This window comes from Aphelocoma coerulescens, chromosome 1 (assembly GCF_041296385.1).
Source record: "Aphelocoma coerulescens isolate FSJ_1873_10779 chromosome 1, UR_Acoe_1.0, whole genome shotgun sequence".
Taxonomy (NCBI): domain Eukaryota; kingdom Metazoa; phylum Chordata; class Aves; order Passeriformes; family Corvidae; genus Aphelocoma; species Aphelocoma coerulescens.
This window is the reverse complement of record NC_091013.1, coordinates 17364258-17436070: the sequence shown is the minus strand read 5'-3', so window position 1 is coordinate 17436070 and position 71813 is coordinate 17364258. Positions and strand designations below refer to the sequence as shown.

At 40.4% G+C, this 71813-nt stretch overlaps 3 protein-coding genes across 7 annotated transcripts in view; 1 reads left to right on the top strand and 2 right to left on the bottom strand.

The window, feature by feature from the left end:
- The window catches only part of CLTRN (collectrin, amino acid transport regulator), a 23442-nt gene extending 12689 nt beyond the window's left edge, over positions 1-10753 (bottom strand). Inside the window, exons 1-3 of the mRNA XM_069003110.1 lie at positions 10612-10753; positions 10183-10241; positions 4420-4505 (exon numbers count right to left, since the gene is read on the bottom strand). Coding sequence (XP_068859211.1) covers positions 4420-4505; positions 10183-10241; positions 10612-10678 — 212 coding nt within the window. The 5' untranslated portion in view covers positions 10679-10753. The remainder of the gene's footprint in view (positions 1-4419; positions 4506-10182; positions 10242-10611) is intronic.
- Positions 10754-17316: 6563 nt separating this feature from the next.
- ZRSR2 (zinc finger CCCH-type, RNA binding motif and serine/arginine rich 2) lies at positions 17317-32066 on the top strand. 2 transcript variants are annotated; one of them, XM_069003049.1, is made up of 11 exons: positions 17317-17391; positions 19160-19239; positions 19391-19487; positions 19780-19888; positions 20200-20286; positions 22534-22572; positions 24636-24751; positions 27926-28139; positions 30448-30503; positions 30677-30786; positions 31439-32066. In XM_069003049.1, the coding sequence occupies exons 1-11, from the start codon at positions 17345-17347 to the stop codon at positions 31918-31920; spliced, it is 1437 nt and encodes a 478-aa protein (XP_068859150.1). In that variant the 5' UTR covers positions 17317-17344; the 3' UTR covers positions 31921-32066. The 2 variants fall into 2 exon arrangements, with proteins under 2 accessions (XP_068859150.1, XP_068859158.1); XM_069003057.1 differs by lacking the exon at positions 17317-17391 and adding an exon at positions 17838-18162.
- Positions 32067-36602: 4536 nt separating this feature from the next.
- On the bottom strand, positions 36603-67771 carry AP1S2 (adaptor related protein complex 1 subunit sigma 2). 4 transcript variants are annotated; one of them, XM_069003085.1, is made up of 6 exons: positions 67599-67771; positions 66432-66610; positions 59156-59264; positions 58110-58247; positions 50265-50358; positions 36603-38547 (listed from the first exon to the last, which is right to left on the bottom strand). In XM_069003085.1, the coding sequence occupies exons 2-5, from the start codon at positions 66608-66610 to the stop codon at positions 50314-50316; spliced, it is 471 nt and encodes a 156-aa protein (XP_068859186.1). In that variant the 5' UTR covers positions 67599-67771; the 3' UTR covers positions 36603-38547; positions 50265-50313. The 4 variants fall into 4 exon arrangements, with proteins under 4 accessions (XP_068859186.1, XP_068859167.1, XP_068859176.1 ...); XM_069003075.1 differs by lacking the exon at positions 36603-38547 and adding an exon at positions 40850-42291; XM_069003066.1 differs by lacking the exon at positions 50265-50358.
- Between the last annotated feature and the right edge of the window lie 4042 nt (positions 67772-71813).

Sequence of the window (71813 nt, the reverse complement as noted above, 5' to 3'; positions counted from 1 at the left end):
TCAGGTTTGATTCACAACATGCAGAACCATTGCAACTATGACGTCACACTGTATGGATCTGAGAAACCTGGCTTCTCCAGGCACCAATGAAGTGTATTTGTAAATATATATGTGGACATTTCTTTCTTTCCCTAGCAGCTGATAGACTTTTGACATGGGATTATAGCAGACTGTTATCATCAAAATGACAAGATCCTGGTTCAGCCTTATGGCACCATGGCAAAAGTCCAAAACTACATTTCCTTTAATATACACAAACACCGGTGAGCAGAGTACAGGAAACCCTAGCAATTCCTTGGCCTGAAACACCATCATTGTTCCTTCTGGATATTTAAAGGATTGTTTAGGGGTAAGATAGAGCTGTCAGAGAGTCAAAGGGAGCTGAGTGCCCACAATGGCTGTTAGCTCATGAAAGAACCACAGCCCCAAGTCTCAAGTGCATATCTCCAGCTCTCCCAAAAGCATCACGCCTCTTCCAACACAGGGCTCTGCAGCTGCTCCTGCAAAGGAACATTATTTTCTTCCCAGCAGCCATGGGATCACCTTGATGTAACAGCTTTATTCCAGAGTCTTATTTTGTTGTTCTAAGTGGTCACAATATTTTTAGTATCAAAAAAGTCTGTCTTAGGAAGATGGATAATGTTGATGAATTTTTTTCTGGTCACTTTGTAAGGAAAATTTCAGGTTTTTTTAATCTATAAATGGGGGGAAGATGTACCAAAAGTAGATTCTGTTACTTGAATGGAAACAAATGTGTTGACATTCTTTCTGCTCTAAAGATTAACTAGTCTCAGGCCCAAAAGAGATGCATATTATTTCAAATGAGTCACAGATTAGAGAAACCAGGGTTACTAACAAAGGCTACAACAATAATTTTTTAACACTGAGAGACCAAAGGTTGGCTTACGTAGTTCATGACCATGTGTATTGAGAATCAATTGAAAGGCCACATATAAAGCAGGAAATAAAGGGGTACTAATTCTCCACTGAAAAAGAAGTGTTTCTATCTATATTATTAGTTACTGGGTAATTTGATTGATTGTGCCTTTCTTCTGCTTCACACAAACTTGAAAATTTGACAAGCCTTTCAAACATTAAACACTGTTCCATGATTTATTACATTTCAGTTTGGAAATTAACTGCAGAGAACTCGAGATGTAACATGCAATCCTCCCCAGTCTGCGCTGGGTCACCCAGTGGTTACACGAGGGGAACAACAGCATCAACTGCTCTTTGCAGCAGCACATTGAAATGCTTGTCAACACAGGCTGGCTTTTATCCAGCTTCAGAAGCCTAACAAGAGGTGACTTTGAATATCAAAAATAATGGGGCAGACTGCAACAATGGTTATCCTGATCCACCAGACAAATTATTTTGGGGCCTGACAGAGCTTGTGGAAGTTAATAGCATTTGGGTCTCATGTGGAAGTTAGTTGTGGCTGTGAGTTACTTCGGGGATATGGGTGTGTTAGAAATTACTGGGATGTCAAAGAGGAGGTTTGTCACATCCTGGCTATGGCCATAATTTATACCCTGGCAGAACCAGTATTTAATTATGTAAAATAATAGTGATTTTTTCACAGGTTCTATTTTGACAAAAAACTTCATTTAACCAGATACAAAATTTCCGTAAGTTTAGATGCTGCCAGAATGCAGCCACAGGCAACTTGTTTGTTCTTATATGACAGAATAATTGGTCATTGGTCTTTTACATGTCCTGAAGAAAATCTGTTGGCATTTTCCTGCAAAATGTCCTGTAGTGAAATGTAATTTATTTGCCAGCAGAACAGTGTAATTTATTTACTACAACCTCCTGCTTGTGCCTCCCTCTTCACCACAGTGAACTCTCTTTCCCAGCTCTGCCAGGGTGCTGTTCCTGTGTACAGCATGCTGCTGTACCTTCTGGGAGGCTGGGTGCTCCCACACCTCCATGCCCGCTGCAGAAGGGATGCAGCAGGACTGCAGTCCTTCCTTACAGCTGCCAGACACAAGGGTGGGTAGTGTGTTATTTCCAAGGCATCTAATAGGATGGAGGCTTTCACAGCCTGCCATGTAAAAGTCCGATTATTTGAGGTATATTGGGAGGTTTATCTAGCCTCTCCATCACTAAATGGGGACTTTGAGGTCCCTTGGGATTTGGGAGAGATTTATGCATAGGAAACTCCTCCGCCTGTTGCCTAGGAAGTTGTGCCAGAACTCAGAGCTGCAAAGCTCTCCTTCAGGTGACATACTGTCTGTAATGACCCCAAAGGTGTTTCTAAGTCCTAGATGAGTTATCAGTTATACCTGCAATATACAGTCCATGAGGAGGGTACCCAAGTTACACCCCATGAGAAAATCTGACACCATATTAAAAAGAGGTAAAGATGCCCACAGTTGGCTGATTCCAAATATTATACTGACTTTTCTGGCCAACTTAGTAGCAGGGAATTATTGATGTGTGCAACACCACCTCCAAACTGGAGTTGATGCCTTTCCCTAGTCTTAAAATCAAGAGTCAAACACGGCTGGAAGGGAAAAAGGGATTTTACCTTGGTATTTATTTTAAGGATCCTTAGGTGCACTACGTCCAGGTCGAATGCACCTCAATGCACACCACAATGCACACCCCCAAAAGATCTGGTATAATATTATAGGTCTTACTATTTAGCATATCTATCAAAGATTCCCCAGTGAGAGACTTGAATGAGCCCCGTCCCCAAGGAACCTTCCTCTGGATGGTTCTATCTTAGTTTACAGAATGTGTTCTGGAGAAGACCTTGGTGTCTGGGGCATATTGATCACTAACTACAAAACCTCTAAAATGTTTAGTCTCCCAGCTTGACAAACAAGTTCAAGAATGTAGGCAAAAACCACTAAAGAATACAGAAGTTGTAAAAAGGTATAAAAAGAAAAGGCAAAAAACCATCATGGCATCAGAGTAACACTGACATCATCATATTTGTCCATAGGGCAAATTCTCTTGGCAGGAAACTGAATTAATGAGTATAAATTCTATGATTGCCCAGAGTGGGTACAGATAACTGCCATTAAAACTTCTACTCCTTCCATACCAGCTTGACTTTTTCCCATTCCTGCACCAACCTTATTTTAATCTTCAGAAAACCACAGTGCTTGAAGAGGAAAAAGATCACTGGCTTCTGACACAAGTCTTTTTCTGTATGAAAGTACCATGACTTTGAAGGAAGAGAATAACTTTAAAAAAGGACCCAGGAATAAAATAAGTATACAAAAGTGAATCTTTATGGATCAAATGCTGAATGAAAACTCTGCTCCTTTGAAATCCTGAGAGAAAGTCCTACATAATCATCTCTAATTAGCTTGTATCTTGAACTCATTTTTGAAAGTGTCATTTTAATTGGGTTGAGTAGCACACTTGGCTGTTTTTGTTAAGCTTGACGTAACAGCTCTCTTGCTCAAAGGAGACCACTTCTGAGGAATAAAAATGAAACAGCAGGAATCAAACATTCCTGTCACATGGAAGGGGAAATCCCCTTTTACTTAAGAGAAGTGCAGAAGCCACAATAATCATCATGTTACTAAAGTTAACTAATATCTTTGCAAATGTGGAATTTGCTTCACCTGATGCAGTGACCGCCTGAAGCAGTTTTATTTTTAAGTAAATTGAAAACCTTATCCTCGTTAGCGTACCAGAACCATCAATCTTTCATTTCAGGTTGAAAAACAATGAAAAAAATAATAGGTCTATGGAAATGCACTTACAAGGTTTTTTATTTAAGAAAGATAAGAACATCCTGAAAATATAGCTTGCTAAATGGTCTGTCTAATCTGGTATCTAATTTCATAGAGTAGCAAGGATCAGAAGCCTGAAAAGAATATTCAATACTTCAGGGTAGATTTAATCCCAAAACCAATTAAAGGCTGATTTCTATCTGCACTGCAACATCTGAAACTTCTTGATGGTAGGTAACTCAGCCGCTGTGATATCAGAGATAGGAACACCCAGCAGAGCACAGCACCGGCATACCCATCTCCCAGGGCTCTGAGTCAGCTCATCTTCAGCACATTGCTGAAGCTGAGCTCTAAGGAATCATGCACCAGAGCTGCTTACTCAAAGATCTGTGCTGCCTTTCCTGACCTGCCAGTGTGTCCCTTTGCCTCCTCCCAGTATAGTCTCCAGAAGGTGTCAAATCTTCCTGCTTAAAGTGAACTGGCACTATCCCACTGAGCTCCACAGCTGTGTCACTTCACATCCACAGGGACACTGGTTCAAAGATTGAACATTGCTTAAGACAGAGACAGTGTGATGTTGCATATGTACCTGGGTGTCAGAAGTATACTGGAACAGCCTGCTTTTAGAATCTCTATATAATGATTTCTACAGCTCAGTACAGCAGAGGAAAGGTCACTACATGCAGCATTGTTAATATGTATAAGGCAAATCCAAGCAGATGCTTACTGAGTTGTGCTCTTGCTGGAATATCTTCTCATTGCAAAAGCCACCATTGCTTTGAAGAGGTACTCTTCATTAGCATCCCAGGCATACTGTAAAGGAAGATGGAAAATAATTAGTTTCAGCACCAGTGCTGGCAGTACAGTGAGGGAAAAGAGTTGCTGAACTTGAAATGCTGTATTGATCAAGAAAATGAATAAATTCTCTGGTTGTGCTAGGAAAATAAATGCCCATTGTTTAGTATGGACAAAGGACTTTTTCTAACAGGAAAAAAAAGTGCAATATAAACTGTAATATAAATAATATAAACTGCAAAGAATGTTTCCAAAAATTGAATTAACTTAATATTTCTGAAAGCTGACCAAACTGGAGATGTAAAGTTTCTTATACCAAAGACTAGAATTCTCCCCACACAGCTGCTTTCATGGCCTTGCCTCTTTTGCTGGATAAACTCAGTAAAAGGTTTAAATCCACCCTCAAAGACTATTTGGCCCTGCCCAAAAATAACAATTAAAAAAACCCTAATGTTGAATGTGGTCTCTGGGAGCTGGACATCAGGACAGCAGGAAATAAAATGAGATTGCAGCCTTATTGCTGCACACTGTTCTGATTACAAGAAGACTCAACTATATTACAAATTATTATATTACATGTGAGATAAAAGAAAGAAAATAGCATCCCTACTACTTCAATAAGGAGAACATAGGCTCCAAAAACTGTTCTCTGTTGTCTTGATGAAAAATCACGCTTTCATAATCTAAGTTTTCTGAGATGCCTTCACTGGGCTCCCCTGGGCTTTCACTCACATATGCAATTCTAATGACCTGTAAGAACTGCATCTATTACATTTTTATAACAGGAGCCATGACTGAGGCATAGCGATTGAATTTCTTCCCCTTTCAGCAGATTACAAAGATTATTAGTTTCTTGGAATTATATTAAGGGAGGTTAGAAACAGCTGTCTTCAGTCAATCAGAACACAAATCTAATTTTTAACTTTCAGCATTAAAAAAATCTGCTCTGTAATCATCCAAACCAGACACCCAGTGGTGCAGGCACTTAACTCTGTTGTCAACTTGGACCTACTTTTTCATAGTCCTTTGTAACACATTCAAAAAACAGCAATGTACACCAAAAGAAGTAAATAGCATTGAAAATTCGAAATCTTAATTCTGGTCTTTAAATTCTGATTTTGGGTGCATGGAGATGCAACCTCTCCACAAAAAAAGGGAATCCAACTTTCAGGTATCTGCAGCCCTCATGTTGTGCTGGCATCCTGTGGACTGGGAAACTAAACAGGGAAGGAGACAGTCATTTAAAGAGGAGAAAGTGGTCTTGTTTATCATCCCTAGATGAATGTTGAGTGAAATGGGCTCCCTGAGATGAGACAGGACAGGGTCAGCAAAGCTGAGGCAGCAGACAACTTGAGCAACATCAAAGTGCAGCTGCAGTGCTGAGAACTTGGGTTCTGACTCACCACTCTTGCCTCATGAATGAAGAGGGTCATGAACATACTGTAATAATGCCTGCCAACCTGGGAACTTAAACTGAAAAAAAAAAAAAAACCAGAAAGAAACTCTTTGGAAAAAATTTATAAAAGCCTGTGTTTTGATCCCACTGCACTGATGAAAATGTGACAGTAATGAGAGCAACTAATACTAAAAGAGATCATGTAGTAAAGGAATTAATACAGATCGGAGCCATAAAACTATTTACCATCATTTTAAAGATATCTATATTTAAACCATGAAGCACAATTTGCAGTACTAACAGGGAAGATCTCTTTTTTTCTGTGTATGGCACTATTGACTGAATCCCTACATGCCATCTGCAGTCTTTGAGAACAGGTCTAAGAGGACAGAAAAAAAGTCATTTGTTAGCCAGTGGATTAAGCCAGCTGTAGAGATAATTTAATCAGTTGTCTTGAAAATGGATAATGATGAAGCACACTCCATTTCATGCTTACATGGACACAAATACAATGCAGCAGTACCAAGTACATGTTTATGTTTAGTGCAATGCATATATACATGCACAATTTGTCACAGTTTTCATAAATAATGCAGTAGCCTAGCACTTCTTTAAGTCAGAGTAACAAAAAGGGTATCTCAAAACAGGGAAAATAATTTGTAGTGAGGAATTCCAGGCCAAGCTGAAAGAGTAAGTGCTTAAAAAGAGACAGAATAAACAGAAAACTGCAAAAAAGAGAGGGAGAAAGCTGGCAGAGAAAGCTCAGCAGAAGTCAGGGTTAGGAGAAGATACTGCAGACAACCCTCTGGACCAAAGGGCAAGAAGCCCCAGGAAAATGGAGATTAAACAGGAGGTAGAGGAGATGGAGATTGCTGTGGGCTCCAGGTGAACAAGAACCTCTGTACATGACTGCATACAGGAATATACAAGGGGAAGGCAACATAATGAGGAGGAAAAGTAAGGCAAGAACAACTTCAAGCTAAAAAACTGTATGAACTCAGGACAGGTGGGCATGAATTTCCAGAAAACAGTTTCTAATCAGCAGCTTTCTCCAATCAGAGGGATGGGTGCAAAGAAACCTTGAATGATTTGGATTGGAAGGACTCTAAAGATCATCTAGTTCCAACTCTCCTGCCATGGGCAGGGACACTTTCGCTAGACCTGATTCGTTCTACTATGGGGCTTTATCAGCTTCATCTTTACCCTCCAAATGCAAAGGCCTGGAGCACAGCTGATGACTGAGGATGTCCCTATACAGAGCAGCTATTGATGCACACTTTCTGCTGCTCTAGAGGAAACATTAAATATCATTTGCAACCACACACTATAAACATAACTGTTAACAATGAAACACCACATGACACTATCAGAGCTATTAATGTTTACCATCTTCCTGGTGCCGCAAAGGAACCAACAGAGAGACGTTGGCTCAGTTGCACTCGCCATCCTTTGTATTTCAAGGAGGAGCAGAATTGGACACAGGAGACTGTGAAAGGCAGTCTTAACTGCCTCTTACTGAACGAAGATGATGAGATAATGCGTGGAAGATTATGAAGGCAGGTTGCTGATGGGGTGAAATGCTATAATAGTGCTCTAAATGACAAAATTTAAGATATAAGAGTATAATATTACAAGACTGCTCTGACCTGATTTCAGTGTGGACCTGGCTTGGAGCAGCAGAGGACGAGCGACCCTAGAAAATCTTTTCCCTCCTAAATGGTTCTGTGCTTAACTGTACAGACATTCAGACTGCAGAGTGGCTACAGACACACAAACACACTTCTGGATCCCATCTTGTGGCAAGACACAAGGTGTATGTTAGCATTCCTCCTCTTCATCCTCTACCCTGGAAGCAGCGTGAATACATGAGCCAGAAGCAAGTGCACTTTCTACTTCACCTGGCTGCACCCCTGAGGTGCCAACTCTTTGACTCTTATGGTTAAAATGAGTGGTGACACCAAGTTACATGGACTTGTCAGTGCTCATCACTTCTTCTCACTCTCTAGTTGCCTCTGTTCCTTTTGAATTAACTCTCTACTCCTCTGCTGACTCGATGAACAGAAAGCAACCAGTGACTAGCAGCTACTCCAGAAGCCACTCATGAAGTCAAAACCATCCTCAGAGAGACTCATAAATCACCTTCCATTTAAGGCCTACAGGCACCGTGTTTCCTCCCACAGATCAGCAAACATCTCTGTCAAGTACACCCATTATTTGCAAATAAAATGATAACAGCTGAATATCTACTGCATCTGAACTGCTCTGTCCAGCTCCATTGTGGTAAGAACTAAATAAATACACTAAATGGAACTCTCTGCCTCAGAGTACAGCTTAGGTGATGAACAAATTAACAAATGGTGTCCCGTTTTCACCTGCTTCACACACAGTGGATGGCGTGCACTAAACCATGTGAAAAGCTGCACCAACCTATTTCCTATGCCCTTGCATGTACACTGGAATTATCCTGCCACTCCTAGAGGAAAATTCCCACAGTATCAGGGCTTTCTGTTATCATGGAGCTTGAAGTGACTTGGAAATGAACAAAGCTGACCGTGTCCTACTGTGACACAATGACAGTATTGCACTTTTCTTTGCTAAAATACATAACACAAAAAAGAAAAGTGACGCAAATCCTTTAACCAAAATGAATTTCAGTTTCATAGTAGTTTCAGTTTTCAATTTCAGTCATTCACAGAGAAGACGGCAATGGCTATGAAAAGTAACTATTACTACCTGTGTACTAAATAAACTGTTTATTATTTGTGGGTGATTTTCTATGGCATCATACCAGTTTCAGCGAGCTGTTGTTCCAAAATGCTGCTCTCAATTGTACCATTCTTTGCACTTTCACACACTTTGTTATATGAAATAAACGACTACAAAAAACAATAGACTCCTCAGTTGTTGCTTTTTTCTTGCAATATAAAGTGCCTTCAATGGTAATGATTTGTCTCATACCCTTTTTGAATGAAAAACAAAAACATATATAAATGATCAAACAAGACCCCCTTATTTTACTACAGCTGGAGATGGAAAAGGCACTAAAAAAGGGCATTACTGGGAACTGCAATTTTTGTTCTTTGCTACTATGTTGAACAAAGATTAAATCAAAATATTAGCAGTTATCATCAAGGAGAGATTTAATAATTATTTTGATGTATTTTCAGCCATAGTGTTACACTATTTTTAATAATTAAAAAAAAAAAAAAAACTAGGCTCGCACTACTGTTTAATTAAAGTCTCCCACTGAAGAGAATTGACTTCGGTATGAATTTCCATTTACTTTAGCAGGTACCTTGAATATTTCTTTGTACTTTGTCTGGTTGACAAAGTTACCAGTGAAATTTAGGTTCCTGCTAATGTTAGTTTAACTTACCTGATCTTTCAGGGTAATTTCAGAACAGCTTCTACAGTCATAGGGAGTTTCTCATATCACCAACCTTTTATAACATAATACTGCTTTATTTCCCAGGGCTCATAACACAGTCAGACACCAGACTCACAAGTGGAGATGACTGTCCAGGATGTTTCATACCTAATTTTCTGCTGAGCCCTGTTACCATGCTGCAGATTTGCTCTAAGTATTCAAACTAACAAAGTACTGGGCTCTGACATATTAAATAGTGCCTTAGATCAGGAAGGACCACTCAGTCATCTAATGTCCTGATCTCTTATGTATCTCTCATTGCTCACACCAGTACTTCTACATTAAGCCCAAAGATCTGAATTAAGCCAAAGCATTTCAGTCCTTATGAGACAAGACTGCGCACCACAGGCAGAGAAGAAAGGCCACTATCTGAAGCCCTCCATTAGCAGGGAATTGATGAGACATGCTTGAACGATCTCTACAGTTAATGCTTGTCTGAAAGCCTGATATAAAGCCCCATTTCATAAAGACCTAAAAATCTTTTCCTGCTCCTCTTTCCCAGACATGCTTGACTTTACAATTAGCACTCTCGAGCAGAAGTGCTTTTCCCAAAATACAGACTTATATTTATGCAGCACTTCTCATGCATAAAGTGTAACATCCCTACTGTTTTTCCAGGGGAAAAAAAATCTTTGACAGAAAACTACCTTTATGAAAAAGCGAGCTTTATATTTCTTCTAAAGAATGCTATTTTAAGGAGTGGGCTAGTCAAATGTCAAGAAATGGATGCCTGGATCATGACTTGAGCAAACTATTACAATGAACACTGCAGAACAAATTGCTTCTATTGCCTTCAGAAATTTTACAGTATATATTGCTTCTATTTTGGCAGATATTGAGTTAGGAAGAATATGTGAAGATACAGTACTTACTGCATTATCTCCCAAAGCTGTTTTGATACTAATCCGTACTTTGAAAGCATTCTGTGCATCTGGCACAAAGAGAAAAAAGCAAACACATACAGATAGTCAGTCAAAATAGGACTTTAAATCATTTACTTCCCTGATTATTTCACAAATGTCAGTTTCTAAATGTGTCTTAAGAGATCACCTGCTTAGAACAGAAGTTACTTGCATGAAAAAAGCCCTACAGAGTCTCAGTGAGGTTTACTACAACCTCTTTAAGTGACATCAACTTCCATACTTAATTTGCAAACTCATAAAAGATCTGAATGCTCAGCGTTTTAATCTTCAAGCTGAAGACAAACAGTTAAAATAAAAATCTGAGAAGTTGGCAGCGTTGTAATCTAAACTGATAGCTACTTTACCTAAAGAAGGATGGGAATCAGCTCCAAATCTTACCTGGCTTGCAGAGCTCAGCATGAGCAATGGCAACTGCAGAGAGTGTAAGCAGCAAAGCCCGTAACATCCCGTCAGCATGGAAAGGTTGAGGCAAAAAGAAGTGAGACTCCCCTGTAAAGCACTCTTAAACTTTCTGTGACCCAGGATTAAAGCATCAGGAGCACAAGTGAGCAACCAAGTAAAAGGTTTAATAATTAACCCCCATTATTTTAGCTAAAAACAGGCACTAGAAACAACTGTCTTCTGTTAGTTATTTACTAGTTTTCTCTGTAGAAAAAAAAAAAGCTGCAACAAGTATTAATTTTCCTACTTCCTTTTTAGAAAAATACAAAATTTTACAGAGTGCTCCAGGCCAATCATTTTTTCTCACAGGCGTAGTGTCAGACAGACACACGAAGTGTCTGTGGAATGTCACACCAGAGCAGCTAGCAACTGTTACCCACAGCAGGTGAATCTGAAGCTTGGCTGACACTAGATCCCAAAGAAAGCCACCACCTGTCTTCCCTGGGAAACTGTCTGGCCTCACTGAGGGTCCTTGAGGATAAAGGAAGATTGAGCACCCTTTTCACCCCGCCAAAAGAAATGTGTGATGAACACAGAATCCCTGGACCCAAAAAACAGGGCTCAGGTATTGCCCCTCACTTGCCTTTGAACGCACAGCACTTGTGAAGGGCCAGTCTGAGCACAGTGCCACGTCCCCCCATCCCCACCCCGTCCCACTCCCATGTCCTGGCTCAGGAGCTGGTCTGAGCACAGCAGAGCAAATGCCTTGTTCTACACAAAAACATCTAACATCTGAGGCATTGCTTTGCATGAAAAGAACTGTTATGTGCATGAAGAAATACTTCTTTCCTGTTAGAGGCTCGTTACAGTAGCAACTAGAATAAGCAGAGGTGCAATAAAAGGATTTAGTAGGAAGCATGTTGTATAGGAACATATTTTTGTTTTGTAGACATGACCCACTGTGTATACCTGTACACACACGTGTGGAAATATTTTAATGCACTCTACACTATTAATCAAATGTTTACCAAGATAAATAAATAAATGTGGACAAAAACAATTCAGAAACTGAGATGTATTGCAGGTATTCGAACAGTCTCTGCAATCTAGGCAGCAAGACAAGATTATTTCATTCTGTTGCTGTACTCCTCCTGTAGCCATTCTGATTAATGGTTAGTTCCTACATTGAAGATTGCTTCAGAATTACTTTTAGTTGGTCCTTTAGCACTAAGGAAGGGTATCTTGAGACTGCAAACCCAAAGACTTCACACAAATGACAAACAGTGAGAGAATCTGACTTAACTGTTGGACTGAATTTACAAAAAACAATAACCAGTATTTACTACATTCAGTATTTGACTTTGGGGTAACAGAGAACTTACTGTTTCACTAATTTAAACCATTTTTAGAAGCCAATGTTAAAGGACTTGATATCCCATCTTTGAAAGTCATTCACCAAGCTGATTCCCAGGTACCTCTTTACTCTTACTAGACAACCCAGTCTGGGTACAAAACTATTGGATACATTATCTGCTTGAATGTTTAATTTCTGCCTATGAAAACAAAAAGTGATGTATTCATTTCTAAAGACAGCTTAAATTAACCTGCTGTATATATGCACATCAAAAGGAGTGAACTGAAAAATGTACAGATGTATGAAGGACTGTCGGGTTACTGGAACATCTGTAACTTAAAAAAAAATCTTAAAACAATGTGAATACAATCAGTTTCGTGGTAAATTCATGTGCATTGCTTCAATAGTGAACACGTGAAATTTTTTGTACCTTAGGGGGAAACACTGAAGAAGTTGGGAAGAGAGGAGAAGAGCCAAGCACTCTTTCCCTGCTGCCAGAAGGCAAATGGAACTGAGTGTGATACGCAGCATCACCACTTCTCCCTGCTGTAAAACACCACAAATCAGTTCTTCCCCTTCCCCTCAGAATTGCACAGGACCGGTGTCAAAGTACATCGAAGGCACACGACACCCAGCAGGAACAAACTCAGAGGACATGACTGGATTCCCTGATCAGAGCTGCTGAATTCCAGCCAGGATGGCTGATTTTCCCCAATTTGTCTTGCTGGCAAGAAGCAAGACAAATGATTTTTTCCAGCAGAGAGGGGAGGAGGCCAGGAGAAGCAGCAGTGTGATAAACACCCCAGCTCACAGCTCACAGGGAGAGCATCGTGCACTTGATATATATGTGCACAGCAACGTGGATATGTGCCAAATGCATCCAGCTGAAGGCCCATGTGCTTATCCATTTGTACATGCACAAAGTGCTGCACATAAGCAACCAGTTGCTACACATCTATAAATCGTTTCCCAAAGCCAGCACGTTTTTTAAATAAGCCAGGTGGACATTCAAGACTACACCAGGTGTTAGCAGGAAGATAACTTTGCTCCAAATTAATGGTATTTTTAAATACTGTCTTAAAAAGCACTGCAACTTTTCAGTTTACAAATGGGGTATATCAGCATAATCTAGAAAGACAGAGACATTCTGCCACTCTGTATCTTTGTAATAAATCTACATGCATGGATAACTTTCTGTTCCCATTTTGGCCAGATACATAGCACTGTTTAAGCATGTCTGCATTTGTTTACCACTGATTAATCAGTCAGGCATCAGTTTGCTTGAACAAATTACAATCTTCATGCAAGGTATGTTTTTAACTGACTATTTTGTGAGGCATTAGACTTTTAAGTAGCTCCTCTTTTATAGCATCTTTTTTTTTTCCCTAACTACTGTGGCGCTACAGGTCATAGCCATGCAAAATTTCATGCACGATCTGCATTCCAGAAATATCACTGAACTAGTGCAAAGAATTATTTATCTTATTGTACCAAATGAATTTGTCTGCCTGGTTGAAAATAAGAGTATCTCTGTAATTTTTTTCAATGCTTTTGGTCTACAGAAGTTAATGTATTATCTGTACATACATATTTAAAAATACATCAAATTTTGGACTACCAAACAAATCAGGAGAGGACTGAAATTTCAAGGAAGCATATGACTCGGTAAAACAAACAAACAAACCCCTTCCATCTTCTCCATGTGATTAACAATGTTCTTTTTCTGCTCCTTTTGATGTCTTTGAAATGGAAAATCCCAGGGAAGTAAAATATTGATAGCTATTGTATAAGTTAATTAACAGCTATGGCTAAACTTAACCTCAGTTTTCAAATTTGACAAATTAACAGTTTTAAACTCTGAGGAAGTTAATCTTTAGTCTTAAATAGTTGTGTCTAACTCTTATGGGGAAAGAGTCAATGTGTGACTGTCAGCATTAGTCACTCATGGAAATGTACCTGGCGAACTGCAGACCCAGTTGTGCACAGTGCTGCACAGTTCCCTGGGTGCAGTGGAAATTACAAACACTGCAGATCTTTACCAGAAGGTTTTGGAGAAACAGGGCTTTGGATGAGGACTGCCACCACTGTCATCACTGTAACAGTGCAGAAGTGACTTGGTTGTCTCCAAGTTTTTATCAGTGCTCACAGAAGCAGACAGTGTGTGAGAAATCATTTAGCTCTTGAGACAGTCGTGTAGCTGGGGGAAGGATGCACTCTCCAGCATTCCCATGTATCGCCTTGGAAAGGGCACTTTGCAGTGGAAAGCAGCAAGGACAGCCCACAGTGGGGATGGCACTGAGACTGAGAGCACAGAGACCTCCAGCATGGAGGGGGTGGGAGGATGGTGCTGCTGCCGCCACTTCATCATCAAACAACAAACAACAGCCCTGAAGTATCAATGAAAACTGACCCGTCCCAAACCCACACCTCCTGGATGTCTCCTACTTAGCATGTATTTTCTGGGTCCAACAAATCCAGGCTAGTGATTGACTGTCATTTCCCTCGTGTTCTCTTATGTCCATTTGCATCAACCATGAAAAAAAAAAAAAAAAAGATGTACAATTCCATGAGGGAAAGTGCCACTCTTCTCCTGGAGCATATGGCAAATATTATGGTGAGGACAACTTTTACATAATCTGTATGTTTATAAAATGTATCTTTCTTTTTTCCACGGAGGGCTTGGGCATACAACAAAGAGAGTGAACCCTTCTTATCTGCTTGTGTCAGTCTACAATGGCAGAAAATACAAGAAATGGAAACCAGAAGAGCCACAGGGAAATGAAGTTCAAATGTGTGCCAAACAGAGTCACTGCACTTTGACTCAGAGCTGCTCTACTGTGCATGCACAGTTCTGTGGATACATCTGGAAAGGCACAGAGAGATTTAGAGTGCAACATGGTATGTAACTCATGGTATGTAACTAGAAGTTGTAAGATAAAAGTTTCTCTGTTCTGGGCTATTCCATGAAGTATAATCTGTGCATCCAATACTGACCTTCTCATGATGGGGTTCACGTGGCAGTGGACCAAGCAGGAGTACTTTTCTTTACAAAATATGGAAAAGTGAGTTCCACAACGTGAAGGCTGATGCAAAAATAAACTCTGCTTGTGAAGGCTCGCAGTCTATAATTCCAGTGTAAGGACTAACAGCTACTGACTGGAATGCATTACTTTGGATATGTGAATGGCTCTTGCCTGGAATGGCCATATTTTTTATTTTCTGACACTGTATTAATTAAATTGTATGGAAGTCTGCACCTGGACGTGAAGATCAAGTTGCTGTATATGTATAAATTAATAGGAATAAACAAAATGGAGAAAAACACAACTATTGTATTCCTGTTCTGAAGAGAATGACTGCTTTTTCCAGAATCATTATGGATATAATTTTTCCAGAATCATTATGGATATCTGTAATAGCTATTATATTTTGTGTTTTCTTAAAATGAGATCCTACTTTTCATTGCTGAAATAGATAAGCTTAAGATGGTGCCTTCCCTAAGAACATTGGAAAAATACCATGATGAAATGTAACATACCAAAGAAAGAAATGACTGAATTTCTCAATTTTGACTTATAAATAGTTTAAAGGAAGGTTAATATTATGGCACTTCCTCTCTTGAAGGGAGGATGAAAGTTATAGTTATAATTTCCTAATGAAGTAAGATTACGAAACATATTTGGCTGTTTTTTTCAAAACTTTCACAGGTGTCAATAGCTCATCAGTTGTTAAATGCACAATACTGCCATCTTCTGTACCCAAGAAACAGCAAATTATGTGTTATTTTACATGTATGTTCTGCACAAGAACAGTGAAAGTACTACTGATGACAACTCCCTCATTCTAAAAGAGAGTCTAGGATCTGGCACATGGTTAAGTAACAGCAGAGAAGTCACGGTCTGAATATTCATTAGTCAAGTGGCAAATGTAACTGCTGACTGTAGCAGTCACATGCTTGCTTTGAATAACTTCACTGAGCTTCAAACTAAGAGGATACTCATTATGCTGTTAATGAACAGCACAGCCAATTAGTCAGATTTTGATGGAGCCTGCTGTGGTGTGCTTCACCGTCAGCAGCTCTGGCTGTTTATGCAGTGTAGTACCTCTAGGATACAGGAAATAAGCTCACACATTGTGGTTTAGGAGAATAATTTAGACCTTAATCAACAATGTACATTATTAATAACTATGCAAAACATGCCCAAATGAAAGCTACAAATACACTGCCTCCGAAGGCTGCAATCTATCACTCCTGTCGCAGAGGAATTGATTACTGACAACTTGCATATTTCCATCCATCATACCATGAGGGTCTGTGTGGAGTAGTTTTCTGCCATGAAATGCGTTTATAATCAGGTCAGGTACTATGCCTCAGAGACGATGATGGGAATACATCAGTAGTGTGAGCTAAATTGATCAATGTACCACTCCGGTGTGTTGCTGCTGCTGCTGCTGCACTGGAACTGTGACTTCCCTCAACTCTGAGAGGCTGTGGGCCAGGGCAGCCATGCTCACAGCAGCCAAGGGACACACTGAAAGTTCACCTCATGGCAGGCACTGGACCCCCCGCTCCCGCACACAATTCCCAACACAACCAAGACAGCTCCCAGAGCACAGGCTGTGGGCAGCCAGTCACTGCCCGGAGCATCACTCGGGTACTGCCATGAGCAGCAGCACCCCAGGCGAGCTGAGACACCACTGCACAGGCACCCAGTTACCCAGCAGGGCTGAGCACATTACACAGAATCAGGAAAGGCTGAGGGAATTGGGCCTGTTCACCCCTGAGAAGAGACAACTGAGAGACCTCATCAACACATTCGAATATCAAAAGCGGGGTGCCAGAGGATGGATCCCGGGTGGAGCATATTCTCGGGGGTGCCGAGCAATAGGACAGGAGGCAACGGGCAGAAATGGATGCAAAGAAGTTCCACTTGAACATGAGGAAGAACTTCTTTACTGTGTATGACTGAGCACTGGGAACAGATTGCCCAGAGAGGGTGTGGAGTCGCCCTCACTGGAGATATACAGGAACCGTCTGGACACAGCCCTGTGCCCCGTGATGGCCCTGCCTGAGCACGGAGGTTGGAGCAGATGACCCACTGTGGTTCCTTCCAACCTGACCCATTCTGTGATTCTGTGACAAAAGAGCGTTCAGTGCACTCCCTCGCTTTTGGTCTTTGAGAGAGTTCGGTAAATTGGACTCCCCAGTGCCGCCTTTCCGTGCCCTCGGTGCCTCGGCAGCGCTCCCGACGGACGGGGCCACACGAGCCCCCCCGCCACGGGAACGCGGCGCGCGCCCGGCCCGCGCGAGGCTGCCGGAACCGATTGCGCGCCCTTCCGCCGCGGGGTCACGTGACGTCCCGTCGGCACCGCAAGATGGCGGCGCCCATGTTGGTGCCCGAGCCCCCCCTGGGGAAGCCGAGGTGAGGCCGCGGCCGGGCCGGGGCCGGGACCCCCCGGGGCAAGGGGAAGGGCCCGCGGGTCCCTGCCGAGAGTCGCCGCCTCGTCCTGGCCGGGACCGTCCGAGCGCACGGCGGCCGCGGCTGAGGCCGCCCCGTGGCCGGGCCGGGCAGTGGCGCAGCTCCGCGCGGCGGGGGCCCGGTGGGGCGGGGGGAGCCGGGCTCGGAGGTTCGCGGGACGGGAGCGCGGCCGCCCTGGGGGCGGCGAACGGGCCCGGAGGCAGCGGAGCCGCGGGCAGGGGGCGCTGCCGGTCCCGCCCCCGGCCGGAACCTGGGGGAGCGGGGCCGCCGTGCTTGCCCGCCCCAGCTGCGGCGGGGCGGTGCAGCGTCCCGAGCCCGGGAAAGCGGCGGCCGTGCGTGGTGTGGGGAGCGGCGGAGGCCGCGGAGCGGCAGCGGCATGTGCGTGCCCGGGCTGAGCCCCGTGCAGCCCCGGCGCGGAGGCTGTGGGCCAGGGCAGCAATGCTCACAACGGCGTTCCCCGGTCGGGGTGTCCAGGTGTTTGCCAAGGCCTTGCTGCGGTGTCGTGCGGCTGGAGGGAGAGGCGAACCCCGGCACTGCAGCGGCTTGGGCTCCGCTGCCCCTCCTCGCGTGCTAGCCTGAGAGTAAGGGGAGTTCCTCTGTCCCTTCCTTGGGTGTCAAGAAAGGGAAGTTCCCAGGGAACTGGGAAGGAGGTTATCGCTTGTCAGTCCCCGGCACCTGCTGAGGGATGCGATCCGTTTCAGGCAGGGACACGAGGTGAGAAGCGGCCAGGCTGGCCGGGTCAGGGGCGGAGGGCCCAGGTGGGGACATTGGTCTGTGCGGGCAGGCGCTGCTGCCGGGACACCCACCGTAGTGTCACCTGGGCGCGCGGAGGTGTGCAGGCGGTGAGGATGTGAGCAATCCTGAACAGGATTGGAGGTGTGGGTGAAGTTCTGAGTTACGCTTGTGGAATCTTTAAAATTACACACTCCAAAAGGGGAAGGTTTTGCTCTCCCGTCAGCATTTGGTGTGGCACAATAGCAAGAGCTGAAGATCGTCCCTCCCTATTTCTCCATTATGAATTGGCTAGGAATAGGAAAAATAGAATGAAACTTGAAAGAAAAGAGCCTGATGTGAAAAGGCTTTTAGACATTAGAGGCATTTTAACCATAGTGAAAACATGGGCTGCTTGTAGGCAGCTCTTCAAAGCTGTCAGACAAGCAAGGAAGAGTCTGGCCAAGCTTCTGTAGCAGAAGAGCAGAGCTGAGCATTGTCTGTGGGGGCTGTGGAGTGTATTTTGTTAGCTGTGCATTGAGACTGCTGCCTGTGGAGAATATGAAAGGAGAAGAGAAAGGACTTGAAATTTCATGTCCTGTAAATAAAAGACTAGAATGTGCTGAAAGGTGTGCCAAAATTGCAGTGCAGGAGATCTCCAAGCTTTTCTCCCTGATCTTATCTAGTGACCAAGTTTTAGGAGCTGAGTGAGATTTCATGGAGTTGGGGATGATGTCAAATACTGCAGAACTCAAAAAGGATTAGACCCCATGTGTGGTGCCTTGGTGCTGCCCACATGCAAGTCTTAACAGCACAGCCACAGATTTACAGATGTCCTTGTCACGTCAGATGCTGCCATGGAGTTACTGTTTCATATAAGTGCCTGTTAATTGTGCAGTTTGTGGGATTTTTCTATTGCTGAAGGAAATTAAGTGCACATATGACAGTAAAAATTATTTGTTTGGCTGTTTTAACACAAGGAATGTTCTCTCATCTTCAGCCATCAAAAGTACAGAGCTATTCTAAAGAAGGAGAAGAGGAAAAAAAAGCGGCAGGCACTTGCCAAACTAAGGGACTCAGGTAACTGAATTTGGTACTGTCAGTGGAACTAGAAGTGATTGGGGGTTTTTTGTTTCTTTAAAAGATATCATTTTGTGTATCTTTGTTGGCTGTAGCATCATGTAGATGTTATGTAGATGCATTGAACTTCTCATGCATTGTTTTTTCTCAGAAGCTGCAGAAAAAGATGAATCTGTGTCAGAGGAGGAAGAGGAGGAAGTGGAAGAAGAAGAGGAAGAAGAGGAAGAAAAAAAACTTGAGGCAGAAAGGTGAGAAATCTAGAAAATGGCATATATGCAGTAAACACCTTTGTAATCAATTCCATTTTGGTACTTTGAAAAGTTTGAATATATTCCATGAAACACAATCTTTATTGGGTATGTCAGGCTACACCGTCCTTTCTTCTAAAGCCTGAATGATTCCTATAGAATTTTCTCCTTTAAAGAAGATAAGTTGCAGTTATTACTATAGTAATAAAGTTGAGTTGTATATATGACAGTTGCATCAGTTATGAGTAGTCATTAAGTGGGTGGTCTAAGTGGTGTCTGGTTTCTTTGGTAGACAAAAACTACATGAGCAGTGGTTGCTGAGAGAAGAAAAGGCCCAAGAAGAGTTCAAGCTAAAGAAAGAAAAAGAAGAGGCTGCAAGAAAGCGTCAAGAAGAAGAAGAGGTATAAAGATATAAAAACTTACAGTTGGGCTTGGCAACAAGGTAGACTTAGTATAATACTTCTTATTATTGTGATGGACTCATTTTTCTTGATGCTGTTGTGTTTGAAAGTATAGACTCTACTGTCTTTTGTATAGAAAAGCACAATGGAAAAGAAAAGAAAACAAATCCTAAAATGTTTTTTGTCAGAGATTTAGTTGCTTCTGACTGGATGAAAACTTAACGGTCAAGGAGTTGTAATGCAACGTGGTAGTTTTGACTTTGACTGATTGTAAAACCTTGTTCCTTAATTTTTTTTTTTTTATTATAAAGAGGAAGATCAAAGAAGAATGGGAAGAGCAGCAAAGAAAAGAGAGAGAAGTGGCACAGCAGAAGCAACAGGAGAAGAGAGAGAGAGAGGTGATTCCTGGTGGTGGGAGGATATACATATTATATATCCTGTGACATGATCGGATGCAATGGTTATGCATGTTGAAGAGGGATTTTGTTATAATTAGCAAATGCATTAGTTAACCCATTCTGTCTAAGTTACTAAACTATTAGTCAGTGTTAAAGAGCATCCAGGGGGTCCAGATACCCTGAAGTAACTCTTGGTAATGCATCTGGTTGTTCACAGTATGTAATTGTTTACATCAGGTAAATATGAAGGCACTGTGCCAATGCAGGTTTTGATAAGTGCACTTTCTGCATCATGTGTTAAAGATAATCCTTCCTTAATGTCCCAGTTGAACACAGTCAGTGCTGAAGAAAATGCTCAAAGAGGATATGGAATATGGAAGTACATTGCTGCTGTTCCTTAACACAGTTCTTAGTCAAAAGATGTGTTACAGCTCTTCTTTACCTGACTCATCCAACAGGACGTATCTTTTTCTCAGAGCTCCTTGGGTGGAATAAAAAATGATATTGAAGATATAAGTCATTGATAACATTTCTGTTAACAATACATTATTCTTAAGTTTTAGAAGTTCAGTGACCTGGATATAAGACGTCCTGTACAGTAATGCAGTGTGAGGACTGGTCTTATTGCCACTGAAGAGTGACTGCAGCTTCCTAGGATCTGGTCATTTTAGATTCTCCACAATCACAAAGTTTCCAGTCATTTCACTGGGAGGTGTGTTGTGTCTGTGTCTGGTAGCCATGGCAGGAGAAGAGCCATGAGCAGACAGTTCTGTCTCTCTGCAGTTAATAGTTGGTTGTGCCACTGGTTATGTAACAGCTGAATAAGGGATGCCAAAGAACAGCAGTTGTTGTATTTCCTGTCTTACTCCCTCAGGTATTGAGTGTCCATTTCTCTTTTTGCAGAGAAGGGAGAGAAAACGATGCTCGTGTCCTTTATTTAGCATTGAGATATAGTTTGAAGAGAGTTGAACCATGATAACAGCAAGATTTTATTCCTCCCCTCTGTCCACGTGTCTGGGTTTGCCCAAGCCCTCAGTGGGATAACTTGTGTCCCTGAACTAGATGGACGCAGCTTTCTTTTTTGCTTGGTTGTTGGCTTCTTTGCTTTTTGTTTTTCTGGGTTATTATTTACTGGGATAGTGAGTTGTTGGCTCATAGAGGGCATTGACAGGCACCCAGAGGGAAACTGATACCCAGCTAAGAGTGGAGCCACCCATTTTAGCAGCAGAAAGTTGTTTAATTGGTTTTGCCTGTGTCTTGAAACAGCAGTTTATTCAAATTGTAACAGTGATATAAGAAAAAAACTAATTTTCCTCCCTAAAATGAAGAAACAGATTTTCTGGTTTGATGGATGGTGGTGGTTTGAGGCTTTTTTGGAGAGGGTGAAGGACAGGTTTTGGCTTTGGTTTTCGTTTGTGTGGTTTGGGGAATTTTGTTTGTTTGTTCCGTTTCATTTTTCTTTATTAGGGTGGATAATATCTGACATCCTTGGTGATCAGTACCAGATGCTGTCTGAGTCCTCATCTTGAATTACATTTTTAATTTTTATTTCCTCTTTTTTAATTTAATTAATTCTCTTTCAAATTAAATTGGTCCTAGCATATTTTCTTGTATTGATTATGTTTAAATGTCTTTTTCCTAGGAATTTCATAGAACAATTTTTTAGAAGTAGTGTCCAGCCAGTTTTGGAGAGTGATACTGTTTTGCTCAGCACGTAGGAAGAGGAAGGGAAAGAATATCCTCATTGCTTTCCTGTATTTGGAGAGCTAGATGTGGTTAACTTATGATGTTTAAGTTTCTTAAGAGTTGCATCTCTTGTTTCAACAGAGGCTCAGTAAGCATTGTGTTTTTCTGTGTGTTCCATAAAATGTGTAAGTTAAAACATTTAGTGCAACTAAACCATTATGGACTTAACTGTAACCAGGCTGTGTACTAGAGCAGGAGACAGATTTAAGCGTCAATAGTTCAATGCTAGTTTTTAAAAAAGAAAATTAAACTTTGACATTGTCTATCATTTAGTTTAGAAAATAATCTACATGAGGGTCTTGTCTGATGTATCCTTTAACAGCTTTGTAGTACATGAATTGCTACAGAGCCAAAGTAAATCTCTTGTTTTTAAAGCAAACCCCATCACACTTTCATTATACATAATCACTGAACATTGTAAATTAGGTTCTTAACTAAAGAAACCAGATGTTTTGCGTGTCCTCAGGGTTTTCACTAGTCCTGTGTTTGCACCATTTATAGGCAGCTGTGCAGAGGATGCTGGATCAAGCTGAAAGCCAGGTATGCTCAGAGACTTTTTGAAAAAAGAACTGAAAAGTAATTTAATTTCCATCCAGTGTTTGCCTTCTAGCATGTTGTCCATCTGCTCTCGAGAACCTAATGGCCTGAATAAATTTAATATATAGTGGCTTGCATGAGCTGTAAACAATTATTTACTGGGTGGAACATAATTAAGCATATTTCTGGCTGGTTGGTGGCAGTGCAGTTGTGCATGCTGATGACTGTTCAGGAGGTCTGAGTCAAAATGAACCTGGAAATACTGCTGGGTGCTGTTAAAAAACACTATGCGTTATGGTTTATTTGTGAATTGTAATTCTAAATAAATCTGTCAGTCCTGGGTGGCCAGATAAACTTGCCTTTTTAAGCAGATGTCAGGCTGTAAATAAGAGGATTCAGTGGTAGAGGAGGGCACAGATCTTTAAGGAAAAGATAAAAAGGTGGGGGAGGGAGAAGCTTGACTGCTTGAATGCCTGGAAGAGCATGGATCTCAAGCTGGCAGTGCATAGCAAAAAAACCTGCAGTTTTCATTTGAATCTTAGAGATTGCTTTAAAGAATAATTTGGCTTTTATCCCTGTCCTGTGGTTAAACTTGTGAAGATTCTTGCTCTGTTTAAACCACTGCATGAATCTGAAAAAATGTTTTAACTTAGTTATCCATTGTTTATTGACTGCCTTGGACTACATTGGAGTTACATTTGGTTCCAAATCATGCTTAAACAGTTCTTTAGGGAATCTGTTTCATAAGATGGGTAGGAAAGTGCTCTGAACTGCTGCCTGCCCAGAGCTCAAGATGCATTAGCAGTCATGTCTGTGAAGGAATAGTCAGAAATGTGGTATGTTAGAGACTGCATTAGAGTATCAGTTCAGGGTTCAGTTACTGCTGACATAACAGGGCTGTTCTGGTGATAGAAAATTATGGCTGCAAGTCATGAACAGAACTGGTAGCTAGGTCAAATGCTGCTTGTGAATAAAAAAGAGTTCTCAGTTGATTTAAAATGAGAACTTAGGCCAGTCAGCTTTACAGATTATTTGGTTAGAATGAAAATTCCCTTTTTTAAATATGTGTCTGGGTTGTAGTCATTCAAGGCTTGCAACTTGGTAAAGCCATTTTGAATTATAGAAATCTTAATGATCCAAGATGATCAGTGTGGACACTTTTACTTCCAGTTTTAACTATGAATTTAATTTTTTAAAATTCTGGCCTTTACCAGGTTACTTTTATTTTAGCCTTTTCTATATGCAGTTATATACTTAACAGTGATAATGCTGAGCTTTGGGCTGTTGCAGAGAAAAATAAGTAAATAGTTGTAGCTTTCTCTCTGCCAGGTTGTGGTGGTTTGGCTGGGGTAGAGTTAATTTTTTTCATGGTGGCTAGTATGGGGCTTCGTTTTGGATTTACACTCAAAATAGGGTTGAGAATGTGGAGATGTTTTTGTTATGGCTGAGCAGGGCTTACACAGAGCCAAGGCCTTTTCTGCTTCTCATACTGCCACGCTGGTGAAGAGGCAGAGGGTGCATGGTAGGTTGGGAGGAGACACAGCCAGGACAGGTGACCCCACCTGACCAAAGGGATATTCCAGACCACTGATGTCATGCTCAGTACATAAAGGGGGGAGAAGAAGGAGGAAGGGAGGGACATTTAGAGTGATGGCAGTTGTCTTCCCAAGTCACTGATATAAATGGTGGAGCCCTGCCCTCCTGGAGATGGCTGAACACCTGCCTGCCCATGGGACACAGTGAATGAATTCCTGGGTTTGCTTTGCTTGTGGGCCTGGCTTTTGCTTTCCCTGTTAAATTGTCTTTATCCCAACCCACAAGTTTTCTTTTACCCTTCCATTGTCTCCCTGATCCCACTGGTGGGGCTGTGAACAAGTGGCTGCATGGGGCTTGGCTGCTAGCTGGGATTAAACCACGACACAGGTGTACAAGGCAGAAAAACAATGCTTTAATTAGGTTCAGCTTGCTTTGTAGAAACACAGTGCTCACAACTACATGTGAATTTAGTTAGTTTTATTTCTTTACTTGTCTCTTAACTTCAGTGTACTTTAATGTTTCTTCCACAGCTGGAGAATGGTGTGAGTTGGCACAACCCAGAGCCCCCAGAGAATCTGGGAACAGAGAAGGACAGAGCAAACTGCCCATTTTATATTAAAACAGGTTCCTGCCGATTTGGAGACAGGTAATCCATTGAATATATACGAGGATAGAAGTGTGTTGGGGAGATGAAAGGGAGGCAACTTAATTAGGTCACAAGCTGTTACAGTGAGGATGCTGTAACACGCCTATATCAAACCAGGAGTCCCGTGGGAAAGAAATATATACGGACGGATTCTTGCTAGATGTTTCAGAGATGTTTATTTCCCCAGCCGCATGGCCGGGATCTGCCGAGGAACTGCAGCAATCATGGGACCCGAGCTCCTTTTGCCCGCGCAGGGGAACACAAACCAACCCATGGGGAACGAAGCTGACCAGGGGCAGGGAAACCCCGTGTGTCTGTGCCCTCAGGGCCCCTCTCCCAGGGCTACATGGCGGGGAAGGGACCCCGACAATAAGCAAATGGAGGAAAAATTGCCACATAAAATACTTTTGTGTATTTGGATGTGGATTGAGAGCAGAGCATTGCCTGGCTGGAATTGAGCTGTTGATTGTTATGGCATGTTATTGATGGTGCATTCTGGCTGCGTTCTGGTTACACTGGTCAGAATGAGTTTTCCTTAGCTTAGACACATGCCAGAATGTGTATGGTCTGTTATTAGTACAGGTTTGATATGTCATATGTTAGATTTTTTATATTTTCTAATTTGCATATGTTCAAATCCCAAATGGACTAAAGTAAATTAAGGTATATCTGCATAGTTGGGAAAGTTGTCATGTAGCTTCCAGAGTTCTCACTATTTAAATGTGCAATACATTCATTCATGATGCTGGTACACTGACAGGGTGCCCTATCTCAGGAGGGAAGTGTAGTAAAAGGCAAGAACAGAGAAGCTTGTCAGGATCATGAGAGATGAGCAACACCCCTGTAGAAGTGGCTGACAAGTCCAGATTCTGCTTTCAAAGAGGGAGATGGAGGAAGGCTGTGGTAGATGAACAGCAAACTCAGGAGTAGGGTGGGAATGATTATTTGCAGTTTAGTTAGGTGTCTCTGAATGTTTACCAGCTTTGAAAAAGAAAGGACTTTCTCATATGAAACAAATGGCAAACGTGTTGCCAGAGGACGTAGAGGAAACCAGAAGTATAAATGAGTTTATGGAGTACATGTTCATCGCTGAGCAGAGACAATGTGTACCCAAATGCAGCTTCTGGCTGGAAAATCCCTGATTTTTTTTTTTTGTGCTAAGGAGAAACAACAGCTTAGCAGGGAAGTACTCTGATATTTATTACATGAATCTTCAGCAAAAACTTCTGAGGTTATTTTACTAACTTGTATCACTGAAACATGTGTGGCTCAGCTATTGTAGTTTTCTTTATCCAAGGAGTAACTTGTTCCAGTGTGATGTATACTGTGGATAATTATAAAATAATTCAACTATATGGAAGCTTCAAGTTCACATCTTTTTTTTTCTATTCTTAAATATGTGTTGAATTCCATAATAAAAATTTCACCAGCTATGTCACTGTAGACAGCATTTTTTTTCAAATGTCTAGGTCTTTGTAATCTTTGCAGTGTTTTTGTTTCAGTGGTCTTTAATGGAGATAGCCTCCATGGCTTATTTATGGATTGCATAAAATTCAGTTTTGCTTTGAACTTTGCATTTGAACTATGAATAACCCTTGGAAAATAAATACTGAGAAACATATTCTGCCCTTCTCCTTTTAACCCCTGTTGATCTCAGCTACCTCTCTTTCATCTTCTTTCTTTTTTCCTCACATACCTGCTTCCTTCATAATCTGGTCATTGTAATGTCTGGTGCTGTCTGTGAGTTGAAGGACTGGTACAGCTGGGGTAGGACTGGAAGGATGGGTTGGAAGGAGTTGTGCAAAACTAAGAGCCAGTGTTATCAACAAATAACTGCTGAATCTTGTCTAAGCTCACTATGTCTTGAAGAAGCTAAAACTGGCTGAGTTTGCTACTACCAATTTCCCCAGTAATTCAAAACCTAATGTTTTGCAGTAATGTTGCATTCTTGAGTCATTCATTTTCCTTGGGGCTCCTTTTGTTCTGTCATGTGAATGTATCATTTTATGTACAGACAATATTGGTTGGGTTTAATATTTTGTGTTCTATTGAAATTGAACAGCAAAAGGAGGCAGCTTCTAAAATGTAAAAAAATAATAAGCATCAAATTAATTGTCTTCTGGTTTAGTTTTGGGTTTGGAGATTGGATTTTGTTTTGTTGTTTGCTTTTTGAAGTCTAAGGGGTCAACCAGAAGGTAAGAATCCACTTCTGGCTGACTGGGTGCAGAAAAGCTTCCTAGCTGGAGTCTAGGTTGTAGTTGCCCATTTTGAGACCTGACCTCCCTGCAGTTTGTCTGTGCTGTCCAGTGACATAAAGAGACTAGACTAGTCTGGATGTTCTTTTGATCATGTCATGACAAGGAGAAATGTGTTGGAGAGCGCATGACCCAGTTGCTTGGGGACATATTGCATGGGAATCATAAAGCACAGTGAAATAAACATGGAGAACATCTGTGTTCTTACTGAATCTAAAGGTGTGTAGGGGAGAACTGTATTTCAGCATGTTGGTAAGGTAGCCTGAATATGATGCATGGTGAGGGAGACCTAATACTTTTATGGCTGCCCAGAAGATGCAAATCAAGAGAAGACTGACTTAGAAGAATTTTTTTGTTATTGTTTTCGTGTGGTTTCTTGGTTTTGGGGTTTTTTGTTTTTGTTAGAAGTGGAAAAATACCAGTCTTGTACTCATCCAGGTGCAGGTCTAAATGTGCTGTTCTTCCCTCACTCCTGCTTTCCATCCCCATATGATGAAAACAACTTCAGTAAAAGTTGTTCAGTTTGCAAAAAGAAGAGCAGGGACTTGCTTTAAAATCTTTTTATAGAAAGACTCCTGACAATCTTTTAAGCCCTTCAGAAAATGGGGACACATTAACCCTAGTAGCCTAAAAGAAATTACTTCAGCGCTCATTGTGACACTGATATCGATAGCTTTTGTAGTTGTGGTTTCTTAAGCAAGAATGTGTTTGTTAATGGCATTAAGGAAGCATTAAGGTTATGTACAAACTCACTCCAAAAGATTTGGTTTAGTAGTTGTAATATCTTGATCTTCCACTAATGGATTTTCTTTTATAGTAACTGTAAATGAAAATGGCAAATGTTTGAAGCTTTCACGAGTGTTTTTTCTGCTGAAAGTGCCAATCTTTCCACTTCTCTTTCTTCACTACACCTGTCCAGGTGTTCTCGCAAGCATAACTACCCCACATCTAGCAAGACACTGCTTGTGCGAGGGATGTTCATCACTTTTGGCATGGAGCAGTGCCGGAGAGACGACTACGACACAGATGCCAGTCTCGAGTACAGTGACGAGGAGACCTACCAGCAGTTCTTGGAGTTCTATGAGGACGTGCTCCCTGAATTTCAGAATGTGGGGAAGGTGGTTCAGTTCAAGGTACGCATCCAAGTGTGGTTTATGAGCCTTAAGAGAAGTTCTGTCCAGCATGCCCCAGCCGAAGCCTGTGTACACTAGGGAACTATGCAGCGTCCTTACAGCAAACTGCATCTCTCATGTCACCTGTAAACTTGTCACTACTCTTACAGAGCACCATCTTACTCTGGGTGAATCTTCTCTCCCATTCCCCTGAACTGTTACAAAAGCTTGTGCTTCTATATTGAAAGTTATTCACACTGCTCAACAGTCCACTTATTCCATTGTCCTTTCTTTTCTTACCCTGTGCTAAGCCCCAGAGGGTCCACTAAGACTGTTAGACAATATAAATACATCTGAGCTACTGTATTTGGGCCTAAGGAATGAAATAGTGGGGTATGAAATGTATTTGGAGTGTACACCCAAACAATGTCATTTTAGGACTGGCTGAATAAAATAAAATCAGATTACAATGAACTGAAAAGATAGCAGATAATTCAGTAGGAAGAATTACAGAAAGGTAAGTTACAAAAATGGTCTTGAGATTTGTCATCCATCGTTAGTTTGTGCATTTGGTTTGCTGAATGTTTTGTACTGATTTTTTTCCCATTTATATTATGATTTCTTATGGGGAAAAAGAGGGATCTGTAAATGGAGACCTCAGAGATGACAGATGTGTGTTGACAGTCCCATGTTGCCCCAAAATATGCAGCTTGGATGGTGCAATCTCCTTGTATCAGAATCTATTGCAGCATCCCTGTCTGTTTGCCATTGCTGAGTGTTTTCCTGAAGTCACCAGGAGGCACATAGTGCCTTTTCTCCTTTTGTGTTCATCTACTGACAACTGCCTCAGGACTGAGATAGCATTAGCATTTCAAGCAAGATGAAAGTAGAAAGAGTGAGTTTTCAATAGTTGCATTATGAGCTTCATAGGTGAGAAACCTTCACTTGTTTGGAGAAGTGGAGTATCCCCTCCATATTTTGACTCATGGGATATTAGCAGGCTGTCCTCTACTAGAACACAGGATGCAGATTTCCTATGGAGCATGGCTTGAAAAGCCTTATCAGCAAAGTCAGGTCCTTGGCTTTGTACTGGCATTCTGTGCAGCCGTGCTAAGCTGCACCTGCTTGGGTCCCTGTGACTGTTAGTGTGGCATTTCGTGGCTTCTGAGACAATTGTGCAACAGCAAAGTGATTCTCATGGACATTTTAACTACATTAGAGATGCTACGGAATGACATGTTGGCTGCAGGGATCTTAACTGTGACTGAGCTGAGACTCTGTGACCGTTTAGAATCAGATTATACACACCTGTCTTTCAGCTGATTTCCAGTGTAGTCCAAGGTTTTTTGTGTGGCTGTTTTTTCTGGGAAGCTGCTCCAGAATCTGGAAGATCCTGATAAAACACTGCCCTAGAAGACTAGGGTTCTTCTCCTACCCAGAAATGGCTATGGCAAAATCATTCTCACTTGTTCTTGTTGTTGACATTGTTTATCTCAAATAGTTTGACTCCTTATCCTGTAATACTTAATATACAACTGTTTGTTATTGTGGCTGAAGCCCTTTCCTGATCCAGCATACAAAGAGGTATTCCCTGAGGGTCAGCCAGGGTTCAGGGATGAAAGGAACCACTAATCTAGTTTGCTGCGGATATTGGACGAGGCCTGCGGGCAACAGAGGCTGGAATTGCAGTTCTGCCCCGGAGAACTGGGTTCCACCTGCTTGGACCTGCCCATCTCAGAATCTTTTGTAACAAGCAGCAAGCTTTTTCAAAGGTAATTTTTATATTTTTGAGAGCTTTAGATATACTTGGAATGCTAAATCATTACAAAAAAAGGTTTTTCAGAACTGCACAGTGAAGGATGGTGTCTTCAGCTTTTCGAACCCAGTTCATGGGATGCTGTGAAGATACACTCCTCTAGAGTTGCTTACTGTAATGAGTCCCTCATTTCCACTTGAGGATACTACTAATTGTTGTCAGAGCAGGATTTGGATGTTGCATAGTAGGGTTGGCCCACACAAGTGCAAAACAATGGAGTACAAGCTGTCTTGTGGACTAAGTGAAGCCAAGGTCCCAGATTTAATCAAAGCATAGTGCTGGAAACAGTCAAACATAAGCCAGAAAGCTTTTTTTCTGGGGTTTTTTTTTTGGTTTTTTGGTTTTTTTTGGGGTTTTTTTTGGGTTTTTGGTTAACACTGTATTCAGGAGAAAATAATCTCTAAGTTGATATGGATGAACTGTCATAAATGAGAATTGCCCATCTCAGAATGTGTGAGCTGCTGTACAGCATAAACCTTCCACTGCCCTAAATTCCTGTTTCCATCCCCTCAGGTCAGTTGCAACTATGAGCCCCACCTGCGAGGAAATGTGTACGTCCAGTACCAGTCGTAAGTACTCGCAGTCTTACCAAGTGTTAGAACTGAACTCCAGAGTTGAGTCAGGAATGAGAAGTGTTTGTACTGTCCATCCACTTCATTCTCATAGTGTAATGGAAGCCCAGAATTGGTGCCTGAAATAATTGTGTGATGGTAATGCTGTCTGTTGTTTTTACTTTTTAAAGGGAGAAGGACTGTCAGGCAGCTCTGGCTCTGTTCAGTGGACGATGGTATGCAGGCAGACAGCTTCATTGTGAATTCTGTCCTGTGACGAGGTGGAAAACTGCCATATGTGGTGAGTCTTGGAAAAGAGAATATGTGTTATTGAAAGAGTACTCAGTCATGGAAGTGAAAAAGAGGGATTAGTCTGTAGCTTTCAGATCTGCCTAACGTTGTATTCATTTCTGTTTGGAAGACAAAAGTGCTAACTTGCTTGTGTAGATCCAGGAAACAAAGGGAGTATTACACCATGTCATGTAAGTGTCTGAATTGTTCTAGTGGATTTACCATGGTCTAGAAATGAAGGTTTGGATTATAACTTTAGAAATAATAATCTTAGGGTGAAACTACAGGAAGTGGTAATTTATCTGTTGAGAAGCAACAGCAGTTTTTGGACTATCAACGGTTCTTAGCAGTAACTATAACATTTGACTTATCTAGATTTACCTTCTTACATTAAGGTACGTGAAATTTAATGAAATTAAATGAAAAATGAAGTTTGTTCTAAACTAAAACCAAATCTTCATAGCTGTTAAAAAGCTAATTCCAAGAAAAGTCCACAGTGAAAATTAATCTTATGTGAATTAAATTGATAGGTGGTCAGATGCATGTTCTTCTGTTTGGAGAAGCAAAAATTCCGTTTGTTAGGTTTGTTCCAGTAGGTACATAATGAAGAAAGAGATTTAACAGGTCTGGTTCATAAAAAAGCAAACCCTAATCTGTTGCAGGCTTATTTGAAAGGCAGAAGTGTCCAAGAGGGAAACACTGCAACTTTCTTCATGTATTCAAAAATCCAAACAATGAGTTTTGGGAGGCCAATAGAGACATACGTATTTCTCCTGAACGGACTCATCAGTTGTCTAAAAACTCTGAGAGGAGAAACAGATCGAGCCATCGTGACGACTACTACAGCCGGTCCAGGAGAAGGGGCAGCCCCAGCCCCGACCATTCCTACCGGAGAAACGGAGAGTCTGAGAGAAAAAAGAATCGCCGCAAAAACAAGAGACGGCGCCGGTCGGGGAGGTCGAGAAGTCGAGAAAGGAGGAGGTCTCACAGCAGGGGCAGGAAGAGGAGAGGCCGCAGTCGCAGCAGGAGTCACAGTCGGACACGCAGCAGGAGCAGAAGCAGGAGTTCCTCTCGATCCAGGAGCAGGGGTAAAAAGAGATCAAGCAGCAGAGGAAAAAATAGTGAAACTCCCAAAACAAAGTGAGAATTACTTTCAGAAATCACTAATTGATAAAAATAGAGCTGGCAAAGAAATCTTTCCAATAGGGCACCAGATATATTTGAATTTCAAATAAAGTGTTCTTGCACATTAAAATGTTTCTTCCTAATAAAGGAACATAGTTTACTGTGTGCGAAGCTTGAGAAAATTAAAAGTTTTACGTCCTATAGAAGGTGTGAATGTCAAGTACTCTAGCTCCTCTGTCCCTCTGAACTGCTGCAACACCTGGATGCACACTGAGTACAAATAGAGAAGTGAAGCCTCTTTGGTATATGCTTATTTCTGTTATGTGTGTGTTAAATGTTTACTGTCCCTGTAAGGAGTTAGTACAGATCAGCCAGTGTGCAGTAAATTCACACCCCAGCACACTGCAGATCCAGGTCTGTGTAGATGACTGCCATTTGTATTTTTCATCTGTTTATGGGAAATCTCTTTCTAGACAAAGAAAATCTAATTGTTTTATGAGTTGGAGAAAAGGGATCTCAAAGACATCACTGTTTGATGGTACAATACTTTGCCAGTAGGAGCTTTTTGGTCATGAGTGTTGGATTTTTCTCTGCCCTCACTGAGCTGCTGAGCTGATTGCTTGCAGGGATTGCAGTAGACTAAAACCAAGTAGTAAGTACACAGAGAAACAATCAGTTTATTCAGTACCTTAATCCCCAAATAAGAGTGGAGACCACGGAGCTGTAATCCTCGAGTGAGGTTAGAAATACTTTGCATACCTCTTGGTTGCACACCATTTGTAGGTGACAACAACCTGCCTAACCTGTGAACCTGCCTAACCTGTGCTGGAGGGGTGGAAAGTGTCCATGTGGGAACCAAAGATGTGATTGTGAAGGCTCAATCAAGATGGCTGCAGAGTGACTGAAGAAACTGAAGGGTTTATACATGAAAGAATACTTTATGTTTTTGGGAGAGGAGGACTTGACTTAGAGCCTTTTAAAGTTTATTTTACAAACAGTTTAAGGCACCTTACTGCCTTGCTTTCCTACAGCCAAGGTGAAGAGTAGGGTACATAAAAATGAAATTACTGGGACAAAACCCTTTTGAAATGACAGCTGTATTAGCAAAGTACCTGCAGTTAGATAAATCCTTACCAGTATTTTTTCAATTTTATCTAAAAGATTTGTGCTGTTAGATGTACTGTATTTCACATGGCTTATCTTCAGGTTTTTAACTTGGGCATCTCAGTGTCCTCAGACACTTGGAGAGAGCTTGTGGCACTGAAGGTGCAAGTGCCCTAATGGTCTGTAGAGATAACTCCCTGTCTTTAGCCTCTCCAAAGAACTGGGCTCCTGCCTTTAGAGAATCGATCAGACCCCATGAGTTAGAAGCCTAAAGCAGGCATGAAGTGCTCCCAAATAGGAATTCATTACAACTCCCAACACTGTAACATAGACTCCCTTAGAAAATCTGGGTATCTGACTTTTACCAATAGCATTCCTCACAGCAAGAATGTTTTTCCCCAGGATAGTTAAGATTGAGTGAACATTGCTTCTGGATATAATATATATATATTTTTGCTTTTCTAAATGCATACTGCACCTAGCATGCTGATTATACATTTTTCCTTCTTTCTTCATGTGTAACTTGTCCAATATGGAGTAATAGAACAAAAGTGATGTTCAGTTCAAACCCGACTTTCACTATATATTGTCATAACTGTAGGCAGAGCTGTAGCTTAGTTAATTTGATTAAATGTTTTAGTTATTAACAGATGTAGGAGTTGTAATTTAATAGCGTAACTTTTGAAATAATAACTTTTTTGAAAGGCATATTTCAAAGGATAGACAGCACTAAGTTTTTAATTCCATTTGAGAAATTTGTGACCGCCAGTTCTTATAATGTACCTTTTTTCACTACACCTTAGCAACCAATTTTCCCTGAGGTTTCTTATTTTTTTCATAGATGCTCAGTTATCTCGCTGGGTCACTTGCACAGCATGTGGCAAACTCTGGTTCAGTTTGCCACCGGCAGGCTGGTAACATCTTCCATTCCCTGGGGCTGCCCTGCTTCCCACAGCTGTGGTGTGAGAGCCGACTTGTGCCCGTGCAGATGCTGTGCATCCCATGTCACACGGCCGGACGGCGCGGAGCATTATCCCAGCAAAATCGGCTGTCACCAAAAGTGGTGGAGGAGGTGGTGGGAACCTGTGACCAGTCAGGTGAAATAAGCAAACCAGGCCTCCGTGGGATTACAAACTAAGTGCCCAGTAACACCAATGTGAGAATGGGTAATTAGGCTCCTTTTCCCCACAGTTTTGTAACAGGATCTGGGAAGCCGAGTGGCTGTATTAAAAAAACAAAACAAAACAAAACAAAACAAAACAAAAACAAACAAAAAACCAAACTTGCTCAGAAATGCATGTAAAAATTGAAATATATTTTATTTCTGCTACTAAAAAGGCTGAAGCTTCAGCTTGTTTTTCTTGAGGTCTGGACCCAAACGTGCTGGCTGTACCTGTGCAGTATAGGACTCGTAGCTGTGATTGCCCTTCACTTTCACACACTGTTTATTACACAGAATTTGAGTGCTGTAGATCTGACATTTAGCTTGCATTTGTTAGCATGAAACCTGGGATTCTACCAGTTTCCTAACTTCAGAGTTCGTATTTTTCAGTATTCTCTGCTTCATAACCTTAAGTAGTGTTATATGCATGGTTTTGTGTTTCCTTATTATTATCTGAGTGAGCTATTTTATTCTGGAGAGACAGACTAGAAGTTTTTTAATGTAAAGATTATTTTCTTTCTCAAAGGGAAAAAGCCCCAGAAGAACACAGAAAACATTCAAATTTGTAAGGAATAGCCTGTTCCTATTGCGTGTTATTCCACATATTCACAGAAAAGGACCTTGTAAAGTGAAGTAATAGGGGCCAAGTTTTGTTTTGACTTTAATGACTACTTAAAAGCAGCAGCTTTCAAAATACTTTTTTTCAGTTGTGAATTCTGCAGGGATCACAAAGGTGCTTTGGAGTAATTCTGGCATTTACACAGAGGTTCAGGGTGGCAGTGCCAGAGCCTGCCAGATGCCCCATTTCAGTCAGGGTGGGGGAGCAGGTGCTGCTCCTGCCCTTCAGTGGAGGAGGAACAGCCCAGCCAGGCAGCAACACTGCCTTGTTCAGCAGCACAAGGGGAATAGTGGCAGTGCAGTGGGAACTCCTGTAGGCATGGGCACTGTTGCTGCGCAGCAGAATTAAGGCATCAGGGAACTGGGCTTGCCCCCTTGCAGCAGAGTGCCTTTCCTCCAACTATAGCTGGTGGCCACTTCTGTGGGACTTCATTCCCTGTCTGCCTGTCCAGAGTAGCCAACCCCCACCAGGGGTTGAGGAGGGGTGGCACGTCTGTGTGTTGAATGCAAGGCATTTCTTAGGGACACCCAACAAGGCCTTCCCTCTCCGCCCTAGCCCTTATCTATGGGGCACATTGTCCAAAATGCATCCCAAGTGACTCCTCTCCCAGTTTTATGCCCTGTGATGGCAGCATGGCTGTTTTGCATCCAGTTTTGTATTAGCACGTTCAGTCTATCGGAAACTGCCCTCAGGTTTACCAGTGACATTCCTGTGCACTAAATAACTTGGTTTTTTCTAAAGACATGCAAGAGCCTGCTAAAAGATGCTATTGCTTCCTGTCCTGGATCAGCACTTCTTACAAAACATGAAAGATGGACATCTATGGTAGTTAATAACCTAAAAGCTTCATTTACTTTCTTACATCATCCAAAGAGTGCAGCTCATTTTGCTTTCACTGTAAGCTTGCAATTAAAATAAACCCCAGTTATTCCACATATACTCCTGCTCAGCACTGATGTATCAGGTGAATTCAGTATCTATGGTTGAAAACCAAAACTGATGTGACACGGACAGGGAACACTTTGTTGAGCCATGGGACAGACTGCAAAGCAAGCTGGACAACCATAACCCATGGTACGTGGGAACTTGACAGAGGCAGCCGCAGGGTGACCATCATTGTGGCCTTACCCCAAAAGGAACAGCAGATGTTTAGGAAGGCCTCTTTGAGTTGAAGACTTAAGTCAGTGAAGACACTCAAGACAACAATCAACTTGCCTGAACAATCCAGAAGTTCTTACTTATTATTTAGCTCCCCCCCCCAACCCCTTCCCCACAAGACCAGAAATTCAAAAACCAGAATTTCATTTCAAATTAATTTCAGAAATGCCCAAAGATGTTAATTTTTCCCCATGCTTTTGCTGATAACATCAAGCAGCAGTTCAGTTCTTTTAGAAAGGTGGAGAACAGATTCATCTGACTTATTTTTGGTTGAGACCAGGATTGTAAACATTGTATTGACTTGCTCAGAATTCTGTGAAAAGAACTGAATATTCAGTCTGTATTATCCAAAAATCTCTCCCAACATGTGGTTTAATTTTCAAATGAAGTGGTACTACCCCATCAATTTAACATCCACTTAAATAAATTTCATGTTTAATGTGGCAAGCTTTCCAAAAACTTGCTAATTTATTGCTTTCTCTACAATTTAAATGGATGTAAATAACTAAACTTGGACACAGTATCCTCAACGTTTTTTAATGAAGTGCTCAAGAACAGGTTAAGCACTGTAATAAAATATCCCTTTTTTTAAGCCAGCACTGGGTGGCCTCTTCTTTCCTCTGCAAATACAGGCACTAATTACATATAAACACAGCAATGGTGTAAAAATGGACATTTATTACAACTAAACCAATGTGACAGACAGAGGTCAAACAGTTTGTCACAATCACAACGAAGCTTAATCCAGCCAAGCACATACAAGTGACAGTGTAAACTTTAAAAACGTGTTTAATACATATAAAATTGCTTCTGGTTTGACTTAAATCCATTTTACCACTTCAATCTCACACACAGGGTCCTTTTGCTACCCCTCTACCCTCACCTATCCCTGCCTGCTGTGCAGTGGGGAAATGCCCTGGGACAAAAACAGTCTCTGGTCATCTGGAATCTGTGTAAATCCTGCAGTGGGCATCCATGGACAAGTTCTAATGGCTTGAGTTCGCAGGCACGGCCCTGGCACTGCCACAGGAGTGGCACACAGAGCCTGGCCCCGGCTGGCCCTTCTGCTGCCACAAGTATTGATGCTGGCATCTGGATCGGGGGCCTTAGAAGTGGCAACACCACACTTTTCCTTTGGCTGGGTGCTACTCAACCGGCTCTCCAGCTGGCCACAGAAGTGCCAGTGACCACTGCCAGTGCTAAACTTTGTGAAAACATGGCATTACTCAGGTGAACAAGCCAAAACTCCTAGAGGGAGGGATCCAGGAGGGGAGGGCAGGGACAGCAACCCCTCCATGGGGACAGGCAAGAGAACTTGGCTACTCCCAGGCCTAGACTCCCACTGTCTCCTCAACACCACATATGGATCATATTTCCACAAGTGAAACAGGCTTAGTTTGTAATTACTGAAAGTCTGCTCAGAAGTGTCAAAATATATTGGATATCAGTTTACATGATTTGTAGTGAATATACTATGCAAATCTAATGTTTAAGAGCTCTCACTGCAAATTAGCTGGTTCAACTGTACATCACACAGGAGTTTTGTGAGGAACATGGCACATATTTAACGTGTTGATCAAGAAAAGCAGTTAAATGACTTTGACACTTAATGTGTCCTAAAGGTACCTATACACCCAATAAAGCATAACTATAAAACACCGATGCATACAAATTAATTGGTAGACTTTGAAAGAAAATAATAAAAGGTTCCTTCTGTGAATCTTCTTCTTTCTCATCTCTGAAAGTATTCAATTTTCATTACGCCTCTCTCTATTCAGTTAGAAAACTGACCTCCTTTCCTGTGTTCATAGTCTAAGCAAGCTAATATCAGACCTAAAAACAGTCTCCTTATTCAGTCTGGGTTGGTTTTCCTTTTCTCCTACATGCATTCCCTTTTGAGTATAGTAACTTGCACAGTTTTGCTCAAGGTAGCTACACTAAAATACACCTTCACATTTAGATCAGTTTTCTTTAAAAAGCAGTTATCACCTTAACAGTTTTTACCAGTTTGATATGCAGATCCTGGCAGGATTCTTTGGTATAATGACAAATTCAGTAGTAAACAGGTATTTCCAATCCTTATGCAACAACTGAAATAAGCAGAATAATCACAAGTGGTGACTAAAATGTAGATGAACAAATTCTTTGGTTGCATGAACAATTTCTACACTGTAACGTTTCATATTTGGAGTTGTCCATGTAGTTTCATTTAGATAGACTATGCTTATGTCATAGTAATACATTTATTTCCTGAAGTCAAGTTTACTTATAAAAAACAGTAGACTTACCGAAGTCAAATGCAATTTTCCTATAAATGCAGTGAAGGGAAACACTGAGTCAATTTAAATCTAATTCCCTTCCACTTACAAATTCTGAACTTAGGTTTCTTGTTCCCTTTTCAAAAAAAAGTATTTTTCTTGTAGGCCTGAATGAAGCAGCTTAGCAAAACAGTAATACTGACAAACAGCATCTTACACCATTAGCTAAACATTACAATGAAGGCAGTGAACATTTATAGTATGAAACACTGAGATGGCATCAGCTGAAGAGAAGATTTATGTCAATCCAATTTCTTCAAGTACACTACGTGGGGTCTCTGCTTCCTAGGGAGGGAAAATGTGAGACAGCAGTAAATGAACACTGTGTTTGTACTGAGCGGCACCGCACATGAGTTAGTATGGAAGATGCTGAATTGAAAAAGCAAGCTGAAAAGACACGAAAACGTGGAAGTACTGCAGTTTGCAAACATGGTATTAGCTGCACTTTTCACAGAGCTGTTAATTAGATTGTCATGGTTCACAGGAATAGCTGGTAGATTTTATTGCCCTTAAGCGTAATAAAAATAAAACAATTCAGATGTACCAGCAGGGAACAAATCACAACCGAGTTAACAGAGATAGGAACTGGGGAGGGACTGGGGAAGGGTCTTGCAATGGAGTCAGTGAATTTTTCAAGGGTCTCAAAAATCTGTTAGGGAAGAACGAATAAATGGGTGAATCAAACTACTGATGCAACTAAGATACAGTATCCCTTCAGATCTTTATAAAAAGTCTTTTCTTTTTTTTTTTTTTTACAGTGATCATATGCTTAATTCATCAAACCAGGTCAAGGTACCTTGGTATGCCTGGTGTCAAACTGATCCCTTTTCAGAGCAGGAGGAGTTTTTTAGGACAGAAATTTTATTATTCCACACCAGGCATAAAGTTTTAGGTTAATTCTAATCTTAGAAAGCTTTCCTTAGATTCAGAGGAAGTTGTTTAATACCAAATTCCAAAGAATTACCATCAGTTTTGTATTCATTACTTCCACAGCATCTGTAAAGAAATAGTTTAAACTGGAAACATTAGGCTGACCTTTACCATAACTATTAACAATGCCCTACTAAATAAAAGGGGATACTGTGTCCGTATCAAAACAAAAGCTTTAATATCAAGAGTATGAATAAACTTACTTTAGCATCCTAAAACAAGACATGTCATGCAGCAGAAAAAAAAAGGCAGATAACAGTTAAGGCAGCCAACTAATTATTCTTCAACTGCTTTGCAAATATTTATTAGAAAAATAATGTTGGTAAAATACAAAATTAAGCACCTCAAACCTTGCAAATAACATCAGAACACTGTCTCTATCAACATTGATTATGTGGCATAAAATGATCAAGTTTATCATCATTCAGCTCATGTATATGGTGATTCAGCAGTGAAGGAACAAGCTATGATACTTTAAGGGAACTTCATTTAGAAGTCAGAGCTTGGAACAGGCCACCTCTCAGCATTTTGAGATGACTTCTAAAATCCAGCAGGAAATAAGAAATTACAACAAAAAAGCAAATTAAATCTGAATACAAGATACTTGGTGTATTAAAGATGTAGTGTTGGCTTGGTTTTTTTCCCTCACTGATGCAATATTTAAATATTCTTAGAACTGCATTGACCTTGGCAAAGCCAGACAGGATGGCAGGATTAAAGATTTACATGTGTATTTTACCAAATCCCCAAAAGGAGGCACTGACTGAAGAAATGGCTATTTAGCATTTTTAATATAACTTTTTGTATTATATTCCCAGATTACTTTGTTGCATTCATTTTAGAAGAGACACACCTCCCCTATCCACCAAGGTAAGACCTTTTACTCAAGAAATCCTACCCTGTTAACTAACTATGGCACCAGAACTCAAGAGCATTCTAAAAGAATACAACTTCTGAAGTATTTCAGGCTCTTCAAAATATTTGAAATAAATTCCCTTTTCAATTTTAAGTTGATTAGACAGCAGTGGACACTTAAGAGTTACTCAGGAGTGAAACAGGATATTTACAAAGTTACCTGAAAACAAAGCTCTTTATAGCTATGAAGAAATACAGAGCAGTGCTGCCACTGTCTTTAGAGCAGTTTAGTACTGCTGTCTTCACAGCCAATTCAACATCTTAGATGATTTTCAGCAGGCATATACTTAAACACTAAATTTCTTCAAGTACATCAAGGTCATTGGCTAACTATTAAAAGTAACCTATTTAAAGGACATTAGCTACTTGTCCACAGATACATCACCCATACAACTCAGACATATTTTAATTTTTTTACTACTAAAGTAGTAACCTTGAGGCAGATGTTCCTTCTTATGTGCTCATCAACAATATAATCTCAAGGAACACCTAAAGGCTGATGTCTTTTGCTAGAGGAGTAACTTCACCAATTACTACTTTTAAGAAACAAATAGAATGAATTTTATTATGTTTTGTTCACATTATTTGTTTTAGTAAGTGTCAAACATTTGATGCAATTCTTATGTAAAACATTCTGCAGTGTTATATACTACCTGCAGCTCAGAATCACCCAAGGCAAACAACACAAATTTGAAATATCAGAACACAGATGAGGAAAAAAGTCATTCACATGAGACAGAAGTGCATGCAATACTTTATTTCAAACATGCCAGAAAAGCTAATTCATTACCTAGTCATTTAGAAGCAAGCAGCTGTATACAGATAACAAGAAAAACAGCATCTCATTACAGCTCAATGCACAGCATTTTAAGCCAACAGGCATGAAATAATGCAGGCTAAAGCAGCATTAACCAGACATCCAAACACATTGTTAATGGCTCACAGGAAAAAAAGGCAAACTTGGAAATGGAAAACCACTCCTATGATCTTATTTTCTAAGATTTCAGAATGCTGCAAATCCAATCCAAATCTTTTGTCTAATCCCCTAAATCTCCCACTTTTATGTCAGTTTAACATTTGGAAGGTAGTGCATTACCACATATAGTACATGGAACTAGCTTGTTTGTGGTTCATTTTAGTAATCACCTCCTTGATAATTCATGGAAACAGTTTTCAAAATCAGCATTGGTTTTAGGTTACAAACAGGATGCATTACATGCCCTCTCACTCTGCCCACTTTTCAACTGAATCCACTCACCCTCGTGGCAGTATTTCAATACACAAGGCAGCCTGCACTTAAAACTGGAAATGCCAATTTAAGAAGGCATATTGCAAGTATACTGTTAATGGACTTAGATCTTTCCAACCCTAACCATTAATGGTTGAACTCAATAAGCTTAGAGGTCTTTTCCAACCTTAATGATTATATTACTCATTTGTAAAGCAATGATCCTGTTCTCGCTTTCAGTGGTAGCAACTGTTAAACTACTCACAAGAGTGTTCTGAACGTCTAAATACAAATGTTTTCATTTCAGATTTACCCATCATTCTCTTTGACCTAATCAATTCTGCCTCCCTCCTTTTTGTAAGGTCAGTCACACTATTGTGCCAGTCTTCAGAAAGGGACAGTGGTATGTGCACCTTTAATTAAGATGCACGGTCTACACAGAATTTCACTCGACATCATTTAATACTTGTGTGTATACACATTTCACATGATACTACTCCTTCACTACTTTCTCTGTAAGTCTTTTAACTTCACCTACAGACTTTAAGTGTATGTTTAAATACTACAACAACCTATTTAAAAGATAAACATGGGTTGAGTAATGTTACAGTATAGTGGTTGCAGTATATAGATGTTTAGCTCAGAAAATGCTACAGAACTTTTAAGCATAAGACTTCAAGCTTACACACAATAAAAAAGTTAAACCATATGCCAACAAGCACAAGTTTTGTTGAAATGAGACGTGAAGAGACAACACTGTAAAACAGAAGGGGAAGAGGAAAGTACAACAGCAGAGAATGGTTGTGGCATTCTATTAGATTCAAGATGACTGGATTCAGCAAGCTGATGATAATGTTCTGTCATGAGTAAGTCACAGGTCTATCTCCTTGAAATTCTGCATGCATGATGAATGAAGCCATTTAGTACACTGGTACATTAAAGTATTCATGACGTGGCTACAAAAGAAATGTACATATTCTTATACATAATAGAAAGGTGGACAGATACGCAAGAAAACAAAAATATTATCTCACTATTGTATCTCTGACATTAAAAGGACATTTGATACAGAAATACAATATTGTATTTTTGACTACTCTAGATTTCCAGGGAGTGAGGGTAGTGGGGAGAATCATCATTTTACCCCCCCATACTTGCATGCTGTGTCCAACAACACACGAAACAACTTCACATCATAAATACTTCATTGCATAAGCTCAGAGTTTCTTCTTAGCCAAAAAACGTTTCAAGCAGAGATACTGTTCCAGAGATGGACCACCCTATCTATTACTTGTCTCTGCATCAAGCATTGACTGTTGGCTTCTGTCAGAGACAGGCACAGGGCTAAGTGGAACCTGACATCACCCACCACATCTGCTCCAATAAAACACACATTCAGAGGTACCAGGCCTCCAGAACACGGCTGTGAGCAGCACTGTGCCAGGGCAGTACAGCAGTGGCATTACTGGTGACAAAAATTACATTTTGTAGAAAGAGGGTCTGTTTAGAAAAAGGAAGGCATCTGATACACCTCTCAAAGTTTTCTTTGCTTTTGGATTATGCTGCTGAACTCAATATACTCCTGCATGATTGGCATAAATGTCAGTATTCAATTTGCTGAAAGATGAGCTAGAAAGAAAGCAACACTCAATTTTCTTATCAAAATCAGTGCCCTGAAGACAGATGACATTTTTAATGGAGTAGCAGCAGTTTTGGAGCATCAGCCCCATATATGCCCATTAAACTTTTTCTGGGATGAAAGCACACAAAATCTACTCTCTGCATGTCAGTTTCCATCTTTGATCCTGTACCAATTACAATCGTCAATCTATTTTAGTATCCCAGTTACCAGAATGACAGAAGTTTTAGAACAGAACTGAGAGAGTTCCCATGGACTTCTAAAACTGTCTCCTCTGCACCATCTCAGATTATTCACATGTCCAAGCTTGCGTGTTTTTAAATTCTATTCTCAAATTACAAAAAAAGCACAACAAAAATGTCCTAGAAGTTCTACAGTTTTTATACTGTTTTTCAATATCAGTAATCTGAAGATCATGTCACAGTAGTTCAAATTATTCTGACCAAGCTAACTACAAATCCAGTAGTTCACAAAATAATAGCACCTATACAACTCTTTAACAGTTGCAAATAAGTTTTATGATGCATGCTATAACTTTTAGAATTCAAAAGAATCTGGTATATAATAAAGAATTACAAATGTGAATTTTAACACTTAACACCTCTTGCATGGCTTAAGTAAAAAGCATCCGTCTACATTAAAAACAAAATGCTGAGGCATATTCCTAACTGGAAAAGGCATTGCATGATGATAGTGTATGTTATTAGGGAGTAGGAGTCTTGACTAAAAAAAATAAAGTACAAGCTTTAAAATTCCTGGAACCTCCACAGACAAATATTCCCAAGGAGGTCCCTGTGGAAAACTCCTGCTTTACTTACACTGGTGGACTGTTCATGAAGACAACTGAAAAACAGGCATACTGGAATAATCTAAAATGCCAATTTTTATCTGGGAAATATTTGCATACACATAATTCCCCTCTTCCTTGAAAAAAAACTAATGTCTTCCAGTGTTCACCATTGGAAATGTGGAGCCAACATCTGGCATTGGTGTCTTCACTGAAATGCCTGTCAAATCTTGCAACAGATTTCTCCCTAATTTTACATTAGATCTCTGGACAGACAGAAAGAAGAGCGAGAGCGGTTCATTTTCTGGCAGTCTTATGCGGCCAATTACAACCCACTGTTGTTGTATTCAAGGATTGTGTGTGTACACAATCTTCAGCACCCCCTTTGGCCTGGAAACACTGACCATGTCCCATTTTACATAACTGTAAACATCAACAAATAAGGCCATGGAAGTGTTCATGTTCATTTCATGTTTATCCACTTATTACCTTTTCAGTACTTTCCACACTTACACAGTCCTGGGGTATTCCTCACCCTGGCTTGTACTTTCAATGATTTACAACTTGAGGAATTCACGATCTTTGATGTTAAAATCATGGTACACAAAATAAGATGATTGACTCAAATTACTGTTGTGGGATTAGTGCCTCATCTTCACAGAAACTTACTGTTTACTGATAAAGCAAGATAGATTGTCAGGTAACAATAGGAAGAAAGTGGTTATTTCACTCCTGGTGGCTTTTTAGTTTACAGAACATGTAAACACCACTGCAACTAGACTAGCAATGAACTGACCTTGTAGAGGTGAAACTAAAGGATTCAATGGAAGACAAACAGTAATGGAGATACAAAGTGATAACACAGCAATATTGAGAAGGAAAACAGTGGAGTTCCAGTGAGGCCTCTATACCCCACCAAAGACATCCGGGACTGTCCCACACAGGGCCTGGCACTGTGGGCAGCCTGACAAACAACCAAAAGGAAAATGAAGTTTTGACAAATTGTTTGCCATCAAAGAACTGTGGTGAACAAGGCTCAACTATGATTGACTTTTTTCTTTTGTGTTCCCCACTACACTGTCTGCAGAGCAGTTGGCCTGCTGGTCTAAATACTAGAAAACACAATATGGGGAAGGGACAGTTGTCAAATTCCACAATCAATATCTACACTACCTTGCCTTCCTTTGGTGGGAACATGCAGACCTCAAGGACGTGCTCACAGGCTCAGATATTGTCTAAGATAACAATCTAGATCTAATGAGTTTATAAATTAGTTGATCTAGAAGCTAGGGAAGAGGCAGTGATATCCTTACAGCACAACAGAATGGCAAACTAACATGAAATACCACCTCTGAAAAATCATCACTGAAAAATTTGGATGTAAGCTGGTTATCTGACTTTAACACATAGGTCTTAGATCCTGGTATTGCCAGAAAAGTAACAGCTCTACAACACAAGCTGCACATTGTGGAATTGCAATATTTTAAAGTTACTAGAATTAATCTTTTTCAAAACGGCATCTGTGTTTACAACTCATTTTTAAAAGCTAATAATAATACTCTGAAATTGTCAGCCTGAGTCACTGGAGATATTTTAAATCAGAAAAATGGTACAGTTGATCTGAGTAAACAGAACTATTTAGGCAGTCCAACCCAAATGACATCTTCTCAGCCAACTCAGTCATGACCCAAACTAATTAAAAATCATAACCAAAATATAATTAGAAGGGACTTCATTTAATCCAGTCCCCCAAATAGCGTACCTGTAACTTTCCTGAGAGTTATTTCATCTGTTAAAGGCATCCAGTAATCCCTTTTTATTGTGCCCCAGGCAATCTATTTAAATGATACATTATCATCTCCACTGGAAAATTTGCCTAACATCTACCTTGAATTATTTTCTTGCTGCAATTTGAGGTATTTTATGTCTGTAGTGGACAAGAAAAGTGTGTTATTTCCTCAGGCAAGATAGAGAAATTATTTATGTCTACACCAAACTGTCTCAAGTTCAGTGTGTTGCAGGGCTGCCATGTTACTGATGACATCCCATGGCAGTGACAGAGACTTCGTGAATTCTTGGCACGACTTTTTTTTCAGGGGAAGTTTGCTTAGGTTATTGTTTTAACTTCTTTCCCATCAAAACCAGCACAAAGCCTATGAAGGCAAGCCATGTTAAACTGCAGACAAAAATTACAACTGCTACCTTTTGATAAAGAGCTGGCTTTTTTTCTCAGTCAGCATCTAACAAAAGCCTAGCTCAAACAACAGAGAAGATGTGGGACCATGGAGTGTACAGAAGTTTGGGAAGAAGCAAGCTATGGGGAAATCAAGAGCGGAGGATGAGGGTTTCCGTTTAGAAACATGAAGTTTTTGCAGTAGGAAGAGATTAACATTTAACAAGCACTTCCTTAGCAATGCTTCAGAAGCAATTACTTTTACACTCTACTTCTGAATCGTTATTAGGAAATATTTCTAATGAACAGCTGCTTTAGGACATTGCTGCTGTTCACTTGCCTTTTCAAGGATTTCAAAACAGGAGAGTAACTGTTTCCCAATCTTTGGTTAGCTAACTGTTCAGAAACTTCTATTAGATAGAAGGGTTTGGGTTGGAAGGGATCTTTGAGATCATTTAGTTCCTACACTTGTGCCATGGGCAGAGACACCTTCCAACAGGACAGGTTGCTCAGGACCCATCCAGCCTGGCCTTGAAATTTCGCACTAGGGCATTTTTATTGTGAAATTCTATTTGTACTTTCAAAGAAGAGCAAAGTGTCTTCTCACAGAACCTAGAAATGCTTATGAGGTCTTGAACATCTTCAAAGACAAGTATTAACTATGATGCTCTTAGAAAAAAAAGAACAAAAAACAAAAAGACCACAAGCAAATAAAAAGAACAATGCTTCATCAATGCTAACTCCTAGTCAAGATCTTATCTGCAGCTTCGTATACAGAGAAAACAAACAATCTTCAAGATGGATGCAAATCGGTCAACACAATTCTCAACTGGAGTATGAAACAGCAAGTTGTCCTGCAAATGTTATTCAGCAAGACGTCCTAGCACATGCACAGACTTCGGCTCTAAAACATCACCTCAACAAGACCAGAGCAGAGGGGTATGACAGAAGGTCAGCAGCAGCCTGCCTGCCTCTCTCCCAAAAGCAGAAGTAGAAAGATCAGCTGAAGCTCTGTGTGCTATAACCGGATAATAGTAGCTGCTTCCTGCCTCTTAGCTGCTACTCTGATCTGCCGGCTCAGAGGTGATAATCGCTCTGGGAGGCTCTGCTTCTCATGTGCCAATCAGTTGCTATGCAGCGAGCCAGGAACAATCGACAGCCCAGCCTTTAGCAGTAAGGATGGTTCTAAGAATCCATCAGAGGCTCCACCACAAAAACACAAATGCTTTAAGCACGTATTACAGCTGAGTACTTTGTATTGTGAAGCTAGAGCCAAAATTATTAAAAATCACTGAGTTCTCGAGCAGATAAGCCAACAGTGTCTGTATGTTTGGCAAACTGCCAAACTATGCACATAAGGATTCATTAATGTTTTCTTCCAGCACTGCAGATACATTGCATTGCTTATTCTCCTTTGCTAAAGGAAGCATTTCCTAAACTGCAGGGCTGTTATCTTTGAAAGGATGACCAGAATATGCTGCTGCAACAAGCCATGTCACGTCCAATATTATTCAGCTTCCATGGCAATGGCATTTAAGCATCCCCCTTTTTTCCTGGTCCTGCAGCACTTTGCATTCTTACAACTGTTTGGACAAATGTTTGCAGGCACAAGTTATAAACATGGAAAAGAAAAGCTGCTGACTATATGTTTTTAGAAATGAGCAATTTGAATTGGATCAGTTTAAATGTATCTGAAATCCAGTTCTAGAATGGTCATAAAAATAGTTTTTCTGGCACACAGGAAATAGGGAGAAAAAGGACACCTGAAAACTCCAAAAGTCAAGACTGCTGCTGAAAAGCTCCTTGCTACACTCCTATGACTCAGGCCAACAGCAGGGGTGCAGCATATGACAAGCAAATTAGAACCTACCTATGCATGCTGACTTGGGGGTTCACAGCAGACAGTGAGCCAGGACAAGGTGTGTGGAACACTGGCTTTTTAAAACACTTAGATACTGTGATTTTTTAAAAATAGCATGTAATTTAAGCTGCACTATCAGCTTTAGCCAAAGTCCTGGCTTGCCAAAAGCAGCTGCTTTTTACTTTCCTTTTCAATGCCACTGCTTTCTTCCTCCTGGCGCTTCCCTCATGCTCCCCTGCATGAGCTCAAGTTCTAGCTAACAATCTAGGAGCCCCAGAACCACAGGGCAAGTGGATCAACACAACACAAAGGTGGCAGTGGGAATGGATCCAGCTTTCTCTACAGGAGTCACTGTCAGCATGCATTTGGGTGATGAGCAAACTGTGTCCTGACTCAAGATCGTGACTTTACCACTGTAAAATGCTCTCAGTAAAAAGCAGAATTTCTACACAGTAGAATTTGAATGTACAATATAAAGATTTCACCTGGTTTTCCACTATTACACAAGTCCTACCATAAATTTCACCACATTCTCTATGGAACTGACTACTTCTGAATACATGGCTTATTACAATTGCCACATGGAACGTGTAGTACTCAACACCCTAGTTTACAAGAAAATCTCTCTAAAACAGCCATCAAAAAACCAAATTCTACTCATTCTGGGCTTGGTTATGCCGCGTAGAGTAACAAGGATTAAAGTAATTTGAAGTTGTATAACCTATTAGTTAAATATCAAGTTAATCCAAGCACCAAAGCTGTGAGTCAAACTCCTCCCCTTGCCCGAAGGCAACCTCCTTTACCTCAGGAGATCTTTCTTTCACACAGATGATCTTCATTCCTATATACAAGCTGCAGCTCCTTACTGCAGGCAAACTATTCCCCATCTCTTACTATGTGCAACCATCTATCTGTCCCTCTCCACTCAGCCCAGCAGATGCCATCTCCATTTCTGCATATTCTGAGGAACCACAATAACCTTGTACATTAAGGTCTGAACACAGCAACTATTCCTTCACTCCTTCCAGGGAACAGTACAGGCCAAGCAGGAGCATTCCATGGGCATCAGATAATGTCACTGTGTTTAACGGGGACAAAGCACATTTCTTCAACTGAAACTATGCCCATACACAGAATTCACCCAGGGACATACTGTGGACAATTGGAGTTACACAGAATTCTCTAAGCCTGAGCTTGTATGTGCCAGAAGTGGTCTTTGTAGCCATCTGAGACCCAAACAAACAAACAAAAGATTAGGACTCCTAAGTAACAGCTCTGTTTGTAGCATAGGTCCTAAACAATATAGGTAGCTTTTTAAAGTTCTAATCGCAAGGAAAGTTTTACAGGCACAGTTTAAACTCTAACCTCACCAAGAGAATCACATTCTTTGTACATGAACTTGTTATCATGAAGAGCATAGAAAAAGCAATAAAATTGAGGAAAAAATGTGGGAAGTATCAAGCTTGAGCATGTAGGTTTTTCTTACAGCTGTTTTAGAGTATGTCCAAGATCATACAGGAAATTGTTTTCAACAAATGTTGTTGGCTGCCCTAATTCTTCAGGTCTAATATCCAAGCAGGTTATTGGCTGCTCCCCTCTTCCCTACACAGATCAATGGCTGTATCATACACTAGGAAACTCTTAAATGGTGGAAATACCCATATACCAACTGTGAATTTGGTTTTGAACATGTTACAAATATTTTTGCCTACTATAATTATTTTCTTTTATCTGGAAACTAAGTCCTGATATTATAAAGCTGCATGTGAAATTAGATCTATTACCACAGTTCCATATTACACAAGCCAATTTGTTTACTGAACTACTTGTTTATCATTATATCAAATAAGCAGCAGAGGAATTAAGTTTTCTCCAGCAAATCATTTTCATGTCCGTTTTAAACTTGCTTTATGCAAATTAAAATCTTACCTTTATTAGTAGGACTGCCACAACGTACTCCACTTATGCTTTGGACAAAAATATGTTGCAATGCACTCTATATGCAAATAAGCTTTGTTCTATCATGCAGCATCCGGCATTTGATATACAGTCAATTGCAGCAGCACCCAGTCTTTTTAGGGCCCATTTTCTTTGCACAGCAGATGTAAACAGCTCATTTTCCAATAAATACATGTTTACATGGGCTGATTGTAAGTAAACAAAGCCAAACATCTGTTTAGTTATTAGCTTTGGTATCCATTTCTCTAACTTGCATTATCCCACTGAATTATCAACACCAAAGAAAGCCAGTAGAAGTCAGACATTTCAAGTTGATGCGGTTAGTACATAAAAGGAAAATAAAAGGAAACAGTCAAAGCACTCTTCAAAGACCATCATGCAAGTGTTGCAGAAAGTTAAGCCCATCACCCATTTTTTGTTTACCCTTGCAAGGACTTAATTACACGTGCAGCAGTCTTTGCATAGCACCCATTTAATCCATGCCACCAAAATGGTAAACTTGGTAGTTACCAATCATTTAGATGGGGTCAAAAGGGCTAATGCCTTAGATTGCTCTTAATCATAAGATATCCTCAGACAAACCTCCCCAGTCTTCATTCTGGCTCTACAAACAAAATCAAGCAGCAGTGAAAATGTAATACCAACTACTAAAAAAAAAAAGCAAATAAAAACTCAACATCCACCCAATCATGTACAGCTTATTTACATTTAAAACAAGACTTAAAAATATTCTAAACTATATACAAAAGTAAATTCAGTTATTTCACTCAAATCTGTTTCAGCTATTTTTATTCTTTAGGTTAATATAGTTTTAATAGGTCTTCCTAAACGTCCACTGTTAAGAAAGCAAATAGAAACGCTCAGAAGAAAACATCTGTTCAAAGACTTCAAGTAGATGCATTAAAAAAAACTCTAAAGTTTATTTTTCATTTCTTAACCAGGGTAAAGGATAATGGTACCTTAAAAGAGTAAGTCGTAGAGAGTTCTTTAGAAAGCTTCAATTGTGCATGAAGGAATATTAATTCAAAGATTTTATTTTTTTAAAGAGACTTAAAAGCAGTTGTTCATTATTGGAACAGATTGAGAGTGTAATAGAATAGGATGATACCAAATCTACGTATATTTAATTCAGTGATTAACTGTCACACAGTATTATTATTAACATTGTTATTAAAATAAGACTTGTTCCATGAAGAAAAGTAAGTTTCATTCAACCTATCATCCTTGAAGTAATTTAAACAATTTAATTCAAAATTCATATTTATTAAATCACCATTGTTCTTGCTGGGCAGTCACTTTCATGTTGTATTGCTTAGTGCAAAAAGTTCCACATTTTCACTTTAATCAATTCATCTGTTAATCAAACATACTCATAATTCTCAAAGAGTTGTGAACAATAGCTCTTCTCAGACTTTTTTTTTTGCCTTTTAATATCAAATTTTCAGCATAGAATTTAATATACACACTTTCATTGTATCTTGATACCCATCACCAGAACTACTACTGTTGCTAGACAGCTTGGCAACAAAAAATATAGCTTCTCCTTTAAAAGTAAATAGAAGCCCTAAAACACATACCAGCAATGTGCCCCAACATCTGTACAACACAGAGAAGACCACAAAGAAATGAAAATCTAAAACCAAACACAACAGGATGCCTCCTGGGGACATTTGTATTCTTCTCACCTAATATTCTCTGGCACTCTAAAACCATCTTCAAAGCAAGTGAAAATTTTCGAAAGGGTAGTAGCACTGCAACATGACACATCATCTCAGACAACAGAGTAAAAATGGAATTTTCTCCTCACAGTCTCAAAATCCAAACATTAACATCGCTCTTTTCAACATTCTGCCACATCCAATGAAATTGTTCTACTAAAATGCAGATTAATGTGAGCATTCAAGAAAGAGCACCTGATTGTGAAGATACTCCTTACTCTCAAGCAGCCTTCTGCAATTGTTCATTGAGTTTACTGTTTATTAATGAGAAGCACATGACTAAACTCCTGAAAACAGCACTGGCATATGCAGCAGTGCTAAATATTTCATTGCATCACCCTGACGCAGTGCTTCTACTACTAAGGGCAGGAGAATGTCTCTGGAAAAGAATCTATCTGTTCAGTGTACAGAATAAATACACCCTTATTAGAATTATGATCTACAAAGAGTTCAGTGTGTTGTTAATATATCCTCAACAGTTCTACAAGAACTGCTTATATCAGTAAATGATCAAGTTCACAGTTTGCAAACTGATCAGTATTGGAATTCACATCAGAGAGGGTACTGAATAGTTATGAGACAGCAAGGACTGCTTATGCTAATTTGTCTTACTTATAATTGAAACTTTCTGATGTTTCAATTTGCAAAGCTTAATGAATGCATATTTAACACTTATATGGAAGACTCCTTCCTCAACTTGTTGAGTCTTAAGATCTTCCCATTTTTATTTCTTTTGATTTCTTTAATGTAGTAGAATTAGCCACATCTTACTTGCATACACACTTAAAGAAACAACAGCAACAAAAAAATCAGACTGAGCATGGGAAGAGGTCAAAGCATGATATGCTAACTTCCTGAATACTCAGCACCACCTTTTCAACAAGTTACTTAAATCTGCAAGCGTTAACCTCCTCTTCCCCCATTAGTACATGGGAAAAAGAGATGCAGGTTCTACTATTCATTTTCTGGAATACTTCCTATTGCTTTAAACATGAGTGTATGATCTGATAAGTATTTGCAGGAAAGCCTACTCCACAGTGCAAGAAGGACAGTTTAAAATTATCTATTAAAAATACAGAAATACCAAGGTTTACAGAGCTGTCTGCTACTATTAAATTCACAATATTCAGAGGTTTGTTCCTAAGAGCTGGATGCAGCACTCCAAGTGGGGTCTCTCCAGAGCAGAGTAGAAGGGCAGAATCCCCTCCCTTGAGCTGCTGGGACACTGGTACTGATGCAGCCCGGGGTACAATTGGCTTTCTGGGCTGCAAACACACATTGCCAGGTCACATCCAGCCTCTCATCCACCAGCACCCCCAAGGCCTTCTCAGCTGCTCTTGATCTGTTCACCCTTCAGCCTGTACAGATACCAGGGACTGCCTTGACCCAGGTGCAGCATCTTGCACTCGATCTTGTGGAACTTTATGAGATTCCTATGGGCCCACTTCTCCAGCTTTGTCCAGGTCCCTCTGGATGGCATCCCATCCTTCACATGTGTCAACTGCACTACTTGGCTTGGTGTCACCTGCAAATTTATTGAGGGTGCACTCAATCCCTCTATGTCATTAACTAAGACATTAAACAGCACTGGTCCCATTACTGACCCCGAGGAACACCACTGAAATTCACTGGGACATCGAGCTATTGACCACTATCCTTTGGATGTAACTGTCCATCCATCAAATAGACTTCTTGAATATAGAGGGAACAATGTTATGGGGAACTGTGTCCAGATAAATGACATCAGTAGTCCTCCCCTGGCCCACTGATGTAGTTGCTCCATTACAGAAGGCCACTGGATTGGCAGGACTTGCCCTTGGTGGAGCCATGCTGGCTGTCCCAAATCACCTCCCTGTCCTCCACATGCCCTAGCACAGCTCCTAGGAGGATCTGTTCCATGATCTTCCCAGGTATAGCAGTGAGGATGACAGGTTGGTAGTTTCCAGAGTCCTCCTTTCCACCCTTTTTAAAACTTAAGTACAAAGCTTCCCTTTTCCCAGTCATTTGGGACTGCATCTGACTGCCATGACTTTTTGAGTATCATGGAGAGTGGCAAACACTCTAACAGTACTATAACCCCTCTCTTCTATAAATACATCTTCAGAGATTGAGTTCTGAAATGCATTTTACAAAAGCATCAGCTACCAAAACACTACAACTTGCTCTTCTGTGAACTGGGAGGGATTCCAAACCTACAAAAATCATAGCTATTTCCTAATCCTTAAATAATGAACTAACAATCTATCACTTCTTATTCACAGTAACTCATAGATCCCCATATATGGATCTTCTAAAATGTAATCGTAGATCATTATCTGTGCCTAAAATCAAGCTGATGCATGTCTTTAAACTACAGTGACCTACCGACCAACAAAGCTGACCACCTGAAACTGAGATGGAAGTGACACATGAAGAGCACATGGCAGTCAAGGCAATTAGATCTCCATGATCATAAAGATTCCATTATTTATTCTTGTTTCACATTCAGAGGAACACGGGTACAGTCAAGGCAAATAATGCCACTGCCAATTTAGGAAGGCAGTCTATTTCCACAGTCTATATTTAAGAAAGAACATTAGGTGAAGGCTGAATTAATTGTATTCATTATGGTAAGTTTCTCAGGCAAGTGGTAAGAAACAGCTGCTTACAAAGGCTGTTTCCTAAACCAGACAAAATCCCTTATACTCCCACCCACTGGAGGCTTAAATATCAGGATTTTCTTTTGTCAATGCTAATGACAAAATGAAGGAGTTCTGGCATACCTACATAATACCTACTACTATGCATACCTTCAAACCTATGATTTCCAATAAGCACATTTCATCTCCAAGAAGAAACTTCTCATGGCATATGCAGGAAATTCACGAGAGTTTCATTTCCAAAGATGCTCATTCTTAAACCAAAAGCTTTAATCTATGAGCAACCCTAAGCATCTAAGGCAAGTCAGACAACATGAACACTGTCAGCACCCTTCTGGATATAGGATGAGGCAAGGGTTTAAAATAGCAAAGAAAGTAAGGTTAATTGATAGCTTATCTCTTGTTCTTCATGTGGAAGGACTAGTAAATACTGCCTGAGGCCAAACTGCAAGAGCCTAAGAAAAAAAAAAAACAAAACACTTACATAGCTTTTAGTTTTTTGATCATTAGTGAAGTAGTGACAGAAACAGACGAGTGATTTGTGGACAGACTACTGGCCCTTTTATTTAGATACCTCTTAAAAATATAGATTTTTAAGTATTTAGGTGTTCTGCAATCAAATACTAAAAAAAATATATAAACATCCTACAAAAGCATAGTGGTGGACAAAATGGGGATAATTTCCAAAATACTTTTCTAAAGTTTACATAGGATAATCAACAAAAGCTATTTTCATTCATAGCCAATGTTTAGGAAATTTTTCTTACTTCAAATGAAGATGAGCAAGTCTGTACAGATTTGCTTTAAAATATATACATGACTGCTTGGTTTAAATATTAGAATTATTAACTCTTTGATTTTAATACAGTAAATGACCAAGCACCATACTGAATTACTCAAGCCATCAAATAAAACCAGAGCAATTAGACTTTTGAGAGAAATAAATCAAATCCTCTCTTTTGTATAAAACATCTATCACTGGTGGTTTCATGCCCTAAAAAACTCAAGTCACAAAATCACACATAGGGTTATCTTTTAGCTGTTTCACATATCACATATACATGTTTAACTCATGCAACAACACACTGCATCTGCCAATTTCTTTCTCTCAGTATAACTGAGTTGCTCACACAACCAAAAACCACCTTTTCAGCAGTGCGTGCCTTTGCAATCACCGGTTAAGTATTTAAAATCTCTCTAGCAAACAAGATACAAAATTATCAGCAACATGTAACAGCATTCTTTTGAACAGAAGCATTTCTACAACAGAGTGACAAGGAAGTATGGAAGTACTGGAGTTAATGACCTTTTACTACCCTTCATCTGGGTACCACTGCTAGTATTGATGACTGACTGCTGATAAGTTATCAGGTGGTAATAAACATGGGGGAGGGGTGAGGGAATGAATACCTGAACTAAACACATTCCTGAAGAACTAACAGGAATGTGAAGGTGAGAAGGGTTTAAAAAGTTAGTGTGTTTCAATCACACAAACTGTAGCAGTTAGTGAAGGGACCTCACAGCACCAAGAACTCAAACTGAAGTAGATGCTCAGACATAAAAGTACATCCCGGAAGACCTCCACAGAAAATACAAGTAGGCAAGGCTAATAAGAATTAATTCACCACTCAGCAATTTGTGCCTCTGCATATTTCCTCCTAGCATTACACAAATAGTCACTTAATGCATCTGTAATGATTTTTTTTTGTGTAAGTATTCTGTACAGCTCTTCAAGGTACTTCATATACCAATGCATGTAGCATTACTAATTAATAATGTTATATATTCAATTAGTAATACTGTGTACTCAACTATATATATGTGTGTATATGTACATACATATATACACATATATATTCGGCAATGAGTACTCAGGGCCAAATAAAAAACACTTTGTTGGACATAATTAAAGTGTGACATAGTCAAAAACAAATACATGACAACTCTGCTAGAAATACGTTTTCAATTTTGAATCACACTATGTTTCAGTCTGGTAGTTTTGAAGTATTCTGGGAGGCAGAGATCAACTCAAAGTACCAAAAATTCTCCAGATGTAAGAAACTATTATTTTAACAACTCTCTTCATGAAACTCAGCATTTACATAGCAGCAGTTGATACAAAACCAAACTTTTACTGGAAAGAGGCCAAATTTATTGGAAGCTCAATTTAAATAACCAGACTTTTTACAAGGTTTATAAACTAAAAGTCAGGTATAGGGAGTAGTTTTATACTTGATCAACAGTCCATATAAATAAGAACCAAACACAGATGTCCCAACATAGGACTCCAGTGGTGCTGTGATAAACTGCTACATTTCAAATTAATCAGAATTATTTCATAAACCTTTGCAACTGAAAATCTCCTAAAGATGGGGAAAGGAAGAGCTACCAGAGCTAGGAAAAAGTCTCACATTGAAAAAGTGGTATTTCCTTTTGCAAAAGATTTTTAACTTGAAGTTATATTAATATGAAATTATATTATGTGTAAAAAGAGAATGTTTGTTGCTTGGAAAAAAAAATTAGCAATGAATTCCTAGAAATAGAACTGATTTTTTCTTTAGAACAGCCCCACAAAAACAGTGAAAATAAAATTCAGAAACAGTAAAAATGAGAAAGAATACAATAATTCTACTTTGTGTACAATTAACTGCATTTGCAGGAGACAAACTGGAAGACTTTAAGAGAAAAAACAGATTATTTTTCTCCCCTGTTTGTAAACTCCAACAGGACTTCTGGTTAAGATAATTCCTTCAAAGAGTAAAGAAAGACTTAAAAAAATTGAATCAGAACACAAGAAGAGGTGGATGCATTTCCTTTCTAGAAAAACAGGGTAGCAAATCAGTGTGTAATGGCTGTCCTTGTTCACGACAAGAACTTTAACATGCAGTGGATCTGCCTGTACTCTGAAATGATTACAAACACAGCTGCAAGGGTAAAGAACACCGTGTGTTTCCCCATCCTACTGATATTTTGCCCATCAAAAGACTACCAAGTGGAACACAGAAGGCTTGGAAGAGAATTAAGCAATTAATTCACAGGACAAAATACCAAATTGAAGGTTCGCATAGGGGGAAAAATAGAACAACTTGGATCTATACAGAATCTAGGCAGTAAGCCTCAATCCACTTTAAAAAATAAAGGTGTACCATCCTTGTTAAACCATATGTTCACTGACTTGCACACAAGACTGATCATTCCCCCAGCACACCAGAATTTTTTGATTTCCATTTAGACATTCAAGGACCTTAACAGTGTACAGTTCAGTAAGAAAAAAAACCAAACAAAATTAACTAAACCCAAAATAACCAGCACAGGATGGAGAAATATGGAGAAATGATATTAAGTTTCTCTATACCACTGAACCCCTTCACATCAATTTTTTTTTTAAAAAACAGTAGACATGCAATCTGTCATTCTTCAACAGTAGTAACAACAAAAGCATTCAAAGTGAAAAAACAATGTTCTTATACTTTATTCTGTATGTTTCTATGGCAGAACTATTACTGTTTTGTCAGCTTAGACATGTTCCACAGTAAGCAGCCTATAGCAGAAAAGCAGGTCTAAGAACTAATTAGAACTATACCTGAATGAGTCTCAAAGAAGAGAGTCTAGCTTCTGGATTTCAGCAACAAAACAGTAAAGAAGTGAACATGCATCAGGTATGACAAAAGAACTAATGGTTAATTAATAAAAAAAATGAAAGACACATGAAGAACACTAAGTTAAATTAGCATGATCTACAATTATCTAGGTATAAACATAAAACAGCCACTTGCATTTACTAGCAGAACACGAAATCACAGTAGGTTACAACATACGCATGCCAAACCAAACAAAAAGAGCAGCTAACATCATCCTATTGCACACTTAGGACAACTAGCTAAAACCACATGCTAAGCATGCTAAAAAGTACCTTCTAGAAGCTTAGAGCAGCAGATGGTTTTCGAGTCACAGCCTACCATACTGACACTTTGGCCAGAGAAGTTGAATTTGCTTACCTCCTGTAAAAGATCTGCTTGTTCGATGGCTTTAAGGACATTTTTCTTGGAAGTCTCCTGAACTTCCCCTCCTAAAAGGAACTCATCCAGAATGAAATAGGCTTTTTCAAAATTGAAGATGATATCAAGTTCACATACCTAAAAGGAACATCAACCATTATTGCAAAGTGGGAGGATACTCTCACTTGAGGTATACCCTCTCACAAAACTTAACTTGTTCACAGCTTCACCAAACTTTACCAAACCAAGACATCAGCCTGAGGCTGTAACCTTGCAAGGACTGGGGCAACAATAAAAATCAGTCCTTGGAGGGAAAAAAAAAAAAAATCCTATTTTTTGCTTGACTTAAAAACAGCAATAGTAACCTCTGAAAAATGCTTTCACTGTTAAAAAGGGTTCCATTCACAGCAGTCTGTAAGACACAGCTCTTCAAGAGGCAATAGAATATTCCCTATAAAGTTCTCCCCTTGGCTGCAGTATGCAAAGGTAGCTTACACAATCTTACAGAAAGATATGAAAATGAAAAATCTCACATTTCTTGTTCAGTCTGTGCATTCCATAGTCAGAAGGACTACAAATGAAGGCAGAATGAGCAGCAGTTCTTCTAGGAGTGCTAGTGTACATTACTACCGATGTTTGTGTTTGCTGTCTGGGTAAGCAGATGTCTCTCTTGTCTTTCCTTACCGTTCCTGCTACTTCACAACCAACTGCCTCCTTTGGAAGCAGATGTAAGAAGTGCTCACACTAGAGCAGGGCCATGAAGAAGAAAAGCTTGCTGCTAAGAGTAAGACTTTATCTGACCCCAAGTGAGACTATTGTGAAATGAAATAAATACAGGCAATTAACACCAGATTAATAACAGCTCTTCTCCAAATCAGTAATTTAATTTTGTATTTTAACAGTTATAGAAGAGCATCAGTTTAGTTTGGCCAAGCAAGCCACACAAAATATATTAAATGCACCTTTTCAATTACTAATTGGTTATGTTCTTGTAAAAGTGCTGTGGGCAAAAAACAAAATGACAAAATATAAAGAAACTAACTCACACTGCCAAAATACTTGTCAAGAAGTTCTACATAGCGATGAATTATTTCCAGAGTTATTAGTTCATTGTCCTGATCTTCAATAGCACAGCAGAAATACAGGCTTGCATATCTGTAATAACAAAATAATCCTGATGTTAGTATACAAGCATAAGCAAAATGAATGCACTTGAGGAGTATCACATTCTCAGCAGTCCTTCATATTCAAGTTCAGCATATTGTTACTCCAAATCACAACCAAGCAAGTCCTACTAAAGAATGGCTGAAAGACCAGAAGACACACATGTACAAAAGAGATATGTCTCCGAGTCAAGCATGACTTCACTCTTTGCCATCCTTTAGCTGACAGAACTAAAATAGCCAAAGAGGTGGTTGGAAAACTAAATATCTTTGATTTTGTGGCATCATGGGAGAGTTCTGAGATAAGATACTTTCTCTTCTCACCGTAACATTCATACACCAGTATATTAATCAACTGATCTTAAACTTTCATCATGTAAGCTATACACAGATATTAAAAACTATAAAAAAATGCCTCAAGAAAGATGAACTGAATTAGCAATTAGCTTTTGGTCTATGTAGAGAATTTTAAAAATTCAAAAAACTCCAAAACCAACACCAGTGACATACACCCCAATTACTACTAAGTCAACAGCTCAATTCCTACTAACTGTCCTGGCATCAGACAGATGAGAGGCCATCAGATAGTTTCTAGCAATCCATTTCCATCTAGGAAGACAGGGAATTCTTAACTTCAGCTATAATAGAGTTCCACTTTAACAAAAAGACCATCCAATTCTACTGTGCTCTACCATATATTTGTTCAAGTCATGTTTTAAAAAAGCTGATAAAAAAACAAAGAAGGAATGAAAGCTGAAAACCCCATTTAGTCTTTTCTAATGTGCCAAAACCATATGCTTTTCAGTCACACATGGTGCAAACCAGATTTCAAGTACCACCTGTTGTAACTGCTAATTTACATGAACCAGAAACAGCTTTTGTTTGCCTCTTTAGGCCACATAAAGCACTCTCGAGTAGCCAGCCCTACTGAAAAAGAAGTTGTTCAGATGTGAGTGCCAAGTTTAAAGTGCATATTTGTTTCCCATACAGAGAAATCCATGCAACTTTTAAACATTACACATGTTTTATCAGCTGGGACTTGTCAGACTTTTTGGCTACAAGTCCTGAAAAAACCCCACTGAATTTTCAGCTTTGCTGAAATTTGTCTCCTAGATGCCTATCCAGTACCATTTATGATCTGAAAACGTCCCCCCTGCTCCCACTCTGCTCTGAATCAAATTGCTATGGCTTCAACACAAAAGATTAATCAGAATAGCTTCTATACAAATCTTTAAACTACTGTAAAATATTACTGCCTATCCTACCCCCAAACATGATGGGGGAAGAGAGGAAGACACCTCCAGTGAAGGACAATACTTTTGTTCCCTCACTCTTTCATCTCTTCACCATGGGGATTCATCAGCTCATCAGAAGTCCCATCTGAGCACAGTTTGTTTGATTTTACACGGTTCTGTTTATGCTTCACTAATTTTTCAAGGACATTTACAGTCATTGTAGTAGCTCACAAGATTCAATCTGTATAAGGAACCTAAACTAATTTTAAAAGCATTGGAAAGAAATATTATAAAGAAAAAAAATGCTTTCAAACCTACTGAGGAATTTATAAGTCAAGCTCCATGTTATCATATTTCATTGCAGCAAAAAAGAGCATTGACACATTATTTCACATTTACACTAATCACCAGCACTCATGCCAAATCCATCTAAACAAGGCTTTCATCACCTTCAGATGAGCAGCACTGATTATGATGAAGTGCAGTTAAACTGTTTCCTTACACTGCTTAAACCCAAGTTGAACCACATACCAGCAGACCTTATCAAATCAAATTTGACTCAAATATTTGAAGTTTATCCACACGGGACAGTTCCTCTGTGCTCCCCTAGTACTTAAGAGTCTCTCTTGATGCACAGAACTATTTTACGGAAAAAGAATGGGCGAGGGGAGACCAACAAAAAATACTTCCCCAGAAAATGGTCTGCTCTCAGTGTCCTCATTTAAAAGAGAACACAACATACTTTCAGAAGACCGTATTTGGCAGCTAGCAAGTAGACTGCACATTCAAGCTCTGCCAACTGCAGTTCTGGAGAAATAAGACCAAGAAACAGAAACTAATCAGCGGGTATCAACACAAAATGGAGGCCTAGGTATCTATTATTATATGCAGAGAATATTTTTGTATTTATTTTTTAAGTAGCAACCATGACTAATAGATCACTACTCAACAAAAAACCCCAAATGCAGATTTAATAAGCCTGAATGGCAAATGGAAGAAGAATTTAAACAAGTCATACCAAAGGGCATGAGCATACTACAAAGGCATGCTTCAGATCCAAATCCTCAGAGGCAATAGTTTATTACAATTTTCTTCCTCTGCAGGAAGGGCTTCAGAAAAAAAGTGTCCACTTATAATCCACAGCAGACACTGGAAGTTTTGCCAAGTGTAGAAGTTTACATGGACAGTATCCACACAAAGATGAGTAGATTACTTGGGCTCAAAAAGATTTCTGCTCTGCAGAAACAGTTTCTTCCTAATGAGCCTGACAGAAACCTTTCATATGCCCCCAAATAAAAGGCAAACCCTGATAGAAAAATACATACACAAAAGTAAATAAAGTGCAGTCTGTAAGAAACATTCTGCCTTTTTTATTCCTAGTGCAATTGTGGTCTTTTTTTATCTCATTAAATATTATTAAAATAATCTTCAGACTCAGCTGCTTACCCTCATTTAGGAAAATATTTTATGATAAATGTCCTCCACTTATCAGAAAGGGGTCCAAAACCAGAGAGACCAAAAACAGTTTGGACAAAATCACCTGAAAATGTAATAAAGGATTGAAGAACAAAAAGATAACATGGTGAGTATAAATACTTATGCAAACTGCTGCCTTCAGACAGATGGCCTCAGAATTTTTTTTTATAGGAAACAAATCCATGCATCTCCCCCCAAGAGCTGCAATAATTCAGTAGTGGGAAGCCTCAAAACAGGCAGGCAATGCTTCAACAGAGTTCTCCTGCTCTGAAGAGCCAGGTTCAGTAACTGCTGAGAGATCAGATCGCTGGCGGCAGAGCACAACTTGCAAATCCTACCAGCTCAGTGGTGTTCCCCTTCTAGAAGAGAGAACACCTGCTTGAAGTCATCCCTGGAAGTTTGTCACCAGGTAAACCTGCAAACAAGCCATAAGTCTGTCAGCATCCAAGTCACTTTGCATGTAGATCCTAACTGCAGAAGTTTAAAGCTTACAAAGTTTGGCACCAACAGAACCAAACTCTAAAGGACAACCAGGAGGCAGACAAGTGCTTAAGGAGCCCAGGAATCTGTGTTTTGCTGATAGCTGACCCAATGAAAACTGGGACCACTAATAAGCTGTGCGTGACAAAAGATCTTTTTATTGTCCCTCAACTTTACATATTGCTTTAATAAAACATGAACTTCTGAGACAGAGTCTACCAAAACAAAGCACTTTTCCATTTTCTTATTCAGCAAGGCTATAGCCCCCAGCACTTTCGAAAGAAACAAGAATACTGCTATTTCTCAAAGAAAAAGCTGCTACTTCTTGATAGTGAGGTCCTCCTAGTGCCACACAAACTAGAACCGTGTACAAAGAAGACCTGATCTAATTAAAATTAGCAAGCCCAAGTATCTAATTCACCATAATTCACCATAATTCACTGAATTCAGCCAGTTTTACAAAGCTACCTGATCAACACCATAGTAATACTTTTAGGAGGTACAAGTGGCTGCCAAGTTATATATAAGGAAAAAGAGGGATCATGCCAACAACTGGGCACATCCCAGTGGCCACATGGCTGTACCTTCAGTTCACAATACTTTAAGAGGCACAATACCAGCACAATGGGTTCTTTCATAGCTTTTTTCAGTGGAGGGAGGGTAGAAAGAAAGTTTTAAAACTTATCCCGCTGTAAATCCTTAATATGACCTCTGATTATGGTTATGTTGTGCAAAGCAAAAGACAACTGCCACATCAAGAGCAACAAAAGCTATGGTAGTTTCATAATATCATATTCCAAATACAGTTCCAAACTGACACATAAAAGCAAAGCCACAATCCTCAATCAAATAACTAATCAACAGTAACTAAGTCCCATGAATGCAGTTCACCAAATTCTAACAAAATAAAATTTATACAAAATAAGTTTTTGTCCAAGTTCTGATTTTGCCTGCAACATACTACACAATGAAAATAACTCCTATTGCCAGAAGCTAAAATAGTGAGCAGAAGAAGTCTTCAAAGAAAAAAAAAAATCACATCCTAAGTTCCTTTTTTAGCAGAATTAGAAATGTTAACATTGAACACATTTTTTCTGCCACAGAGGGAAAGCTGCATGAACTTCTACCCTATATGCTCCAAACCAATACATTACTTTTTAAATGACAAAATGTGAAGAGCAAACACATCAATTGTGTTTGTTAAGTTTCTAATCAGCTGTCTGCAGATGACTCCCCCTCTATTTTCATAAAGTGTAATTGTTATTGGCTTCCCATATTTCATTTTTTATTTTCCCAGAAAGTCACTTCAAATCTCTGTGCTTCTTGAAGTCAGAAGCTCATGTCCTTTTTTTAATCTTCTGGTGTCTATAAGCCTGAAAAACTATCTTCCAAACCAGCTACAGAATACTTATAAGCCAATTCACACACCATGACCAAAACTGGGCACCCCTCCATCTGTGTTTTGTAGTGCTGAAGGAAAAAAATTTAAGAAGACAATGACTGAGCCTACGTTGCAACCATTATAAATGCTACAAGTATGAAAGCAGAGGGAAATAAAAGCTACATCACGTACATTTAGATGAATTTTAAGATCTATTTCCTTGAAGATTCAGAAAACATCCTATAAAGGTGAAATGCTACAGAGCAAAAGAGGCTAGTCAAAATAGTCCAGCAGTCTTAATAAATGTTAAGTATCATAAGGAAACTAAAGCCACTGTCTTGCCAACTTGGCATTTTAAGTTCATTTTGTTCTTGCAAAAAGGTACAACGATGAGACCTTGAATATACTTCTAATACTGCCAACTATTCTTTGAGCTGCAATACCTAGGTGCAAGTCTCCTACATGTGAACAATAAACACACTCTAAAAATAAAAAACAGCACCTAAATTTCAGCAATTTAAGACTCATAATAGAAATAGGCACATACTTTTATAATTTATATTGAAAAACATTTGCACCAGCAGGTTCAGGTCCTTCCCAGCAATAGATCAGACAACAACAAATCTTAGCAGAGATCTTCTAGAGATGCTCAAGAGGAATTGGGAGCACCTTTTGCAATTTCACAACCACAGAGTTCCTTCTGGAGTGTTTCTCTTTTTGTAGCTGAAAAGGTGGTGGCTAAAAGTCACTCTTTACAAAGAAATCATACTAGTTGGTACTCATCATCTTTAACTATGGTGCAATGATGGGAACAAGTCCCACAAACCTAAGACCTATTAGTGTTATCAGATACAGAAATTTAAACTATCATCCCTTATACCTAGTCCTTCTGCTGATGTTTTAGTCAAAAAAAAGTTGACATGTTCATTAGCTCAGTACAAGCTCATCTTTAGCAGTTTCATAGGCTCTCTGTGCCAGATTGGTCTGCAGAGAGTGAAATAAACTACTGCAGTCAGCTGTGCACACCAGCAGTCCAGCAGACAGACTGCAGTATTTAGACCATTTTTAGCCAGACATAGAAATCTCCCAGCAAATTTCTTCATTCTCCTTGACCATGGGACCCACAACACACCACTGAGATGCAAGAACACCACAAAGTTCAGCAACTCAAACAGTCCTATCCAAATTTCCACCAGCTCCCTAGACACAAAAGGACATGGCAAGTAGTTACTAACAGCAATAAACAGGGAGGGAAAGCAGCTATGTGGAATCATCCCCAGAACAGCCACTGCTGTTCAAAGACTGGATAAGGAAGGAAACAGATTGGCCTATTCATGCCTCATTTTTCTGATTTAGTCCCATGAATGCCCAGCTGAAAAAGCACTTGCAGGCATTATCACTGAAGGAAGCACAGGAAGTGTTTGAGCAAGCTTGTCTACATACATGTTCAAGAAGTTTTATGAGGAAATCAAGAGGGAAAAGAAATTGTGTATGCTATCAGCAAAGCCTCATGCATTGTTTCTCCTCCTTCCTCCTCATGTTGAAGAACTACATGCATTAGACAGACCAGCAATACCCCCACGCATGTATTTACACAAAACAATGTATATAGGACAGCAGAACTTAAAACATCTTAACGTATTTGATACTACCCATTTGTTGTCCTGGAAAAGAGTTACAAATGCCTCATTTCTGGTCCAGTTCTTTCTGTCCTATCTAAAGGGAATACAACAATATCTACTGTAAGGCACAAATTATCTACCATCTCCATGACAAAACAAGAATGAGTAAACCTTCTGAAGTTTACAACTAACCAGGGAAGAGAGATAACTCAAGGCTTTGTGGCACCACCTTCAGCTGGAAGAGATGCAGCCTACCAGACCAGAAGGAGGATTACTGTTATTTCTGGAGAAAAATTATGTTCACACCACTCCATTGTGATATGTTCTAAAGATCAGAAAAAGCTAAAAAATTATTGCCAAATAGTCCTAGAAGGGTTAGGGAACAACTAAAAAATGAAATTATTGCAAAAAATACTATGCAGTACTTCGACCAAAAGAAAGCTAGCCATGATTTCTTTCATTATGAAAAATCCCTTTTTGTACTTAGCAAAAAAATAAAAAAATTCAAAAAAACAAACCAGGTGCTTTGAAAAATTATTTCCTTATTTCTATGAGCCTTTAAAAGCAAGTTACATTTTCAGGTGATTTATGAAGCCACTGCTTGATGTAAATATTTGCAACATTTTTATCACTTATTACATCTGAAATGTGTACAAACATGAAGCATGTATGTACTGTGTGAACCTAAACAGAGTACCAAGAAGAACTGCCACTCCTTATGAAAGTAGGAAGAAAGCTCATTTCTTTTCTTCAGTACATTTCTAAATGCATGAGTGATTTTCCACACATGAATGATTCCTGCTTGGTTATCAAATTAGATTCAAGGGAAAAGTCAGTCTTCTCTGTAACCAACAGAGGGAAGGAAAAAAAAACCAATAAAACAAAAACAACCTTCATTATTTTCTTGCTACTTTATACACCGTTTGTAATGTATGGCAATTACGAGGTTAGTGAGACAGAACCACCTTTTGTAGACAATCTTCAGGTCTCTCCATTCCAGGAAGCTGCACATTTTCGGTTTGCGGGCTAATACTGTTTGAACAAGTTCCCTTGTGATTTTCTTCTTTTCTTTGTCAGATAATGGGACATACCACTTCTGGAGTCTCAGTTTCCCCTGGCGACTAAAAAGCAACATAAACTGCATCTGTTGAATTGGAAGGAGGGGAAAAAAGAAAAGCATTAATCTCAGTCTCCGAGTTTTGAAAAGGTCTCTCTTGAGAAAAAACAAACAAGAAGAAAGACGGACATCCAAAACCCTAACTACATTATCTATTTCTATAGCACTGGCAGATGTTACACAAGATTTGGAAGTAGCAATAATACAATGGATTCTGCTGAGCAAGGTCAGCCGAGCCAAAGGCAGAAGAAAGCGCACACAAGTTTCAGAAAGGGGTGTCAGAACCATCGGCTGGCGAGAGAATATACCCCAATTTCACACCAGCCACGTCCAGCACCAGTATGATTTCATTTGCGTTTTCTACCCAAAATGACAGAAAAACAGCACAGCACATTCTTCCAATACCCAACCTCATCTACACTTCAGCAGATGAAAGCTTCACAGGAACAATTTGCACTTAAAATCTTTCTGAAAAGCCTCGGAATACTTTAAAAGACATCAAACCTCCCAGCGGAGCGTCCTACGGCACAGAAAAGCCCAGTCTTTTCCCACGTTAAACAAAAGGAGAGATTAAGTGCTTTCCCTGCGGTCCTATGTTCCAGGTCTCGCTTCCCCTAAAGGAGTGATGTTGCAATTATATTTTAAGAGGAACTTGCCGGGCTCTGTTTTTCCGCAGCTGTAACATTAAATGAAACGGCTTTGGTTTTTTTCTTTTGCCTTTTTGCTCGAAGTTGTATCGGGCTGGGGAAGTTTCCCAGGCAATACGATAGACATGAAATACGATGCGAAAGACCAGCCTGGTCCCGGGTGACAAGCGTGACCAGCGCCAGCCGCGACGAGCGGCGGCCGCGCCCGCAGCAGCTCCGCGGTGCCGGGGCGGGGGCAGAGCCCCGCGGCCCCCGCAGCCTCCCAACATCCCGCCTCGCCTCCCCGCCGGCCCCAGCACCGCCCCGGCTACCCCCTCGCGGAGCGGGCGGCTCGGGAGGCGAGCCCGACTCCGCGCGGCTGTGCTCACCGTGCCCAGGGGACAGCGGAGCTGAGGCGGAGGAGGAGAAGGAGGCAGCTCTGCCCAGACCAGCACCCCCGGTGCTGCCGCCGCGGCCGCTGAGCGGGACTGAGGGAGGGAGGGGTCGGGAGGGGACGGGAGCTGCCGCCGCCGCGAGCGCGCGCGCGCCTCAACGGCCGCCCCCCTCGGGCAGGTCGGGGGCGGGGCCGGGCTGGCGGGGGGGCGGGGCCGAGGTGAGGGGGCGGGGCCCGAGCGCCTCCGAACAAAACTTTATCAGCTGCCGCGGAGCGGGGGGGACCGGAGGGAGCTCGGCCGCCACCCAATCGGAGAGCTCAGCGCACGGGCGGGCGGGAGGAGCGAACCGGCTCTGGACCAATGAGAGGCGGGAAAAGGCGGGGAAGGCGGAGCTGGCGCTGGCGGCAGGAGGGGCTGAGCAAGAGGCGGGGTTTAGGTGCCCTAATCCGCGTGGCCCGAATTGCGATAGGGCAACGGCCGGAGCGGCAACAGCCAACCAGGCGGCGCGGTGCAGATAGCGGTCCGTGAGCAGCCAATGGGCGGGCGCGGCACGGAGCCGGGGAAATGACATCAGTCAATCAGGCGCCCGGAGACTGAGGCTCCGCCCCTGGCCCCGCCAGCCCCCAGCCGGGGGTAAGGGAGGGGCGGCAGGGCCGCGCATGCGCCGCGCAGTGTTTGCTTCCAGCACGTGCGTGCCCGGGGGGCGGAGGCTGAGGGGGCGGGAGCGGCGGGGCCGGGGCGCTGCCGGAGAGGGGATGGAGCTTGTGAGGGGATTGTCCGTCTGAGGGAATTGTCCGTGTGACGGGGCTGTCCCTGTGAGGGGACGGACCCTGTGAGGGAACCACGCCTGTGAGGGGATTATCCCTCTGAGGGGACTGTGTCTGCGAAGAGGTTGTCCGTGTGAGGGGATTGTCCCTGCGAGGGGAAGTTTTTCCCCTAAAGTCACCTTGACTGCGAGCTGCAATTAGATTGGCAGGACCAGCTGCCGACAGACTTAGCGGTGTTCTGTTTCACTAATGCTTGGTTTTAAAATTATCATTCATGTGTATCTACAGAGGCTTTGAGGATTAAACAGCTCAGTCTGGGCGTTTGGTTGGTTGGCTGTTTTTGGTTTTGTTGTGAATTGGCTTGGTGTTAAAATTCTAATGCAGGTGGGCTGAAAACACATAGCGAGGTGTTAGTTGAAAGAAACAGAGCGGTGTCACTGGAAGCCGAAGTCGGAGCACCTTATTATAAAAAAAATGTTTCAAACATAAAGCTCTGGGCATCGTCACTGCTCACTAGCACCCCCCCAGCACTAAATGAACAGCAAAGCTGACCTGACCCGGCAGATCCGATAATGGTGTGACAGTGACCGACAGAACCCGGGAAAGGGTCGTGCTCCCACCGCAGCTTTCCGTCAGGAGCAGCTCACAGCGCCGCAGGATGTGTCACGCCTTTATTACTTTCTATTATTGACACTTTAAATAAGCGCCCATTCTTCTGGCTACGAAACGGCTACGGCAGCAGAAACCGGCGCTGGAAATGCTTTTGTGTAAAAATGTGCAGGGTCTGAAAGGAAAGCCAATTTTCTGGCATTTCAAGGAATGCTATAGTCAATTGTACTTGAGGAAAACTGCAGATATATTCCTGATTTTATAGAAGAGGTTATAATTGTAAGAGTAAAGTGGCATGAGGACAAGGAGGCGTTATGTGAAACCAAGCTGAATGGATAAGGCAATTGCAGTATTAGAGGTCGTGTAGAAAATGAGAACTGCTGTTGTAGGGGCTTGTTCCTGTCACATTTAATGTTCGTTGAGCAGCTGTCCCGTTCTCACGGTAACCTGCCTTTCATCAAGCACAGGAACAGTTGTGCGTGGATCTGTTACCTCAGGGAGTCTGCCCTTACACCAGGGTGTTACTTTGTCCTCAGTAGTTGCCACACTTTGCAGTTCTGCTTGTTTCCTGTGAGGTTATTCCAGCGTCTAAAATACCCTGTTTTTCAGAAAACTTTTATAAACTATCTCTTTCCTAATCTGCACTTGCTTATCTTTGAATTCAGTGTAATATATTCTGTGATTCTCTGAGTGCCTACACGCTTCAGGGGCTTTGAGACCTTCCAAATCATAATTTAAGACAGCGACCAACTTTTATTTCTCTTCATCTGTGCAACTTCCAGTTTATTAGCATCGTTATGGTAGTGGGAGCTCCAAAATGAATTTCTGAAGGAGTCACACCAGACCTGTGTTATGATTTGTCACTTCCCAACTCAGTGAAATATTTCTGCATATGGATCAGACCACACATTTTGCAAACACATAGTTGATTGAAATCAGACAAACTACCCAGATGGTTCAAGAAATGTCTGTGTTTTGGTGGCATAAAGTCTCGATTTGTTTTTTCTTTTTTCAATCCTGTATATTTTTTTCTCTTTTGCCAGATTTTACTGCTTATTTACAGTGTATGATGTCATACAATTATACAAGGGCAATTGTTCCACTGCTTTTCTCCCTTCTATCTTTTACTTGGATGGATTTCTTCAGACAGTAGCCTGGAGTTTCTTCATTAAATTTCCTGAGCAGAATCACTCTGCTATATGCAGTTTCTGATGGTGTGATAAGGCATGTGAGACCAGTGCTACATCAGGTGTGGTGGAAACTCTAGCCAGGTCCAACTTGGAAGAAGCTTTCTGTCTTCCACAGCCTGTCCTGCCTCCTCATTCCTGTTTCAGACACAGGATGAAATCTTCTCAAGCCTGCTGGGATTGCCACTCATGTGATCATTCCTTGACTCATTTCTCTCAAAATGACCCTGCTTGTTTTGATAAGTTTAAGGAGAGATTCCATGTCAGTTTTGGATGATCTAAATACCAACTTCTCCCACCCTCTCCTTCCATTCCCACATCCATGTTCCCATCTCTTTTCCTATGCTGGCACTTTGCTGTGTCTCGTATTGCCAAGAAGGCTGGTCTTGGCTGTACAGGTGACCGAGGGAGTTGGCTTCAGGACTGAGCACCTGTGTTGGGAGGCAGTGACAGAGGTAATGCTGTCCCTTCTGTTAGTGCTCTTTCTTTCAGGAACTTCAGAAGACTGTTCACTTTTTTTCAGTGTTGCAATTTGCACTAATCGTCCCTGTTAATACCAACTGCATCATTTGTTCCTGTATGAAATTATCCTGTCACTTACCCATTGAACTAGCAATATACTGAAATAGCTGTAATTATTAAATTGATATATATATATATTGTGCTTACAACAATAATATCTTTGAATATTCCACAAACCAGTGACAGTGCAAATGTCAATGCAGTCTAATTTTAGACATGACACAGTGAGTCTTCTGTCCATTAGCTTTTGTTCATTGTCTTATATCTAGCTTGATGATAATCCCCTGATTTATTTTGGATGGATTTTTTTTTTTTTTTTTAGCTGCTATAGTTGTAGAATCCTTTGTATAGTTGTAGAACCCTTTGTATTCCATTTTAGATGTAAGGTAAGTCTGCGGCGGCTATGTTCATTGACCATAAGACATTTGGGGTTCTCAGCCAAGAGTTTGCTTTGTAAGTTATTTCCAGCATGACTTGAGACACAGAAGAGAACTGCCTGGAGCTGGGGGGAGGGGCAGGAAGGAAGCTTACATCAAACAAGATTAAATTTGCTTGGGTTTGACTGGTATGGTTTATGTCAATTTTGGTGATTTTGTTTGTTTGTTTGCTTTTAATTAATTAGACTATAGTTGTTTTGTCTGGAATAGTGGATTTTATACAAAAATTGATAAGGCCAACCTCCTGGCATTTGGCACTTCATGCGTGTTGTTATTGCCAAAGCTGAAGCTCAAAAAGAATTTCTTGTGTTTTCGCTATCAGCCAAAATGATGGGTAAATCAAAAAGCCTTTATAACATGAACCATTCATTAATTCCAATGGAAAATTTGCTTACTAAATTTTTACAGCTTTTTTTTCTCTTCACACAGTATTTAGTAAAGAAAGCGTTTGCTCCTGCCTCCCTTTCAACCATCTCAGCGCCTTACAGAGGAGAACATACTTTAGGTGTACATGCTGTGTTTTTGTAGTCCCCTACTGAAGTAGGGCATGGGTGTGTGAGTAAGACTCATTTTACTGTTAATTTATCTTCTTGATGCTCAATATCAGACTCCATTTTCATTGACTGAATAACTGTGGGGTCATTATGAAGGCAATAAGAACTGAGTTACTACCCTTGGAAGTGATTA

Coding starts and splice junctions, on each gene's coding strand:
- ZRSR2 (XM_069003049.1), top strand. CDS start 17,345: ATGGCGGCGCCCATGTTGGTGCCCGAGCCCCCCCTGGGGAAGCCGAG. Junction 17,392..19,159: donor CCCCCCCTGGGGAAGCCGAG/GTGAGGCCGCGG, acceptor TCTCATCTTCAG/CCATCAAAAGTACAGAGCTA. Junction 22,573..24,635: donor TGGATCAAGCTGAAAGCCAG/GTATGCTCAGAG, acceptor TTTCTTCCACAG/CTGGAGAATGGTGTGAGTTG.
- AP1S2 (XM_069003066.1), bottom strand. CDS start 66,610: ATGCAGTTTATGTTGCTTTTTAGTCGCCAGGGGAAACTGAGACTCCAG. Junction 59,265..66,431: donor CTGAAGATTGTCTACAAAAG/GTGGTTCTGTCT, acceptor TTGTTATTACAG/ATATGCAAGCCTGTATTTCT. Junction 58,248..59,155: donor TTGACAAGTATTTTGGCAGT/GTGAGTTAGTTT, acceptor TGTTCCTTTTAG/GTATGTGAACTTGATATCAT.